The sequence below is a fragment of the Triticum aestivum genome, chromosome 1D, assembly GCF_018294505.1.
Source record: "Triticum aestivum cultivar Chinese Spring chromosome 1D, IWGSC CS RefSeq v2.1, whole genome shotgun sequence".
In the NCBI taxonomy this organism is placed as follows: Eukaryota; Viridiplantae; Streptophyta; class Magnoliopsida; order Poales; family Poaceae; genus Triticum; species Triticum aestivum.
Window position 1 is genome coordinate 474,467,398 of NC_057796.1, and position 69,039 is coordinate 474,536,436.

Sequence of the window (69,039 nt, forward strand, 5' to 3'; positions counted from 1 at the left end):
AATGGCGCACCAGCCAAAGGTGCGCCATAAGTAAAAAAATTTATTATTATTTTTTGTTGCATCTAATAATTTTTTAGAAAATGAATATGAATATGAAACAGTAATATTTTTTTACAAAAACAGTAATAATTTTTTAAAAAATATCATCAAATTTGTTATTTGAAAATATTTATGAATATGGAAAAATATCATCAAATTTATTATTTGAAAATATCATCAAATTTGTTATTTGAAAATATAATCAAATTTGTTTTTTTTTTGCAATTTTAGTTGCATTCATTTGTGACGGTGGAGCGGGCCGGGGAGGGTGCGGGGGGTCGTCGGCGGCGGTGGAGCGGGCCGGGGAGGGTGCGGTGGGTCGTCGGCGGCGGTGGAGCAGGGGAGCTAGGGTGCGGTGGGTCGTCGGCGGCGGTGGAGCGGGGGAGGGTGCGGTGGGTCGTCTGCGGCGGTGGAGCAGGGAAGGGTGCGGTGGGTCGTCGGCGGCGGTGGAGCGGGGGAGGGTGCGGGGGGTCGGCGGCGGCGGCCGGTGGAGCGGGGTAGAGGGTGCGGGGGGTGCTCGGCGGCGAGGGGGACCGGATCTGGCGAGGTGGGATAGCGATCGAGATGGAGGGGGATCGAGATCAAGTGTCCATAAAATATACACTAATGGCGCGCCGTGGAACAGTGCGCCACTGTTCCCTGGTGCGCCATTAGTAGTTTTGCAAAAAAAAAATATAGTAGTGGCGCACTATGTGGCTGGTGCGCCATTACTAGTTAGAACTAGTAATGGCGCACTGTGCCCTGGTGCGCCATTAGTATATTTGGAAAAATAAAAAAAATTGTTACTAATGGCGCACCGTGTGTCTGGTGCGCCATTAGTGTCTTTCACACTAATGGCGCACCAGCACATGGTGCGCCACTGCTACATAGCAATGGCGCACCACATGTTTGGTGCGCCATTAGTGGTCATTCCATCTATAGCCCTCTTCCTAGTAGTGAGCTCGGGAACGTAAACGGTTTGCCCACAATAATATTGGGCGCGCGTACTCTCATGTGTTGTTGGCACAACAAGCGGGGGGATCGATTGCGCCGCCTGTTCTCCCAGCTGGGGAACGGTTTTCCCGCATTTTTTGACAGCTGCTTGTTGGCTCGAGCTCGAGCTCGCTTCTTTCTGTAGTCGTGCTCGATGTGCCTTCCTGATTTGGCGCTCATAGTCTGAGTCAACAGGCTTGGGAGCTGGTGGTCTAGCCATACGAATGAAGTGGTCAATCTTTTCCTCAGGCACTTTCTCCCTCGACGGCGGTGCCGGTTTCGGTCCAAAATGGGCGTCCACTTCGGCCCGCACTATGGCATCGTTTTGCTCCTCGGTCATGTCGTAAGGCCTCTGAGGAAGAGGAGCGAGGCTGCTTGGACCATATTTATATCGCTTGTCTCCGCCTGTACTTCCTATACTACCTCGACTCGTACCTCTACGCACCATAGTTGCGGCGTGTCTCTTCTGCGATTACTGAGGCGGCGGAGACGGCTGACGTGGCTGAGTTGGAGCAGGAGGAGTGGCCTGACGCTGTGCCGGACTTGAAGCAGGAGGTGTGGCCTGACACGGTGTCAGACTTGAAGCAGGAAGTGGCTATGCCAAACTTGAAGCAGGAGGTGTGGCTTGACACGGTGTCGGACTTGAAACAGGAGGAGTGGCCTGACGCTGTGCCGGACTTGAAGCAGGAGTCTGCTCACGCGTTCGTGGACTTGGAGGAGCGGGAGTCTGCTGACACGGTGGCGGACTTCGAGGAGGAGTCGGCAGACGCGATGTCGATGGACTTCGAAAGATGATGCAATCCTTTCTCCATAGGATGATACGATGTATGGCCTCTCCCATTGTGTGCTCGTCGTCACCTCCAGGAATGTCAAGCTATAGCCCCGAATATGGGTCCACCACCTCATCAACCAAGACACGAGCATAGCCCGCTGGAATCGGGGCACAATGGAAGGTTGTTTCGGGGATAATTGTAAAAGCAACGACGTCCTCCACCTTCATGGATATGTTCTTCATTTTGAAGTGTAGCTCACAGTTAGTGTTCTCTATGATGTCATCCACAGGGTATGTATCCAGCAGTGCATCGCCCGGGGCGGAACCAACGCTGCTTCTCGGCATGGATAGGACGGTGCTATCCAATGCTGGATGATCATCCGCTTGCTGCTGCCGCTGCTGAGACCCCCTTTCCTGGCTAAGTGAGTCGATCTGCTGCTGCTGGTGCTGCTAGAATTTGAGTGCCAAGTCCGCGTGCCTTGCTTCTAGGCCTTTAAGGCGTTCCGCGTCCTGCTTCCTCTGCTCCTCCTCCAGCTTCCTCTTCTTCTCCTCCTCCATCTTCTTTCTTGCACGGGTCCTGTAGTCGTCGTTCAATTCCGAAAAGCCCTCATACCAGGGAATAACGCCCTTGCCTCGTGTTCTTCCCGGGTGTTCAGGATTTCCCAGGGCGCGTGTAAGCTCGTCGTTCTCTCTGTTGGGCGTGAACACCCCCTTTCGAGCAGCTTCTATTGTGTCAAGTAACTTTTGTTCTGCTCCTTTTAGACTTGCCTTCTTCGAAACCAGGCCTGTCTTCGGGTCCAATGCCCCCCATGCGCATAGAACCAAGTTCTGCACCTGGGGGGCCAGCTCCTAGTAACCGGAGTGACCCCTGCATCCTCCATCTCTTGCTCAGACTTATCCCACTTAGGCATTGCCACCGCGTAGCCACCTAGACCCAGCCTATGGAACTGCGTCTTTTTTGCGGCATTGGCCTTGTTTTTTCTCAACCGTTCCTTAGATAATTCTGATTCCTTGAATTTCACGAAAGCGGGCCAGTGTTCTCTTTGCTTCTCCAGTGTTCCCTTGCATTATGGAGTCTTCCTTTCTGCAGTGAGGTAGTTGGCCCATACAGTTTTCTTGTGGGTGTTGAATGCAATTGCCATCTTCTTAAGAGCAGCGTCCTTGACTTTCTGCACATCTGAATCAGTGAAATAATCTGGTAGGGTGAAATGTTCCATCAGAGATTCCCAAAGCTTTTGTTTTGCTCTGTCGTCGACCCAAGTAACATCTGGGCGTTTAGTTTTTGGCTCTTTCCATTCTTAAATGGAGATCGGGAGTTGGTCCTTCACAAGAACTCCGCACTGACGAACGAACTTGTTCGCAATGTTCTTAGGCGTGAGGGGTTCGCCACTAGCTTTGATGGAATCGATGTTGTACTTTACACCCCCCTTCAACTTTTTGCCCGGGCCGCGCTTTGTCCTGCTGTCTGTAGAAGCAGATTTGCTCGATCCGGAGGGCTGAAAGAAGAAAGATCGATTCGTTAATATATCTTCAAATAAAAAAACATGTGATGATCACTAGATGCCTGCTTATATAAATATACCTCGCCGGTAGTCTTTGTTATTTCAAGATCAACATTGTATTCGTCATCATAATCATTGTCTGCGTCATCATAATCATAATCATAGTTCATAACTTCATTAGCTCGGTCGTCGAGATCGAATGTCTTATCATCACCCTCCCCGGTATTGTTCAGATATTGGGAGCCGTCATTTGCTTCATTCAGATCATCTGGCCTGTTAGGGCTGCGTATGATCTCGAACAGGGCCTCTTCTCCCTCTCTGCCGGTATTGTCCGCCATAGCTTTTATTTAACTAATACAGAAGAAATATAAAATAATTTAGTATTCAAATTACAATGCATGGATGCAATCAATAAGGAAAAATTGAATCATATAGTACATAATATGCATCATCTCGAATAAGTAATCTCGAATACATCATCTCGAATAATATATAATCTCGAATACATCACTTGCTAGGTAGCTAATAAAGATCGAATACTATAGAAGAATCTAGGCCACTCGCGGTTCCTGGGGCGCGGGCGGTGGACACCCAAAGACAAGTAACCATCACAGGATCATATCTCCGGTTATCTGCCCAAAGAACCTGCCAGGTATTGGAGAACCCGACGTCCATAGCAGCCATGTAGCGATGGACGTGCTCGTCCTCCCTGACACGACGAAGCACCACCTCCGGCAGGGCCGGCTCCCTCTGCACAGAATGTGGCCCACGCGAACGCCACCAAAGGAGATCGGGTCGACGACGGGACCCGAGGCCGGGTTCCTCACCAAGCGGCGCGCCCCTCCAGGTAGCACCTCCCAGTGCCAGCCCGGCGGAGCCCAGTCCCGGACATGGGTCAGCCGGACGTCGTGGCGAACGGGTCGACGGCGAGGATGCGGGCCGGGCATCGTCGAGAACAAATACTATATGCCCACAAAAAGTAACATTTTTTAAATGTGATTGGATTGTGACTTATATGCAAATTCTAAATTTCTATAACTAAAATTATAAGAAACTAAAAACTAACATTTCTATAACATTTCTAACATTTCTATAACAATTTGAAATTAATCTAATTCATCTAGCTAAAAGTAACATTTCTAAAATTTCTAACATTTCTAACATTTCTATATACTATTTGACATTAATCTAATCTAATTAATTAATTCATCTAAAACATTTGTATAAAAAACGGAAAAAACTAAAAACAGAATCATGTGTGTGTGTGCGTGTGTGGGCGTGTGTGCGCGCGCGTGCGCGTGTGCACCTACGGCGCCGGCGGCGCGGCAGCTTCGATTGGACGGAGGAGAGGGGCCGGGGAGAGGGGCTCACAGCGCGGGCGACGGCGACGGCGAGGCGACGGGACGGCGAGGCAGAGGGGACCGCGACGGACGGCGACAGGGGCGGCGACGGGGCAGAGGAGAAGAAGCAGAGGGAGAACGAACTGACGAATTTTTTTGAAGTGTTTTCTTATATAGAGCCCCCCTTTAGTACCGGTTGGAGCCACCAACCGGTACTAAAGGTCTGTTTTGGCCAGGCGAAGCGGTGGGAAGCGCACCCCCTTTAGTACCGGGTGGTGGCTCCAACCGGTACTAAAGACCACCTTTTAGTACCGGTTGATGCCACGGCCCGGTACTAAAGGGGGTGCGCTGCCAGGCGAGGGGCGCAGAAGTTTAGTCCCACCTCGCTTGTTGAGGAGCGCCAAGACCAGTTTATAAGCCCCGGTGCGGGCACTGCATTGAGCTCCTCTCAAAAGCAGGCCTTCTGGGCCTACCTCTCCTACGCTGCCCGTGGGCCTACTGGGCTTGCGGGCCTGCATCCTGGCCCAACTACAGGTTGGGTTTCTAGTCGTATGCAGGCCGCTCTGGCCCAGTAGGTGGGCTTTTTATTTTCTTATTTTTTTGATTTATTTATTTTTGAGTTGTTTTTTGCTGTATTTAGAGTTTCTTTGTGAATATTTTTGCTTTAGGTACAAAAAATTACAAACTTTCTGTTAGTGCCGGTAGTTTTCAAATTTGAATAGTTTAAATTTTGAATTATTTGAAATTTGTGTGAATCACTAGTTTGTGAATAACTTAACTTTGAAAATAGATTTTTCAGTGATTCTTTTTTCTTATGTTTAATATTAGTGTGTTTTATCATTATATTCAATTTGGTAATGCTTAGGTTATTTAAAAAATGAAATGCCTTTGTAATAGATGAATTTTCGTCCGAAACCTGATACTTCGAAAGAGATTGTCCATTTTGTACACGAAGTGCATCCAGTTTTTGCGGTAACCCTCTCTACTTTTTTGCACATGCTATGTGGGTGAAATTATGATACCATGCCAACTTTCAACCTTTTCTGAGTTCATTTGGAATGCTTTTCAATTTCAGGGTCATTTAGCTGAAAAAATCAATAAATGCATTTCAAATGCCAAAACACATAACTACCCTAACTATTACAGAGATTCCCTCCTGGGTGTGAAACACAGAAGAAAGTGACGATAGTGAAGCCGATCACATCCCAGATCTTTGGGTGTGAAACTTTTTCTTTGCGTGTGTCCCTTTGCGCCGTAGCCATGGAAAATCTTCATCATTTAACTGGATGCTCGGGTCAATATTCATTGTGAATGGAGCAATTTCATCAAACTTTTCATAATCTTCTGACATGTCTGTCTTGTCATCCACTCCCACGATGTTTCTCTTCCCAGAAAGAACTATGTGGCGCTTTGGCTCATCGTATGATGCATTCGCTTCCTTATCTTTTCTTTTTCTCGGCTTGGTAGACATGTCCTTCACATAGAAAACCTGTGCCACATCATTAGCTAGGACGAATGGTTCGTCTGCATACGCAAGATTGTTGAGATCCACTATTGTCATTCCATATTGCGGGTCTTCCGTTACCCCGCCTCGTGTCATATTGACCCATTTGCACCGAAACAAAGGGACCTTCAAACCACGTCCATAGTCAAGTTCCCATATCTCCTCTATGTAACCATAATATGTTTCCTTTACCGTCTTGGTTGTTGCATCAAAGCGGACACCACTGTTTTGGTTGGTGCTCTTCTTATCTTGGGCGATCGTGTAAAATGTATTACCATTTATCTCGTACCCTTTGAAAGTCATTATATTCGAAGATGGTAACTGGGACAGCGAGTACAGGTCATCTTCAATAGAGGCATCATGCATGGTACGTGTCTGCAACCAGCCGGCGGAACTCCTGGTTTGTTCACGTGTAATCCAGTCATCAGACCGCTCCGGGTGTTTGGAGCGTAGAAAATTCTTGTGTTCGTCCATATACGGAGCCACCAAGGCGGAATTCTGTAGAACTGTGTAGTGTGCTTCAGTGAGAGAATGTCCGTCCATACATATTTTTTGATTCCCTCCTAGCGTGCCTTTTCCATCCAGTCCGCCCTTATGCCGCGATTCAGGAACACTAATCGGCTTAAGGTCAGGAATAAAGTCAATACAAAACTCAATGACCTCCTCATTTTCATGGCCCTTGGAGATGCTTCCTTCTGGCCTAGCACGGTTATGAACATATTTCTTGAAGACTCCCATGAACCTCTCAAAGGGGAACATACTGTGTAGAAATACAGGACTCAAAACGTTAATCTCTTCGCATAGGTGAACTAGGACGTGCGTCATGATGTTGAAGAAGGATGGTGGGAACACCAACTCGAAACTGACAAGACATTGCACCAAATCATTCTCTAACCTTGGTATGATTTCTGGATCGATTACCTTCTGAGAGATTGCATTGAGGAATGCACATAGCTTCACAATGGCTAATCGAACGTTATCCGGTAGAAGCCCCCTCAATGCAACCGGAAGCAGTTGCGTCATAATCACGTGGCAGTCATGAGACTTTAGGTTCTGGAACTTTTTCTCTGCCATGTTTATTATTCCCTTTATATTCGACGAGAAGCCAGACGGTACTTTAATACTAAGCAGGCATTCAAAAAAGATTTCCTTCTCTTCTTTGGTAAGAGCGTAGCTGGCATGACCCTGATGTATGCCGTCTTTTCCATGCATACGTTGCTGGTCCTCCCGTGCCTCAGGTGTATCTTTTGTCTTCCCATACACGCCCAAGAAGCCAAGCAGGGTCACGCAAAGATTCTTCGTCACGTGCATCACGTCGATTGCAGAGCGGATCTCTAGGTCTTTCCAATAGGGTAGGTCCCAAAATATAGATTTCTTCTTCCACATGGGTGCGCGTCCGTCAGCGTCATTCGGAACAGGTTGTCCGCCAGGACCCTTTCCAAAGACTACCTTCAAATCCTTGACCATATCATGTATATCAGCACCAGTACGGTGGCGAGGCTTCGTCCGGTGATCCGCCTCACCTTCGAAATGCTTGCCTTTCTTTCTTACGGGATGCCTGCTCGGAAGAAATCGACGATGTCCCAGGTACACATTCTTCCTACAATTGTCCAAATATATATTGTCGGTATCATCCAAACAGTGCGTGCATACGCGGTATCCCTTGTTTGTCTGTCCTGAAAGGTTACTAATATTGGGGATCGTAGCAGAAATTAAAATTTTCTACGCATCACCAAGATCAATCTATGGAGTCATCCAGCAACGAGAGAGTGAGGAGTGCATCTACATACCCTTGTAGATCGCGAGCGGAAGCGTTCAAGAGAACGGGGTTGATGGAGTCGTACTCGTCGTGATCCAAATCACCGATGATCCTAGCGACGAACGGACGACACCTCCGCGTTCAACACACGTACGGAGCGGAGACGTCTCCTCCTTCTTGATCCAGCAAGGGGGATGGAGAAGTTGATGGAGATCCAGCAGCACGACGGCGTGGTGGTGGAAGTAGCGGGATTCCAGCAGGGCTTCGCCAAGCGCTACTGGAGGAGGAAGAGGTGTCACGGGAGGAAGAGGGAGGCGCCAGGGCTTAGGGTGCGGCTGCCCTCCCTCCCCTCCACTATATATAGGGGCTAGGGGTGGGCACATGCCCCCCTTGGAGATCCCATCTAGAGGGGGGCGGCGGCCCCTCGGGGGGCAACGGCCCCCTTAGGGTTTCTAACCAGGGGGGCGCATGCCCCCTCGGGGGGCAACGGCCCCCTAGGGCTTCAAACCCTAGGCGCCTTGGGCCCTTGGGTGGGGCGCACCAGCCCACCAGGGGCTGGTTCCCATGCCACTTCAGCCCATGGGGCCCTCCAGGATAGGTGGCCCCACCCGGTGGACCCCCGGGACCCTTCCGGTGGTCCCGGTACAAGATCGGTGACCCCCGAAACTCTCCCGGTGGCCGAAACTGGACTTCCTATATATAAATCTTTACCTCCGGACCATTCCGTAACTCCTCGTGACGTCCGGGATCTCATCCGGGACTCCGAACAACTTTCGGTTAACCGCATACTAATATCTCTACAATTCTAGCGTCACCGAACCTTAAGTGTGTAGACCCTACTGGTTCGGGAGACACGTAGACATGACCGAGACAACTCTCCGGTCAATAACCAACAGCGGGATCTGGATACCCATGTTGGCTCCCACATGCTCCACGATAATCTCATCGGATGAACCATGATGTCGAGGATTCAATCAACCCCGTATACAATTCCCTTTGTCAATCGGTACGTTACTTGCCCGAGATTCGATCGTCGGTATCCCAATACCTCGTTCAATCTCGTTACCGGCAAGTCACTTTACTCGTTCCGTAATGCATGATCCCGTGACTAACTACTTAGTCACATTGAGCTCATTATGATGATGCATTACCGAGTGGGCCCAGAGATACCTCTCCGTCATACGGAGTGACAAATCCCAGTCTCGATCCATGCCAACCCAACAGACACTTTCGGAGATACCTGTAGTGCACCTTTATAGCCACCCAGTTACGTTGTGACGTTTGGTACACCCAAAGCATCCTTACGGTATCCGGGAGTTGCATGATCTCATGGTCTAAGGAAATGATACTTGACATTAGAAAAGCTTTAGCAAACGAACTACACGATCTAGAGGTATGCTTAGGATTGGGTCTTGTCCATCACATCATTCTCCTAATGATGTGATCCCGTTATCAATGACATCCAATGTCCATGGTCAGGAAACCGTAACCATCTATTGATCAACGAGCTAGTCAACTAGAGGCTCACTAGGGACATGTTATGGTCTATGTGTTCACACATGTATTACGATTTCCGGATAACACAATTATAGCATGAACAATAGACAATTATCATGAACAAGAAAATATAATAATAACCATTTTATTATTGCCTCTAGGGCATATTTCCAACAGTCTCTCACTTGCACTAGAGTCAATAATCTAGTTACATTGTGATGAATCGTACACCCATAGATTCTGGTGTTGATCATGTTTCGCCCGTGGAAGAGGTTTAGTCAACGGATCTGCGACATTCAAATCTGTATGCACTTTACAAATATCTATGTCTCCATTTTGAACATTTTCACAAATGGAGTTGAAGCGACGCTTGATGTGCCTGGTCTTCTTGTGAAACCTGGGCTCCTTGGCAAGGGTAATAGCTCCAGTGTGGTCACAGAAGAGAGTCATCGGCCCCGATGCATTGGGAATAACTCCTAGGTCGGCAATGAACTCCTTCATCCAGATTGCTTCATGTGCAGCCTCCGAGGCTACCATGTACTCCGCTTCACATGTAGATCCCGCCACGACACTTTGCTTGCAACTGCACCAGCTGACTGCCCCACCATTCAAAATATACACGTATCCGGTTTGTGACTTAGAGTCATCCAGATCTGTGTCGAAGCTAGCATCGACGTAACCCTTTACGACGAGCTCTTCGTCACCTCCATAAACGAGAAACATATCCTTAGCCCTTTTCAGGTACTTCAGGATGTTCTTGACCGCTGTCCAGTGTTCCATGCCGGGATTACTTTGGTACCTTCCTACCAAACTTACGGCAAGGTTTACATCAGGTCTGGTACACAGCATGGCATACATAATAGACCCTATGGCCGAGGCATAGGGGATGACACTCATCTTTTCTCTATCTTCTGCCGTGGTCGGGCATTGAGCCGTGCTCAATTTCACACCTTGCAATACAGGCAAGAACCCCTTCTTGGACTGATCCATATTGAACTTCTTCAATATCTTGTCAAGGTATGTGCTTTGTGAAAGACCTATGAGGCGTCTCGATCTATCTCTATAGATCTTGATGCCTAATATGTAAGCAGCTTCTCCAAGGTCCTTTATTGAAAAAAACTTATTCAAGTAGGCCTTTATGCTTTCCAAGAATTCTATATCATTTCCAAGAATTCTATATCAATAGGATGTCATCCACATATAATATGAGAAATGCTACAGAGCTCCCACTCACTTTCTTGTAAACACAGGCTTCTCCATAAGTCTGTGTAAACCCAAACGCTTTGATCATCTCATCAAAGTGAATGTTCCAACTCCGAGATGCCTGCACCAGCCCATAGATTGAGCACTGGAGCTTGCATACCTTGTCAGCATTCTTAGGATCGACAAAACCTTCCGGCTGCATCATATACAATTCTTCCTTAAGGAATGCCGTTTTGACGTCCATTTGCCATATTTCATAATCGTAGAATGCGGTAATTGCTAACATGATTCTGACGGACTTCAGCTTCGCTACGGGTGAGAAGGTCTCATCGTAGTTAACTCCTTGAACTTGTCGATAACCCTTAGCGACAAGTGAAGCTTTATAGATGGTAACATTTCCATCCGCGTCCGTCTTCTTCTTAAAGATCCATTTATTTTCTATCGCTCGCCGATCATCGGGCAAGTCTGTCAAAGTCCATACTTTGTTTTCATACATGGATCCTATCTCGGATTGCATGGCTTCAAGCCATTTGTTGGAATCTGGGTCCGCCATTGCTTCTTCATAGTTCGAAGGTTCACCGTTGTCCAATAACATGATTTCTAGGACAGGGTTGCCATACCACTCTGGTCTGGAATGTGTCCTTGTGGAACTACGAAGTTCAGTGGTAACTTGATCATGATCGTCATCATTGACTTCCTCTCTAGTCGGTGCAGGCACCACAGAAACATTTTTTTGTGCTGCGCTACTTTCTGGTTCAAGAGGGGTCATCTCATCAAGTTCCACTTTCCTCCCACTTACTTCTTTCGAGAGAAACTCTTTCTCCAGAAAGGACCCGTTCTTGGAAACGAAGATCTTGCCTTCGGATCTGAGGTAGAAGGTATACCCAATGGTTTCCTTAGGGTATCCTATGAAGACACATTTTTCTGACTTGGGTTCGAGCTTTTCAGGTTGAAGTTTCTTGACATAAGCATCGCATCCCCAAACTTTAAGAAACGACAGCTTAGGTTTCTTTCCAAACCATAATTCATACGGTGTCGTCTCAACGGATTTCGACGGAACCCTATTTAAAGTGAATGCGGCAGTCTCTAAAGCATAACCCCAGAATGATAGCGGTAGATCGGTAAGAGACATCATAGATCACACTATATCCAATAGAGTGCGATTACGACGTTCGGACACACCATTACGCTGAGGTGTTCCAGGCGGCGTGAGTTTTGAAACAATTCCACATTTCCTTAAGTGTGTGCCAAATTCGTGACTCAAATATTCCCCTCCACGATCTGATCGTAAGAACTTTATTTTCCTGTCACGTTGATTCTCAACCTCACTCTGAAATTCTTGAAATTTTCAAAGGTCTCAGACTTGTGTTTCATTAAGTAGACATACCCATATCTACTCAAGTCATCAGTGAGGGGGAGAACATAACGATAGCCACCGCGAGCCTCAACGCTCATTGGACCGCACACATCAGTATGTATGATTTTCAATAAGTTGGTTGCTCGCTCCATTGTTCCGGAGAACGGAGTCTTGGTCATTTTGCCCATGAGGCATGGTTCGCACGTGTCAAATGATTCATAATCAAGAGACTCCAAAAGTCCATCTGCATGGAGTTTCTTCATGCGTTTGACACCAATGTGACCAAGGCGGCAGTGCCACAAGTATGTGGGACTATCATTATCAACCTTACATTTCTTGGCATTCACACTATGAATATGTGTAACATCACGTTCGAGATTCATTAAGAATAAACCATTGACCAGCGGGGCATGACCATAAAACATAACTCTCATATAAATAGAACAACCATTATTCTCTGATTTAAATGAGTAGCCATCTCGCATCAAACGAGATCCAGATACAATGTTCATGCTCAAAGTTGGCACTAAATAACAATTATTGAGGTTTAAAACTAATCCCGTAGGTAAATGTAGAGGTAGCGTGCCGACGGCGATCACATCGACCTTGGAACCATTCCCGACGCGCATCGTCACCTCGTCCTTCGCCAGTCTCCGCTTATTCCGCAGCTCCTGCTTTGAGTTACAAATATGAGCAACCGCACCGGTATCAAATACCCAGGAGCTACTACGAGCGCTGGTTAGGTACACATCAATAACATGTATATCACATATACCTTTGGTATTGCCGACCTTCTTATCCGCTAAGTACTTGGGGTAGTTCCGCTTCCAGTGACCGTTTCCCTTGCAATAAAAGCACTCAGTCTCAGGCTTGGGTCCATTCTTTGTCTTCTTCCCGACAGCTTGCTTACCGGGCGCGGCAACTCCCTTTCCGTCTTTCTTGAAGTTCTTCTTACCCTTGCCTTTCTTCAGCTTAGTGGTTTTATTCACCATCAAAACTTGATGTTCCTTTTTGATCTCCACCTCCGCTGATTTCAGCATTGAATATACCTCAGGAATGGTCTTTTCCATCCCCTGCATATTGAAGTTCATCACAAAGCTCTTGTAGCTAAGTGGAAGCGACTGAAGGATTCTGTCAACGACCGCGTCATCCGGGAGATTAACTCCCAGCTGAGACAAGCGGTTGTGCAATCCAGACATTTTGAGTATGTGTTCGCTGACGGAACTATTCTCCTCCATCTTACAACTGTAGAACTTGTCGGAGACTTCATATCTCTCGACCCGGGCATGAGCTTGGAAAACCATTTTCAGCTCTTGGAACATCTCATATGCTCCGTGCTGCTCGAAACGCTTTTGGAGCCCCGGTTCTAAGCTGTAAAGCATGCCGCACTGAACCAGGGAGTAATCATCAACACATGTTTGCCAGGCGTTCATAACGCCTTGGTTTGCTGGGACGGGTGCTTCACCTAGCGGTGCTTCAAGGACATATGCTTTCTTGGCAGCTATGAGGATGATCCTCAAGTTCTGGACCCAGTCCGTATAGTTGCTACCATCGTCTTTCAGCTTGGTTTTCTCTAGGAACTCGTTGAAGTTGAGGTTGACATTAGCGTGGGCCATTTGATATACAAGACATATTGTAAAGATTTTAGACTAAGTTCATGATAATTAAGTTCATCTAATCAAATTATTAATGAACTCCCACTCAGACAGACATACCTCTAGTCATCTAAGTGATACATGATCCGAGTCAACTAGGCCGTGTCCGATCATCACGTGAGACGGACTAGTCATCATCGGTGAACATCTTCATGTTGATCGTATCTGCTATACGACTCATGTTCGACATTTCGGTCTCTTGCGTTCCGAGGCCATGTCTGTACATGCTAGGCTCGTCAAGTCAACCTAAGTGTATTGCGTGTGTAAATCTGGCTTACACCCGTTGTATGCGAACGTTAGAACCTATCACACCCGATCATCACGTGGTGCTTCGGAACAACGAACCTTCGCAACGGTGCACAGTTAGGGGGAACACTTTCTTGAAATTTTAGCGAGGGATCATCTTATTTATGCTACCGTCATTCTAAGCAAATAAGATGTAAAACATGATAAACATCACATGCAATCAAATAGTGACATGATATGGCCAATATCATTTTGCTCCTTTTGATCTCCATCTTCGGGGCGCCATGTTCATCATTGTTACCAGCATGACACCATGATCTCCATCATCGTGTCTTCATGAAGTTGTCTCGCCAACTATTACTTCTACTACTATGGCTAACGGTTAGCAATAAAGTAAAGTAATTACATGACGTCTCAGTTGACACGCAGGTCATAAATAAATTAAGACAACTCCTATGACTCCTGCCGGTTGTCATACTCATCGACATGCAAGTTGTGATTCCTATTACAAGAACATGATCAATCTCATACATCACATATATCATTCATCACATTCTTCTGGCCATATCACATCACATGACACATGCTGCAAAAACAAGTTAGACGTCCTCTAATTGTTGTTGCAAATTTTTACGTGGCTGCTATAGGTTTCTAGCAAGAACGTTTCTTACCTACGCCAAAACCACAACGTGATATGCCAATTTCTATTTACCCTTCATAAGGACCCTTTTCATCGAATCCGATCCGACTAAAGTGGGAGAGACAAACACCCGCTAGCCACCTTATGCAACTAGTGCATGTCAGTCGGTGGAACCTGTCTCACGTAAGCGTACGTGTAAGGTCGATCAGGGCCGCTTCATCCCACGATGCCGCCGAATCAAGATAAGACTAGTAACGACAAGTAAATTGACAAAATCGACGCCCACAACAACTTGTGTTCTACTCGTGCATAGAAACTACGCATAGACCTAGCTCATGATGCCACTATTGGGGATCGTAGCAGAAATTAAAATTTTCTACGCATCACCAAGATCAATCTATGGAGTCATCTAGCAACGAGAGAGTGAGTAGTGCATCTACATACCCTTGTAGATCGCGAGCGGAAGCGTTCAAGAGAACGGGGTTGATGGAGTCGTACTCGTCGTGATCCAAATCACCGATGATCCTAGCGCCGAACGGACGACACCTCCGCGTTCAACACACGTACGGAGCGGAGACGTCTCCTCCTTCTTGATCCAGCAAGGGGAAAGGAGAAGTTGATGGAGATCCAGCAGCACGACGGCGTGGTGGTGGAAGCAGCGGGATTCCAGCAGGGCTTCGCCAAGCGCTACTGGAGGAGGAAGAGGTGTCACGGGAGGAAGAGGGAGGCGCCAGGGCTTAGGGTGCGGCTGCCCTCCCTCCCCTCCACTATATATAGGGGCTAGGGGGGCGCATGCCCCCCTTGGAGATCCCATCTAGAGGGGGGCGGCGGCCCCTCGGGGGGCAACGGCCCCCTTAGGGTTTCTAACCAGGGGGCGCATGCTCCCTCGGGGGGTCAACGGCCCCCTAGGGCTTCCAACCCTAGGCGCCTTGGGCCCTTGGGTGGGGCGCACCAGCCCACCAGGGGCTGGTTCCCACGCCACTTCAGCCCATGGGGCCCTCCAGGATAGGTGGCCCCACCCGGTGGACCCCCGGGACCCTTCCGGTGGTCCCGGTACAAGATCGGTGACCCCCGAAACTCTCCCGGTGGCCGAAACTGGACTTCCTATATATAAATCTTTACCTCCGGACCATTCCGTAACTCCTCGTGACGTCCGGGATCTCATCCGGGACTCCGAACAACTTTCGGATTACCGCATACTAATATCTCTATAACCCTAGCGTCACCGAACCTTAAGTGTGTAGACCCTACGGGTTCGGGAGACATGCAGACATGACCGAGATGACTCTCCGGTCAATAACCAACAGCGGGATCTGGATACCCATGTTGGCTCCCACATGCTCCTCGATGATCTCATCGGATGAACCACGATGTCGGGGATTCAATCAATCCCGTATACAATTCCCTTTGTCTACCGGTATGGTACTTGCCCAAGATTCGATCGTCGGTATCCCTATACCTTGTTCAATCTCGTTACCGGCAAGTCTCTTTACTCGTTCCGTAACACATCATCCCGTGATCAACTCCTTGGTCACATTGTGCACATTATGATGATGTTCTACCGAGTGGGCCCAGAGATACCTCTCCGTTTACACGGTGTGACAAATCCCAGTCTCGATTCGTGCCAACCCAACAGACACTTTCGGAGATACCTGTAGTGCACCTTTATAGCCACCCAGTTACGTTGTGACGTTTGGTACACCCAAAGCATCCTTACGGTATCCGGGAGTTGCATGATCTCATGGTCTAAGGAAATGATACTTGACATTAGAAAAGCTTTAGCAAACGAACTACACGATCTAGAGGTATGCTTAGGATTGGGTCTTGTCCATCACATCATTCTCCTAATGATGTGATCCCGTTATCAATGACATCCAATGTCCATGGTCAGGAAACCGTAACCATCTATTGATCAACGAGCTAGTCAACTAGAGGCTCACTAGGGACATGTTATGGTCTATGTGTTCACACATGTATTACGATTTCCGGATAACACAATTATAGCATGAACAATAGACAATTATCATGAACAAGGAAATATAATAATAACCATTTTATTATTGCCTCTAGGGCATATTTCCAACAACTGAGAGCAGGACAATCATTGATGGTCACGAACAGCAAGGCCTTTAGGTCAAATTCTTCCCCCATGTGCTCATCCCACGCACGTACACCTGTTCCATTCCACAGATGTAAGAGTTCTTCAACTATTGGCCTTAGGTAGACATCAATGTCGTTGCGGGGTTGCTTAGGGCCTTGGATGAGCACTGGCATCATAATGAACTTCCGCTTCATGCACACCCAAGGAGGAAGGTTATACAAACATGGAGTCACAGGCCAGGTGCTATGGTTGCTGCTCTGCTCCCCAAAAGGATTAATGCCATCTGCGCTTAGACCAAACCATACGTTCCTTGCGTCATCTGCAAACTCCTTCCCGTACTTTCTCTCGATTTTTCTCCACTGCGACCCGTCAGCGGGTATTCTCAACTTTCCGTCTTTCTTACGGTCTTCTCTGTGCCATCGCATCGCCTTGGCATGCTCTTTGTTTTGGAACAAACGTTTCAACCGTGGTATTATAGGAGCATACCACATCACCTTGGCAGGAATCTTCTTCCTGGGGCGCTCGCCCTCGACATCACCAGGGTCATCGCGCCTGATCTTATAGCGCAATGCACCGCATACCGGGCAAGTGTTCAAATCCTCGTACTCACCGCGGTAGAGGATGCAGTCATTAGGGCATGCATGTATCTTCTGCACCTCTAACCCTAGAGGGCAGACAGCCTTCTTTGCTTCGTACATACTCTCAGGCAATTCGTTGTCCTTTGGAAGCATATTCTTTATCATTACCAGCAACTTTCCAAATCCCTTGTCAGATACAACATTATCTGCCTTCCATTGCAGCAATTCCAGTGTGGTGCCCAACTTTTTCTTGTCAGCTTCGCAATTCGGGTACAACAATTTCTTGTGATCCTCTAACATGCGCTGCAACTTCTTCTTCTCCAAATCACTTGCGCAGTTTCTCTTTGCATCGGCAATGGCCCGACCTAGATCATCAGCGGGCTCATCTGATGCCTCTTCTTCAGCTTCTTCCCGCATTGCCGGCTCAGCTTCTTCCCCCATTGTTGTATCATCGTATTCAGTGAACCCATGGCCAGGATAGCTGTCGTCGTCCTCTTCTTCTTCATTGTCTTCCATCATAACCCCTCTTTCTCCATGCTTGGTCCAAACATTATAGTGGGGCATGAAACCGGACTTAAACAGGTGGACGTGAATGGTTCTTGACGTAGAGTAATTGTGATCATTCTTACAGACTAAACATGGACAAGGCATAAAACCATCCGCCCGCTTGTTTGCCTCAGCCGCAAGCAGAAAAGTTTGCACGCCATTAATGAACTCGGGAGAGCATCGGTCATCGTACATCCATTGTCGACTAATCTTCATTACACAACACCGAAAAGACCAAATTAATACAAGTTCATACATAAAGTTCATACAAGACTTAAATGCAACAGACAAATAACTCTCTAACTAAAGCATTTAAATGCAACAACAAATGCGATCAAGATCGCAACTAAGGTAACAATTGATCCAACAGCATAATGATACCAAGCCTCACTATCAATGGCATATTTTCTAATCTTTCTAATCTTCAAGCGCATTTTCTCCATCTTGATCTTGTGATCATCGATGACATCGGCAACATGCAACTCCAATTCCATCTTCTCCCCCTCAATTCTTTTTAATTTTTCTTTCAAATACTTGTTTTCTCTTTCAACTAAATTTAACCTCTCGACAATAGGGTCGGTTGGAATTTCCGGTTCACAAACCTCCTAGACAAAAATATCTATGTCAACTTGATGGGCATAATTTGTCATAAACACGAAATGAAACAACTGTTTTAAAAGAGAATATACCACATCCGAATCATAACAAGGACGAGGGCCGACGGGGACGGATATCAAAACCATGGCACTATGTATAAAAAACAACGTACGGGTAAGATAATTATACGAGTACCTATATATCCAAATCACACAAACATCAATTTGGTAATGTAAAACATTCATGAACAAGAGGCTCACCACAAGGTGGTGCCGGCGACGGAACGGTGCGGGCGATCGACTGTGGTTACGACGGAGATTTAGAAGGCACTAAGTAAACCACACCTACATATGCAAACTAAGTGTTATTTTTGACCTCAAATTGCATATAAATCAAATACTAGCACATATATTTCCTCCCAAATTACTAAACTCATAAATTAATCACTATACAAAGCATTGCAAGAGCTAATCGAGCAATGAGAGATGAAAGGACAAAGTTGCTAACCTTTGTGATCATTTGAATGGATGGGGGCCTTCAAATCTTGACAAATTTTGGGCAAAATGTGTGATGAGCTCGAGAGGAAGAGGGGAAGAACAGAGAGGAGAGGGGAAAGGGGAAAGGGGAAGAACAGAGCGAGCTCGAGTGGATGAAGGGTTTATGTACGACGACCTTTAGCACCGGTTCGTGCCACAAACCGGTACTAAAGGTGCTGGAGGGGCCCCGGACTGACAACATCCTGCCACCACACACTTTAGTACCGGTCCGTGGCACGAACCGGTGCTAAAGGTCGGCCAAGACCGGTACTAATGAAAGCGGCCGGCTAGCCGTTGGAACCGGCAGCAATGCACACATTAGTGCCGGCTCAAAAGCAAACCGGCACTAATGTGCTTGACATTTGACCCTTTTTCTACTAGTGTATGCTTGTAAGACTTCTAAGAAACGTCGCCACCTCCATGAGTGAATACATATCCGCTCGTGGCCTTTATCTCATAAGCATCTGAGATCCAGTTTGAGTCACTATACCCTTCAAGCACCTTTGGGTACCCAGTGTAGTGAATTCCATAATTCGCAGTGCCTTCCATTGCAGCATATTCAGTGTAGTGCCCAGCTTTTTCTTGTCACCTTCGCAATTTGGATACAACGATTTCTTGTGATCCTCTAACATGCGATGCAACTTCAGCCTCTCCTTTTCACTTTCTCAGTTTTTCTTTGCATCGACAATGGCCCGACCAAGATCATCAGCAGGCTCATCTGATGCCTCTTCTTCAGCTTCTTCCCGCATTGCCGGCTCAGCTTCTTCCCACATTGTTGTACCATCGTATATAAGGAATCCATGGCCAGCATAGATGTCGTCGTCCTCTTCTTCTTCATTGTCTTCCATCATAACCCCTCTGTCTCCGTGCTTGATACAAACATTATAGTGGGGCATGAAACCGGACTCAAACAGGTGGACATGAATGGTTCTTGACTTAGAGTAATCCTGATCATTCTTACAGACAGCACATGAACAACACATAAGACCATCCGCCCGCTTGTTTGCCTCAGCCGCAAGCAGAAAAGTACGCACGCCATTAACGAACTGGGGAGAGCATCGGTCGTCATACATCCATTGCCGGCTTATCTTCATTACACAACACCGAAAAGACCAAATTAATACAAGTTCATACACACTTATTCTCATAAAACAACATACAAACTCTCTAGCTAAAGCATTTAAATGCAACAACAAATGCGATCAAGATCGCAACTAAGGTATCAATTGATCCAACAGCATAATGATACCAAGACTCACTATCAATGGCATATTTTCTAATCTTTCTAATCTTCAAGCGCATTTTCTCCATCTTGATCTTGTGATCATCGACGACATCGGCAACATACAACTCCAGTTTCATCTTCTCTTCTTCAATTCTTTTCAATTTTTCTTTCAAATACTCGTTTTCTTTTTCAACTAAATTTAACCTCTCGACAAGAGGGTCGGTTGGAATTTTGGGTTCACATATCTCCTAGATAAAAATATCTATGTCAACTTGATGGGCATAATTTATCATAAACATGAAATGCAACAAATAGTTATAAAAGAGAATATACCACATCCGAATCATAAACCTGAAGAGGGCCGGTGGGGACGGATATCAAAATCATGCCACTATGTATAACAAACAATGTACGGGTAAGAAAATTATACAAGTAACTATATATCTAAATCACACAAACATGATTTTTTAATATAAAAAAGATAGGAAAAAGAGGCTCACCAAGGTGGTGCCGGTGACGGGACGGTGCCGGCGATCGACGGTGGTTAGGACGGGGATGGGAAGGCACTAAGTAAACCACACCTACATATGCAAACTAAGAGTTAATTTGAGCTCTAATTGCATATAAATCAAATAAACTACCACATATAATTCCTCCCAAACTAAAACCCACAAATCACTATACTTATAGAGCATTGCAAGAGGTAATCTAGCAATGAGACATGAAAGGACAAAGTTGCTAACCTTTGTGTTCACTTGGATGGATGGGGGGCCTTCAAATCTTGACAAATTTTGGGCAAAATGAAGGATGAGCTCCAGCAAGAGGGGAAGAACAGAGATGAGAGGAAAGGGGAATAACAGAGAGCTCGGACTCGACGAAGGGTTTATATAGGATCAACTTTAGTCCCGGTTGGTGCCACGAACCGAGACTAAAGGGGTTGGTGGGGCCCCAGCCTGACACCAGCCTGCCACTACCTCTTTAGTCCCAGTTCGTGGCACGAACCGGTACTAGAGGTTCAACACGAACCGGGACTAATGATGCCCGCCCGCCTAGCCGTTGAAACCGGCACTAATGGTCACATTAGTGCCGGTTCATTTACAAACCGGGACTAATGTGTCTCACGTAAAGTAGTTTTTCTACTAGTGTAAGTAGCCCCGCAGCGATCCGGGCTTCGCGCCTTGCCCGGATCTGCTCAAGGAGCTCGAGCCGGCACTCCAACGTTAGAAATGTGTGGCTCCTCACCCGGCGGCATGGGGGCATGACTACTAGGCGGACAAGGGGAACAGAAAGTGGCAGCGGACAAACGGAGGAAAATGTGGATGGTAGGATTTCGGTGCTGCCTGTCGACTTAAATATTCGGGCTAGGCACAATGCGGCCCATCGGAGCGGCGCCATGCGGCGACATTGGTCCAACGAAGAAGGTGAGTTTCGGACCGCCGGGTTTCCGGATGTTTTCGCACGGGACCCCGCCGTCAGTCCAACGTGGCGGGCGCGCCCGGGCGCCCCATATCCGCCCCATATCCGCCCTATATTTAGACTGGTATGAGGGATGTAAGTCAGCCCAGGTGTTTGAAACCCGTTTGAGGCGCCCGTCTAGGTCAGATTTTCGACCGTTCAGGCGCTTGAGACCAGTTTAGGGTGGCTGGCTGTAGATTAGATGCTCTAATAGCCGATCAGAGCAGGCAATTGTGGTACAATTGCATGGCAGCTTACTAGCTTGCATGAGTAGTGGACTGTATGTATAGACGGAGAGGATCTGTTTAGCTCTCTTTGTTATCGTAGAGGATCAGAGCAAAATCGCAACTTTCCTCATAAAGAAACGGGGAACTTCCAAATCACTGTCAACGAGCCAAATCACTGTCAGCGAGCGCGGATCAACGAGATCCACGCGTATATGCTTTCTTTTTCCGTACAGTACTGGCCGATCACTGTCAACAATGAATGGGCGAGCTATTGTGAAGTTTGTGTGCACACAACCGCCGGCCATTACTGGTTAAATTTGTTCAACTTGCTTGTTGCTTTCTCTGCACACTACTAATTCCAGCTCCCGATCCAACGGCTGGAAACGCATCAAGGAATCGAGATGGACGGTCAGATCTTTCAAATTGCTGAGGAGGCTCGGTGGAACACTCCTCTCTTATTTCTGGATTTCTTTCGGCCTTTCTTTGTACTACTACCAGCTTTGATGATTATGTGGCACCGGTATCTTTTTTGTCTCTCCAGACTCATATAAGGGATGAACGGCCTGTGTTCCTGTTGCTGTACGATTATAATGCCTCAACGGTACTGACAATCCTGTGGGCTCTGCATTACTGGATGTGGCGGTGGAGGAGAGATCACCGAAACGAACGGCCAGCAGGCGCTATGCCATTGGTGTAGTCAATAATGGTAAACATACAAAGAGTTACACGCAATTACACGCTGACTAGACTTTTTTTTCTAACTAACCACTCCCCCCTGATTTTTATAGGGGTGGACCCCTCCTCCCCCTTAACCTCCAATCACAACCCACATGTTTGTAAAACCTATGTAAATCTATGTACGTGTAGCATTACTCTGATGTAGTAGTACGCGCACCAGTGAAATATCTGCCCTAACGATATCGGAAGGCGCAGCAACAGCCGCTCGATCGCAGCGGCGTGGGCCATGCCGTGTCCACCACTACCAGAGCCCGCGATCGAGACATCATGCACTTGCTAGCATGCATTGTAGCGTGCATGATTGTATTGCAGTGCGTATCATTCGTTGAGGAGAGCAGTGTCTCCGGATGGGCACGTTTCGGGCCGGGACAGGGAAGCCTCCATGCCGTGCTACACTCCACAGACAGATTCGGCACATGACCCACGCCGGGCCCGACATTATTGGAGTTACGCCGGCCCGCGACGGCGCCGTGCGGCCTTGGCGCCATGCATGCGCACCGATGGCGCAGGGGCTAGCAACTTGACGGCACAGTGGCGCTCTGGTGACTCATCGACGATGGAGAGAGAGAGGGGGGGGGAACGGAGCTGGGAAGGAATTCCGCGCGGGTTCCTGCTCCCGGCTTCACTCCAAGCAAGCAGATGGTTGGGCACATCACCTTCTTCCTCTGTTGTCGCCGATGAGTCTATGTCTGTCTGTTGATACTAGAGAAGATCCTGCGTTGCTCTCAATCAGGCCGGGTCATCTTTATGCAGTCGCTGCTGGTTGGGCACTCGAATCCAAATTATTTTCCGACGCCGACGCATGGAAGGGGCGGGCGTGCCTCGATCTCGCTCTCACGCGGCAGTGGCCTAGCCGGTGCCTCTGCCTTTTCCTCGATGACACCTCTCCTCGTCAGACACCTCCTATCACTTACCTCACCTATCTACCCCCTCCGTCCCATAATATAAGAACGTTCTTATATTATGGGACGGAGGGAGTATGTATTCTCTCACCATAGCCGCACCCACAGTAGTCTTAGAATCACTCCAGCAGTCGCCTCTCTCCGACGGCCATCGCCCATTTCCATCTACCGATCTCCATTTCCGGGCACACGAGATGGACTCCGCGATGTCTGTGGGTGTCAGGCCACGATCCATCGAAACGCACGTGTACTGCCTCCATATATAGACTCAACGCTCAAGTACAAACCCCGTCCCGCATGATTGCATGCCCAGCTTCGATCTGGAGCTGCGCCCGCATGCAGATGCCGGGCGATACGTCACTTGAGCGCCGGTATTAATTTCGCATGCGGTACGGCGACGACGGACGTGTACATCATCAGCACCGACTAATCGATCGGGCGGATCGATCCGCAAACAGTATGGTCAAAGAGTCTTCTATAGCTAGCTAGGTGGCCGGTCGTATGAGATGAGCCGTGCGTGTCATGTCAAACGTACGATCAGTGCAGTGCGGTGAGAAAGAACGTGCGGTGGCCAGTGGTGGATAAACCGGCCACGTCCTGCAACAAGTCTGGAGCATACACACCTACGGTTGCGCAGTCGAGGCGAGCCTTGGGTGACCAGGACGTGTAGACGGCCGTGCCCGTCCGTGGATTGTGACCTACGGCATTCATTAATTCCATTTGCACCCAACGTTCATCACGACAGTTTGATGGATGGGTGCGTGCGTACGATCGTCGCCACACATGCGCAACAGTTCTGCTCGTCACAGCCTCACAGCCCAGAAGCACCGGCAGGGCATCTGAGCATCGATGCCTCCATCTTTTGTGTGTGTGTGTTTGTGTGTGTGTTTTGCGGGTGATGCCTCCATCTTGCTTAACTTCCAGCCTTCAAAAAAAAGATTTCTTTTGAGGCGTCAGAAAATGCAGCCCATACATAACCGGCCTGCTATTTTTGGTGTTTCTTAGGCCGGCGCAGCCCACACAGAAGATCCAAGGGCGGCCCAGATAGAAGCCGTTGGTTTGCGACGATGGTTTTTATGCTTTCATTCAGTTGTGTTGTTTATTTATATTCCAAACTATTGTATGATTATATATATCGAAAGAGTATTTTGATTAAATTAAAAGCAGTACACAGCCATGAAGAGGACCAGCCTATATGGATGCTGGAGGCGTCTGGGGTGTATTCTGTAAAATCATTTTATAATGTGATAAACTGGGGTGGGGTATGTACCCCTATGTGGAAGAATTTTTGGAAAATTCTGGTACCTCACAGATATTTGGTGTTCATTTGGCTAGCATTTCATAATAAGATCCTCGCTAGGGATAACCTGACTAAGAGACGACCAGTGGAAGACAAGACATGTGTTTTTTGTAGTGAAAATGAATCAGTACACCACTTGTTCTTTGACTGTGTGGTTGCAAACGAGGTTTGGAAATGTATTGCTGATTCTTTTGATTTTAAAAACCCACAGTATGTTGGAACTTTCTGTTCTGTGGGGTGCTAATAACAAAAAGACTGTTATCAACATTGCTTGTGTTGCTGCCATTTGGAGCATCTGGACCATGCGTAATGATATTTGTTCCCAGGGCGTGCCGTGGACAAGTACTCGGGTGATCTTGGGGAGAGCTTGTGCACTACTTCACCAATGGAAGATCCTGTGCGTGGGAGATCAATCGGTCTTACTGTGGCGCTGTCTCCTGCTGCTGGACCGGCGAAGAGGCGAGCTGCTACGCATCGCGTGGTAGGGAAGACGAGGGCTGGCGCGAAGGGGGGACTAGCTGGCTTCATGCTCAAGGCGCACTCCGGCTGATGCCTCCTGCGAGAGGAACAAAACTCATGTAATAAGCTAGTTACTCTCCATTCGTAGTCGGCGTTGTATGGTACCGAGATCTCTGATAACTTTTAGTTGCACTGTGCGGCCTTCCCACTATTGTTCCTTAAATTTTCACGTAATCTGGCCTGCTACTCTGGCTAGGCCCGAGAGCTCCTAGTTTCACCGGGATGTTGGCCCCCGTTTTTCAATGAAAATGGGGAGGGGGGAAACCCCTTTTGATAAATAAAAAGCAGTACACATTATAAATGTTCATGTAATCAAAAACTATTTCGTGTAAATTGTATTTTTCTACCACATTTAAAAAATGTCTAGGCGTTTGAATAATATCACTGTTAATGAAATGTAAACAAATTGCTGATGCAATTTTAAAAAGTATTTATACAATTCAAACAAATACTTGTAACATTAAAAAATGTTAACAAGTTTAAATACATGTTCATGATATTTACAAAAATCATAATGTAAAAATAGGTCCAAGAAAATTTTAAAAGGTTTTCCAACCACAAAATTGATCATCGGATTTTTTACGAACAGGTAAATATCATGTCCTAAAATGTAAAAAAACAAATCTCGTAATTTCTGAAAAGAGTTTGTACAATTCAAAGCATTGTTCATTACATTTAGAAAATGTTGACATGATTAAAAAAATATGTTCATGGTTTTCTTTTGAAATATGTTCATGGAAATGTAAAAAAAAAACTATTTGCATAATTGGAAAAAATAAGTTCATGCCATTCGAAATAATTGTTCATAACATTTAGAAAATGTTCAGATATTTAAAAATACGTTCATTAAATTCATCAAAATATTTATGGAATGAAAACATTGTCCGCACAAGTATTTTAGTAATTTTTCTTTCATTTAGAAAGTTTTCATAAACACTTAATATTGAGACGTTCTAAAAAAATGCTTGTGAAATTTAAAAAGTTTTCATTTATTTGGAAAAAACTTATATGCATTTCGCAAATGTTCAACAAGTATTTTGATAAAGTTCCATTCTGCATTTAAAAATGTTCAATGTGTATCAAAAAATGTTCAACATATATAAGAAGAACATTCCATGTGTAAAAAAAAGTCAATATTTATCTGAACATAAAAATGATAAAAATAAAGGCAAAAAATGATGTAAAAAATACCGAGAAAGAAAATCAGTAACCAGTAACAAAATAGGAATTTAACCGGCAGGACCTTCTATAAACCACACGAAAGGTTTCGAAAAACAGTAGTGCTAGTGCGGTCTTCTGCTTATTGGGTTGCGGCCGAGTAAGAAATCGCCAGAGGCGACCGCTTTGTTTGGTATCTTAATTCTTCATAAAGTATATTGGATGCCCATTGATATTGTTCAAGCCCATACAAGTATTTTTGTATGGGTTCCGATATTTTTAGAAGTTTCTATGACGCTTCTAGTCAAGGCCACCTATTCAAGACTTCCTCGCCTGTGTCTTGTGCGCCGGTAGGATCAACCGGCGCTCGCACGCTGCCTCTTGTGGGACGGCCCACCAACGTGTGTTGGTGGATAGCTCAGGTCGCTTCGGTTTACTTTTTTTCCGAGTTGTCGGTTGACTTGACCAGGTTGAACTAACTAGATGTGTTGACCTTTAGCATGACGTTGAACGTTGACTTTTTAGAAGAGTTCATGGTTCAAAAAAGTTCACAAATTTGAAAAGAGTTCGCGGTTCAAAATAGTTCATGGACTTGAAGGGAAGAAGTTTACAAAATCTGAAAAAAGTTCATGAATTTGAAAAGAAGTTCATGAATTATAAAAGAGTTCTCATGTTAAAAACGTTCTTGAATTTGATGGGGAAAGTTAACAAAACATTAAAAAAGTTGAAGAATTTGAGAAAAAGTCCAAAAAGCCTGCAAAAATGTTCGTGAATTTAGGAAAATCTCACAAATCTAAGAAAATAAGTACACTAATTTATGGAAAATATGTTCGTGCATTTAAAATATTTCAATAATTTTAAGAATACTTTTCACGAAATTGGGGGAAAAGGAAAAAAAAGAAAAAGAAAAATAAACCGGTCTAGAAAACCCAAAACCAAAAGAAAGAGAAAACCTAGTTGAAAGCTTCCAGAAGCTTTCGAAAGGCACATGCATGGCGTGGTTGGTCGGCCTAGTTCAGCCTAGTTCGGCCCTAGCGCTAAGTGGTTATCGGGTATTTCACACGGATTTTTGTTTGCTATATTTTGTGTGTTTTGGTTTATGTGTGTTCTTTTTTTTATTTACACGTTTTTTAAAAATGGGATTTTTTAATTACATGAGTTTATTTTAAAAAAGGGTTAACTTTTTCAAAATGTGTCATATTTTTTTATAAAATATATGAATTTGTTTTTCAAAATGCATGTTTGCTGAAATGGATGTTTTCTAAAGTGGATGAACTCATCACATTTTAAAACTGCACAAACACTCTTTCGACAATATGAACATTATGTATTTAAAAACAGATTTATAGTGTGTTTCTGTAAAATAATGGAAAAAAGAAGAGGGAAAATTGAAAATAAAATAGACTTAGAAAAAACCCAGGAAACATAAGAAGAGAATAAAAATCAAAAAAAATGAAAAAGGAGAAAACCATTAAGACCTCAAAACTCAAAAAACACACACACAAAAACAAAAGAAAGATGTATTGTTGAAACCAAAGGAACACTCACTGGGAGACGCCCAACTTGCTTGGCCCACTAGCAGCACCTATGTACTATTCAGTTGTTCGATGCAACAGGCTTCCCTCAAATATATTTTTTATGCTACTAGCGTCAAACACGATTTCCCCTTTAGGCTCCTAGATGCACAAATCCAGAAGTAAATACATTTCATAAAAAGGGCTTTAGAGAAGCGCTTTGCATGTTGAAGCGGAAAGTACTTGCAGTCCAACTTCCCGGACATCCCACTATGCATTATTTAGCTAAAGTGCCTTGCGATAATCCACTTCTGAGTCCAGGCTCAACTGCACCCATGCTGAGGAAACAAATCAAAATAAATATTAGAAAAATTTAAAAAATTCCATTTTTTGCATGGTAGATAAATTGATGCGCGAGGTACGCTCCAATTTTCAAATTATTTGGACTTTTGAGAAGCTCTTGGCAAAAAAGACAAATTCAGGGTCGGTAATTTTTTATTGTTCATGCACTGTTTGACCCGATTTGTCTTTTTTGCCGAGAGCTATCAAGATGTCCAAATGATCTGAAAATTGGAGCGGACCTCACGCAACAAATTTTCTAGCACGTATTTTTTTTGAATATTTTGTTTTTTTCTGAATTCTTTGTGATTTTTTTCCGACCAGATGCAGATAAGTCTGGGCACCAAAACGCTGCACTTCAACTTCCTTCATAATTTTCACTACTGCAGAAAGGCTCACAAGTGATGGTCCCTATAGCCCCATCAGCGACGTGGCGCCCCTCCTCGTCACTCGTAAGTGCATACCTGTGACAGAAGCCCCTAGCCGCTCATCATCGATAACCATCATACCAATGATGTGCGCCCTGACTGCTCGTCACCGGTAATCATCACACCAATGATGTGCTCCCCTAGCCGCCCGTCACCCGTGTAATACAGGGGCATGCCATAATTTTCAATATAAATATATAATCAAGAACTAACATTTAAAATTCGACAACAATTCAATTCATATCATATCCTGATCACCACACATACATCGGGTTATATATCCATGCAACATGAAACTCAACAATTAGACTAATGAATCAAAGATGAAATATACATCTATAATCCATGCAAAGCGCTATATATAATCTAATTATATAGTAATAATTCATCACATAGCAAAATTAACTGCAATAATTAAATCATATGAATCATAATAACTTTTTTTCCGAATATATCATGATAATGTTAGGCAGCTCATATGATCATTGTATTGAAGAACAGATAGCTACTGAAAACCCGTAGCGACAATGATCGATGTTGATGACGAAGGTGATGATTTCACACCTCCAAGAGAGTATATTGGCTAACAACGGGTAGTTCAGATCTCCATCCATAGATACCGCTATATCGGGTATAAATCACGTCAAAATTTGCCTTTTCACCGTAAGTACCTTTTCCAGGATGGTACTAGATAACATATGGTTTTCTAAGGTGAAAAGGAACAGCTTTTAAACTGGCCCTGCACATGCATGTTGATGTGAAAAACAAAACATACACTTGTTAAATACTCAGATGCGCATCAAGTCAATGGATCTGAGCAGTTTCTTGGATCCATCAATCTATACCTTATATTAGATATAATACAAGGTGTCATGTGAACTCCAGCTTTTCACCTTTTCCAGAATCTCACGTTGCCGCCATCACCCCGATCGAGCTCCTGTACGTGCTTTCAATTTATATATAAACCGCAAGCAGCCCATGTTCTTTCCATGGTGACAAGCCCATGCATGGTAGTGGGACGTTCCCGCTAGGTAGTTGCTCAAGTAGGTAGGTAGGGAGGTTCGTTGTAGTTTCAAAATGCCTTGCCACTTGCGGGATCAACAGCTCACCTCTAACAAAAAAAATTGCTGGGAGTATAGTTGTAATAAAATAAAAATATTTGATTCGCTTGGGTGGCAAGCTCTGGAATCTGGATTGTCATTCGAGTTGCAGACCAAGTTGATCATCGCTCTGCATTCAAGTGCGGTCGATGGGCATTCGTGTGTGCGCGTGACCTATGATCGCGTGTCAAAACTGTTTCATTGGTCAGGGATGAAACACCAAGTGGAGGATTGAGTGAATCAATGTCTAGTTTGTCAACAAAAAAGCACGAAAACACAGTACCCGTTGGTCTTCTTCGACCCGTGTCGTTGTCCATGCGTCCCTAAAAGGGTATCACAATAGATTTTATAGATGGGTTCCCCTGTACAATGTCGACCCCAACTTCGGTACGATGCCAAATGATCGCTCGTGACCTACCTACGTCACTTGCAAAGCATGCCACAGATCGTAAAGATTTGCTAGCATTGCTATGGGTGCACCTCCGACATGCCGGACGTCAAAGGCCCAAGTAGACAAGCGGCGCAATTTTTTTCTTCTGAAAAGGGGGTTATTAGCCCTAGCCTCTGCATCGAAATGATGCATACGGCCATCAAGCGGCGCAAATACCGGAGTTTGCCATCCACGATGAGGCCCTCCTCAAGCACCGACCATACGCTAACTCTTCCCTCATCAACTGCAAGGTGAAAATGGGCAACGACATTATTCCTCAATCAAGGTGGAACGGAGCGAAGTCTCAGCTAAGCATGCCACATGGGAGCAGGGCCGGCCCTAGGCCATGGCGAGGAGTGCGGCGGCCTAGGGCCCAGCCTCAGCAGGGGCCCATACGCTGTGCACCTACATGCTATATACAATGTATATATTTCTTGAAAAAGGAAACAAAGTCACACACGAACATCAATCCCTTCTCCTTCGCTGGCTCCTTGAATCACGCCCTCGTTCGTCTCCCGTTCTTCATCTTCTTTACCAAAAATTGATTGCCCCGACTTCCTAGGAGGCTAGGCCCCAATTTACGAAGTTAATCAATAAATTACTTTGGTTCCTTGCATTCTATAAACAGCCCCAAGGGACCCCGACAGACAGAGGCCAGCCAACGACACACTCGGGTCCCTGGGCCCCTGGCAGGAACGCGTGAGCAGCAACCTACAGCATGGCCGTCCATGGTGAGAGCCGTGTTCAGGGTGAAGGGCAGGCGGTGAAGATGTGAAGTCCAGGCACTGTTCAAGGTAAGAACCGAAGCCATTGCTCATTCATATAATTTTTTGATCCCAATTCTTTGATCCTTGTCTATTTATTTCTGTTATATGATGAGCTGATGTAATAAACAAAAATCATGATAAGCCATTGCTGATGTCTGACCTACTTAATTTCTCTTTTCTTGTACGAATTGCAGTCAGGTAATTCTGCAGGTTGTGGCATTGCAAAAAAAATTGATTATTGGATAGATGGACCATGAAATTTCTTCTAATTTACTCCAAAACCAAGATTTAAGAAATCAGGTTCTCTCCTTTTTTTGTAACAATGTTGGCAAAAAAGCAATTATCTGGTTGTGAGAAAAGAAAAAAAGAACTAACATCTAAATCAATTAATTGAATCTCAAAACGGTGCTACATCCTTTACTGGAAGACATTATAGGGGCCCATTAGATGAAGCTCGCACAAGGGCCTCTAAGATGTCAGGGCCGGCCCTGCATGGGAGGACTAGTACGTCTTGCGTTCTCATTTTCCGACGGCCGCTATGTGGGAAGAAGCTCAATCTCAAGGCCGAAGGAGTGTGGCGTCCCCATCTTTGACTGGGCCGCGAGTGTTGACAGACGACCAACAAGGTGTGGGTGACACCACACATCAGCAAAAGCAAGTGGTTCCCGGAGCGTCGACGAGTTCACGTGGTACTTAGGCGATCATCCAATGAGAAAGTAAATGTGTAAATCTCAGAAGTTGCTTTTGGAGGTCGAGCTCCATGAAGGCCTCCAAATGCAAAAATTCGTGAACATTCATATATTTACATTTCAAAAAAATGAAAAAGAATATAGAGATAGATGAAGGCATAGTGCACAGGTATGTAAATTTTCAGGACGAAACACATTGAAAGGAGGACTGTGCAAAAAAGACAAATCTGGAGTTTTTTAACACATAATACTATTCATCCTTCCAGACCATGAATTTGTCTTCTTTTTGTATAGGTCGCATTTCAACGTATTTCATCCTGAAATTTTACACACATATCCCTCGCGTCATTGTTTCTTGTACACTTTTTTCAGATTTTTTTCAAACCAATTTTTTTGAATTTTGAATTTTTAAAAAATCGGCCTTTATCGAGACCGAGAGCCAAAACACCATTCTCTTTAAATCTTTCCTATATTTTTTAATAATGATGGTCACCGGGGATAGCGAACCCCCAACCTGAATATTTTCCATTCATCTTGCCTATGAAGTCTTTCAACGCCTTACAAGATAGGCAAGTGAAGCAAAGCAGACATGTGATAGTGATAGAGATACAACAACATCTTGACACCGTTGCGTTGACGTGACAGCACAAAAACACTGTCAAAAGGCAATCATAGCCTAGACCGCACCGTACCCCCACATGCATCAACTTCAGTACTTGATGATATCACTTGTCGCAGCGAACCAACCTGTGGTAGGATAGCTAGGTGGACAGTGCTATCCCCAGCAGTGCCAGTCTTGAGATTTCGGGGGCCTAGGGCGAAACTAGATTCTAGGGCCCTTAACATAAACGTAAAAAATAGGAGAAATATGTTGACTATTTGTAATTCCTTGGATCCTAATCATCTATAGTAATAAAAACAGGTACATTGTCGAGACCAGCTATTGATTTAAATACACATGATCACTCACTTTGTTATCATCCATGTTGATGTTAGCATATCAATTATGTGAAGTCCTCATCTTATGGATTAGCATTAGTTTAATCCTGGATAGCAACTATCAGCATGTTGCCAAACTAAAAAAAACATTGATAACCCTAATAATATCTGTGCATAAACAATATCTAATAAATCAATTATCAGTGGCTAGTTGCAACAATGAACAAGCAATGTTGATGATCATTTATCATTTTTATTAATCAATCGTCATGGTAAAGCCTCATAGGGCATATAGACTTCCTACATAAATAAAGATCATATACTCCCTCCGTCTAGGTGTGTAAGTCATCTTACATTGTGCACCGCAACCAAGGCGGAGAGGAAAACGAGAAAACTTAATGTCTTTTTGCTAATTAATAGCATTGCATGCAATGAACTAACCAATGCATGTTATGTTTGGCAGTCTCAAGTCATTGAAAGCTTGACGGCCCATATCTCTTATTGGTTGATATGTCACAAAACAAGAAACGAGGAGGGAGTTAATGTACCGTGCCTAAGTGTTTTGGGATTATTTGGTTTTCGTAAGATGACTTACACACCTAGACGGAGGGAGTACATACCTTCTCTTCTTTGTAACTTGTAATCGCCTCTCTTGGAAATTAAAGTCAGGTTGGTCGAGTGGGAGGCAACGCCGTGGTTACCTCCGGCAGTCCAGTCCTCCTCTGACTGGAGGAAGCGCCATGGATGCACATGAGAAGAAGCGAGGGGGGGGGGGTCCATTCTCTCTCTTTCAGCCACGCGTGTGATCTGGTTGTTAGTACTCTCGTAGATCAAGGAAGAAAATCATGAGAGATATGTTTTCATAATAACTACATCTATTGTTTTAAGGGAAATAACTACCCCTAATTAATTGCACATATATAATAGTAATTCGCGGGCTCTCAAGTTTAACCGTAGTAGGAAGGAAATCAGGGTAAACGAGGAGGGGGCGCCTATTTTGGGGATAGTAGATTAAAGAAGGAAATCTTTGATTAAGGAAGAAAATAACATGGGATATTACGTGATACTTTGGCATTTTGGTGGCCCCCTTGGTGCCGGGGCGGCCGCCCTCTCTCAGGGTCGGGCCTGATCCCAGCCCACTAGGGTTCAAGTCCTGATGCTCGCATTATTTCTGGATTTATTTCAGGATTTCCGGCGATGCGCTTTCAGTGGGAGGAGACGTTCTCGTGGCGCCTACGGTGACTTCGTAAAATCTCAAGATGGTATGCCGCCTCAGTCTTTCGAAGGTGCTCATAGAAACAGGGTGTGCGTGTGCGCATTTATAGAAGTGAATGTATGCGTGTATATATGAGCGCTTGCGTCTGTACTGTATGACGTGACAGCACGAAAACATCGTCAAAGGGCAATCATAGCCTAGACCGCATCGTACCATCACATGCATCAACTTGTGTAGTACTTGACGATACCACCGCAAAGACCGGGACGAAACGCAGACCAAACCGTGACACCTCGCTGCCACCGGCGCAGCCGGAGGTAACGTGCACCAAACCACGACCCCTGGCTGCCATTGGCGCAGCCGGAGGCAACGTGCAGCCGAGCCTGACGCACGTTCCCTCCCTCCCCCTCCTGTATTTTTGTCCCGTCCCGTTCCCTCCTGGGTCTCCCTCCACCTACCGACCCATCATCCCACGGAGTAGCGAGGCGACTTCCCCTACATAACCCGATCTAGATCGCGGGAAGTCCATCCATCCATCCATCCACCCAGGGCCGCACACCGCCGCCTCACCTCCTTTGTTCCCCTCCCGCCAGCCCGACGAGAAAAAGGGAGACCACGCCGCCGCCGCCGACTGCCCCGACACCTCCGGCAAGGTGAGCTCCTCCTGCACTTCTCCAAGATCGCTCTCTCAGCCTGCTTGGACTCTGTTATGTATATATGTAGTATGAGCTGCCTTGTACTCCATCTCCATAGCAGTAGTAATTTGTATGTATGTATGTATGTATGTATGTATGTATTGCTTGGTGTACGATTGCTGCTGCTATGGATTGGTGCTGGGCATGGGCGTGTGTACAATTAGGCGCCATGAATCGCAGCAACTTCTGTGGTTGACTTGGACAGACAGCAGGCCGGCGGGTGCTTGCTGTTCATGTCTGCCAGTATCGCCATTAGCTCCGCCAGTATTCTGCTTTCACCCAAACCCACGCTCCGATCTAGTGCAGCTCTCATGTGGATCCGGCTCCGGCCCCTGTCAGCTTTTTATAAACTCCCTTGATCTTGCACCGTTTGCCTGAATCCATCTCTCCGTCTGGTTGCTCCTAGTCGTGGGCCTTCTCGGGCTCCTTTTCTTTTTAATGTCATGGCCTGCCACAAATGATAGTGTTCTGGTCATGCCTGTCGGCGCTGTTTGTCTTCCCTCACCATATTTTCCAAGCCCAAGGAGCCCAGCAACCATACAGAAAGTAAGTTTCAGGTTTAGCTTGTTTCAGGTTGTGAGAACCTGAGAATACCTCCAAGTCGTCACATCTGTCTAACTATTGTGTTTTCGACTTGGTCAAAGGAGGATATCGCATTCAATAGAGGCGACACTCCTGGCATAAAAAGAGTTATTGCAAATCAAGCTCGTGTTGACGAAAATTCAGTTTTGCCCTGCCATTTCAAAATAAAAAGCTGATGCAAAACAACTGTTTTTCAAGGATAACTGATGATGAAACTGAACCAACACACTGCAGAACTTTCTGTATCTCCATGTTCAGAAGGATTTGCAATGAAAAAAAAAACAACACCAATGCATCCGTCCATGAGACAAGCGAATTTTTTCAAGGATATCTGATGCTGTAAAACTGAACACACTGCAGAATTTTTGGTATAACCATACATGGCGGTATAGAAAGATTTGCAATGCTAGGGAAAGAAATTATGCCGCATCGACAATACGGTGTGACTAGTGACCTTGACAGTTTACTGGTAAATCATGCTAATTCAGCTTATCAGTACTGTCCAATTATATGGCACAGCTGACATACAAAACGAGGCAATACACTAATCTGGACAGTGCTGGTGCATGGGACACAGCATTAGTGTTGTTCGAAGCAAGTTGGATCTTTTATTCCCTACGGTGTTGGTCTGCAGTAATGTTTATTTAGCAGTTGTAGGCGTTCCAACCTTCAGTCGATGATTCCCCCCATGCTTTACTATGCCTACCAGGCACAGATCCCTGTAAAACCTGTCAGGAGATGTGAATGCTGAACATAGATTCGGCTGGACATGGCTCCACAGAACATTTCTGTTTGAAATATTTGAGACACATGACAAGGAATTAATGAGCAGGCCTCTAAGCAATGGATGTGTACTGATGTACTCTGTTCAATCTTAGCTGTTTTTTCCCTTAATTCCATGATATTTTTTGTGTCCTAGTTCTAATTAAGTTCCTATCTGAAGAGAAATTCACTAATACTTCATATCAATTTGACTTCTAGTATACTCATTTTTATTTCAAATTCTTTGAACAACAGAATGGGGAGCACCGACGAGACTGGAACTCCCTATGGCGAGTACACCTATGCTGAGCTGGAGAGGGAGTTGTACTGGCCATCTGAGAAGCTGAGAATCTCGGTTACTGGAGCTGGTGGTTTCATTGGATCCCATATTGCTCGCCGCCTGAAGAGTGAGGGGCACTACATCATTGCCTCTGACTGGAAGAAGAACGAGCATATGACCGAGGACATGTTCTGCCATGAGTTCCACCTTGCTGACCTCAGGGTCATGGACAACTGCCTTAAGGTCACCACCAACGTCGACCATGTCTTCAATCTTGCTGCGGATATGGGAGGCATGGGGTTCATTCAGTCCAACCACTCTGTTATCATGTACAACAACACCATGATCAGTTTCAACATGCTTGAGGCCGGGCGTATCAACGGTGTGAAGAGGTTTGTAACTTCATTTACCTATCTGGCTGAAGTGTGCTATGAGCTCGTCCAGAGATAAATCCATTTTTTTAACTAAGTCTATTGGAAACGGTTTATTTGGAATTCAGAAATTACTTGAAAAGCTTTCTCAGGCAAGAGTGATAAAACCTGGAGTAGACATTTAATGTGCATGGTGGTCTTTAGAAGCTTTGTTAAAGTTGCTTGCATTGGACAAATATATTCATTAGTGGCATATCCAGATCTGTTTCTTGTCGAGTTGATATTTGACACTACCAAACTGAACTTAAGAAAACAGTACTGGTGCTATGATACAATAATTAACTCTGTTTTCCGTTCGAATTGTTTCAAGCACATGTCTAGTTTGCAAGTACATTGTCTCAAATCCAAACAACTTACGCATCCCATATTGATTCGATTTTGTTTTGCTTTGGTCCTGCAGGTTCTTCTATGCCTCGAGCGCATGCATCTACCCTGAATTCAAACAGCTTGAGACAAATGTGAGCTTGAAGGAAGCTGATGCCTGGCCTGCTGAGGTGAGTTCATAGGAAATTGATGCCATTTTGTATTATACTCAAATGTGTTGAAAGATCTAGATTTAACTTCCTTTATTAATGTACTATCATTCAGCCACAAGATGCCTATGGCTTGGAGAAGCTCGCGACCGAGGAGCTGTGCAAGCACTACACTAAGGACTTTGACATCGAGTGCCGTATTGGCCGTTTTCACAACATTTACGGTCCCTTTGGAACATGGAAAGGTAAATCCACAAGCTCGATCATAATGTCACCCTGAGACAAAATAATTCAATTTTGCAATTTGTTAGGCGGTCGCGAGAAGGCACCAGCTGCCTTCTGTAGAAAGGCTCAGACCTCCACCGAACAGTTCGAGATGTGGGGTGATGGTCTCCAGACTCGATCGTTCACTTTTATCGACGAGTGCGTCGAGGGTGTTCTGAGGTATACAGCTACTAGTCACATTATCCACATCATACCAGACAGAACTAAACTTTTTACCCGATAAAGGGAATATATTAATATCAAGAAGATACCAATTAAAAACTACTGCCTTGGTAGAAATGATAAATCAATGTAATAACACACTGTACTTTGTAGATTGACAAAGTCGGACTTCTGCGAGCCCGTGAACATTGGAAGCGATGAAATGGTGAGCATGAACGAGATGGCTGAGATTGTTCTTGGCTTCGAGGACAAGAAGCTGCCCATCCACCACATCCCTGGTCCAGAGGGTGTCCGCGGCCGCAACTCTGACAACACCCTCATCAAGGAGAAGCTTGGCTGGGCCCCCACAATGAGGCTCAAGGTAATGTAGCATAATTGTCGAACACTGACAATTCCAACCTCACATGAGAATAACACTTGAAGCTCTTTACATTAGCACAGATACAGGCTGGTCCTGTTATGATGGCTTCAGTAAAATCGTCGGGAAGTCGAAGATAATTAACAATACCTCTGAATTCTGTGCAGGATGGCCTAAGGTTCACCTACTTCTGGATCAAGGAGCAGATCGAGAAGGAGAGGACCGAGGGGAAGGACGTCGCCCTGTATGGATCATCCAAGGTGGTGTCCACACAGGCACCGGTGCAGCTGGGCTCCCTCCGCGCGGCTGACGGGAAGGAGTAAACTATGCAGATCAACGCGAGATCTACTATGCCACTGCCCATCGAACGGATCCTTCCTTGCGAAAAAGATTCAGAGAATTGCACAGCCTGCCCTAACTACCCCATGCACGATTTCAGCAGATTCAAGTGCTCCTATTCATCGTCGCCCCCATTAATTATTATCTTTGTGTCACCGAATTCCTGGGATACCGAACTTTTGATTGGATGAAGAATAAGATCCCCTATTTTACTTTGAAGCTGAGCTGTATTGTGTGCTTTGTTGTCCAGATCTGGCCATCTGGTCAAACAATTGGTCACTAGATGACTTGTTGCGCCATGGCATCGACTATAACCAAAACTTATGTGCTTAGTGAAACCCACCGAAACCAAAGTAAGCTAACACATGAAGTGGCAGTAGACCAGCTTAAATGTTCTTACATGTATTTATAGACCAACAGATAAACATAGTAGCTCCATTGAATAGGTGAACAGGACTGAATAGAAGCTCTGAAGAACTCGCTCGCAGAGCAAACACGGCGTCATACGAAATTGGGACTGAACCAAAAATAATTCATCCGAGTGCAGTTACAATCTATGAAGGATGATGAGAAAACTTATTTTTACAAAGGAATCATAACAATAGTGAGGATTGGTCAAACTAAAATTATCGCCTCAAGCAGTGGATCATCATCACCAGACCTGAACCCCTTTTCATTGCAGAGTTAAGCAATATAATGCCTAGAGTGTTTGAAATAATTGACTTGTTTTTTTGGAAACAGAGGCAACTTAAACAAATATAATGCTGACTAGCTTCGAGCGGAAGCAGAAGCAATATTTTCTATGTGAGTGCTCCTATTCCACGACCCGTGCGAGGAGAACCAGCAAACACAAACCCATCCGCACACTTTAGGTCGACTTCCCATTGCGGGCGCCCCTGTTTTTTCATAACTTTTATTTCAAAAGTTCTGAATTTGGTATTTTTTGTTTTCTTATTTGCAAAACAAAATGTTCATAAATTTTAAAAACATTCACAAATTTTAAGAAAATGACCGTGAATTCAATTTTTTTTGCAATTCAAAAAATGTTCACCATTCTAAACATGTTTGTGAGTTTGAAAAATGTTCATGACTTCCAAAAAATGGTGCTAATTCAAAAAATCTTCCTGAAGTTCAAACGATTGTTCATAGTTTAAAAATGTTCACTAATTTCAAAACTCTTCGCAAGTTACAAAAATATTCACGAATTTAAAAATAATGTTCACGATTCCCGAAAATGTTCAAGAATTCAAAAAATATTCACGAATTTCAGAAACATATTTGGCAGTTTTAAAAAATCTTCATGACTTCCAGGAATTTTTAAGAAATGCCCACGAATTGAAAATATTCTCAAATTCAAAAATGGTCACAACTTTAAAACAATTGTTCATGAATCTCAAGGGAAATTCACGGTTTTTAAAAATTTCATGAATTTAAAAATTGTTCCTGATTTGTAGAATTTTTTAAAAATTTTATAATAAATAAAAAGAAAACAAAAACGAAAAATAAATAAAACAAGAAAAAATAGTACTAATAAACCAAAAAACGAAAGAAAACCGGGAATAATATAAAAGGAAAAATTATTCAGGGAATATGAAGAAAAACCTGGAATGGGCTGGCCGATAGAGAGTATGAGGCGTGCGAGGGGTACATTTTTTTAGAATCAGGTTAAACTTTTGATTGCTATTCCACGACCTAGGCCCGGAATAGGATTAGCCTTTCTATATGTTGCTTGTTGTCTCGATCACAACGCTGCTACCTGGGCCGGCCCTTGTTATTGTTTTTTGTTTTTGTTTTTTGTTCTTCTTTTTTGTTTCAGGTTTTAATTTAATTTACCACTTTTTTATTTTCTAATACATGACCACCTGTTAAACACATGTAAATTTTGATATATGAACATCTGTTAAATTCATGAATATTTTTTAATTCACGAACATTTTATTTCTAATTTGATGAAAAATTTAAATCCATGAACATTTTGAGACGCTCATCTTTTTTTGCAATAATATATATTCTATGTCTGCCAAAAAAACCAACAACTAGTTTTTTCAGGGTTCTATTTTTAGTTTTTTTTTTTCAAAATTCATGGATATTGGCGATGGCCGCCGATGGGTGTACAATATTGCATTGCAGTTGCGTTGCCGCCTTCTGCACTAGCCACAACCCAATATTGGCCAACTTGCCACATTGTGATCATCCCCTTTTCTTTTTTGAGCAAACACTAGCTCTTTTATTTTATTTTTTGAGGGAAAACATTGTGATCATCTTTTTCTAGTAGTATAAAAGTGATACTACATTGCACAAGAATGCTAAAATATTCTCCTCTATCACATCTCTCATCTATGCTTCATACGTATACAAAATTAGACACCAAGACAAAACCCTAAAATCTGATGCTTCGTTTTAATCATTTGATAAGTTTTTGACCAAGAACTCAACCGAAATTTGGATGAATAGTTTATCTCTGTCACTCGCCATAGCTTGACCTTTCTAAGAGCATCTGTAGGCGCATATGACAAATATCACCCCTCATATGTCTACGGACGTGTCGACGGAGAGGGCTCGGCTATTTCTCATTTTGCTTCTGGTGCAACTGCGTACCTCAAATCCATACTACACCATGCAACACAAAAAATACGTACTACATAGATAAACCTAGCCTAAACTACTTGTCGTCGGACATGTAGACGACCTCCGTGCCGGCAGTGCCGGACGGATCGGATTCTTGGTCATTGGACGCCACCCGCAGCTACGACTCCTCATCGGACTCCATGTCGGTGAAGAGTGTGTCACCCTTCGGCTTAGCCTTGTGGAGGAAGCAGTGATTGTCGTCCACCTCTGCCTCCGAGCGGATAGAGTCGAGGATGGCCTACTGCTCCGCTGCCTCCTCCGCTTACGCGATCTCAAACTCGCCCAGTGTGTCGGCCATGCCGAATCCGGTAGTCGGAGGCACCAGATCTGCCTTTTATTCCTCCTCTTCCTCCTCCTCCTCCACCATCTCCGCATCCGGGGACTGCCGCTCCACGTTCTCCTCCTCCTGCTCCTCCCCCTCCTCCTCCAACGAGTCCGAAGGCAGGCCAGCCGCAATCTGATCTTTGCGCCAGGCCCGGATCTCCTCAAAGAGCTCTAACTAGAGCTCCAGTGTGAGCATTGCGTAAGTGGTGATCTGCTGCCGGGCTATGGCCGTAGGCGGATGGAAAGCTCCGAGCTGCGAGCGGATGGGGAGTGGTAGCGCAGAGAGGAGGCAAATGGGACTGTGGCTAGGGTTTGGGGTCGCCACCCGGCTTAAATAACCAGATTTGGCTGCTCGGTTGGCGTGTCGGAGCAGCATTCTCACCGGACCGTTGGGTTTCAACAAGTGTCCACGTGGATCCTGCACGCCAGTCAGACTTGGCGGACGCGCCTGGGATACGGCTGGTCGAGATTTTGCGACTGGTCAGTTACCGGACTGTCCACCCAGACATATAAGGGGAGTTTGAGGAGTCCGACTCTAGATGTTCTAACTCTACTAGCGTGTATGTGCATCATGTTTGTATAGTACATTTGAAATGACTTCTTACATAAGTGATGTGATTGAATTCTTTTAAAATTTACTAGATAATTGCATATTTATTGTTACATCTTAGCAAGTTTTCATATGCAATTGCCGTGATTTACCTGCCATCTTTATTTTAAGCACTTATTTGGTAAGAATTTATTGACTTATAAAAATTATTTAAAGAAGAAAGATTAGAGAAATGCAATATTATTATTAAACACTTATTTGGTAAGAATTTATTGACTTACCAAGAATATTATTATTTGAGAGAAAACCGGAGATGGGAGGAAAAAAGGAGTGAGTGAAACAGGAACCTTACTTTTTTTAACGTAGTAGAGATAGAGATTGCTCAAGCTTCCTTTTATAACAACTTGCTCACACGGTGCACGAGAATCTACCAGCTGATCTTCCCGCAAAAAAGAAGAAAGAATCTAACAGCTAATTGTTCTTACCTACTGTGATGCATGCCCTCTACACATTGTTTATGCACACTCCCCCGCAAAAGACAACGAAATAATCTATACAGCTAATCATTCTTACCCAGTGTGATGCATGCCCTCTACCAGTGGCGGAGCCAGGATTCGAGTATAGAGGGGCCGAATACGTATATTGATCGAATCTCGTTGATAATTACTAGTTGCTTCTACTAAAATTGTTGATCGTTGGGGAGCCCAGGCCCCTGCTCGTCCCCCTGGCTCCGCCCCTGCCCTCTACAGTGTTTATGCACGTATCTCTAACGATACTAAGCTCCCTTGAAAAGGACTTTCTCAGCCTCGTGTTTTGACCGTTAGATGTAGGCCGGAGTGATGTGGTATTGTCCCATACATTTAGCTGCCAAAAGGATCACCTGGTGGTGGGAATTTCTCTAGAATAGTAAAAATCTACTATGCGTGGACAAAATCGACCTGGACCGAGCGGCGTTTGGTCCTGTCCCATCAATGACGTGTAGGACTTCATGATTCGAATCTATATATATAAATTTTACTGCAAATATGTCCCAGACTGATAGTTTTCAGTAGTGCAGAGTATCAGACTCATCAGAAAGGTTGCCCTCCGTCGACCTACGAGCACAAGATGTAGCTATCCCATCGTTCCCCATTAGTACCCTCCTGAACTAAATATTAAAAAAAGGACATATACTAGTATTATACTTACGAAAGCTCTTTACTGTGTACAATGTTAGTGTTGGACACTGCAAGGCTAATGGCGTTTCCCCTAGCCGGGTATTTTCAAGAATCTAGTAGTTTTTTTCGTTCTCTACAATGAATTTACTTCTATTGAAGAAGGCGATCTTTGTCCTCATCAACCCCTTTCAAAAAGGAGAGTCATTCGGCTGCGCCCTGACTTGTGCCAGGGTTTTGGACTGTAAATACTTGTTACGCAATAACTGCATCGACTCACCCCCTGTACAGACAACCCATATAACCATTCACTGAGCAAGCACCTGTTCTTTACTTCAAGGTTTTCGATACCTAAACCCCCTTGGTCTTTTGGCCTGCAAAGTATGTCCCACTTAGCTAGTCTATACTTGATATATTCTCATCACTTTGCCAAAATAATATGATCGATAGAAATCCAACATTTTCCGTACCCCCACGGGTACTTCAAAGAAGGATAACAGGAACATCGGCATGCTTGTAACCACGGAATTTATTAGAATCAGCCGACCCCCATAAGACATAAGCTTGCCCTTCCAACAACCAAGCTTCTTCTCATATCGATCTTTAATGAACTTCCATTCCTTATTGGTTAGTTTATGGTGAGACATCCTTTTTCTTTGCGGGGGCGAGACATCTTCTTACATGTGGGTGGTGTAGGGAAGGAACGAGATGTTTTGTACCATTGGTGTAGTGTAGGAATCAATTATTGTCATTTTGTGACATGAAAAATAAACTTATATTGTTATGTCGGCATCATAATATATGGGGTAGTTTGTATAGATGCATGCAGAGCGACGTGGCGTGCCGCTATTATGTGCGTCTAGTGCACGTGCTGTTATAAGACCCCCCCTCCCCCTACTTCTGCCTATGAAGTCCGCAGATACGGCCAACCACACGTCACACAACAATTCATCCTCGTTCACCGAGTACCCCGTCATCCTTCTTACTTTAGAAAACGACATGAAGTTCGAAAATAAGTTCAATGACATTTGACCGAACACCTGCTAGGCATGGTGTCCGCCATGGACGACATCGATAGGGGCCCGGAGAGTACCTGACTGTGGACGGCGCCGTAGTAGAAGGCGAGCTGGCGGGTGGGGGTTGCGGATGTCCGGTAATGCCTAGGCGGCGGCTGGAGAGTATAGCCGCGGTGTCAGACGAGAAGGGTGCAGATGCAAAGCAAGGGGGAGAAAAGGCGGAGTGGAAGAGAATAAGATCAGGAGGGAGGATTTCAGTGGGCCGGGGTGTCGGAGTCCTACGTTGCGGTGACCTGAAATCCCGCAAAGCCCCCAGTTTGCTTCTTTGCGGGAAAAATGACGTATGAACCGCTCCGTGGACCGGTAGGGTATCACATTGGATAATAGAATTAGTCCCGATAGCTTGGTCCGGACGGGTGCGGCCAGTTTAAGAGTTGGTGTTGGAGATGCCCTTGACACATGGTATATATCGATGTATGCAGAGACACGTGGCGTGCGGCTATTTTTCTGTGTCCAGTGGCCTTGGTAAACGATTCAAACGACAGACGTACGTGGAGAAGTACGGAGAATTTGTGCAGGACTCGTTCATGTTTATGTGTCGTCAGATCTCCAACACTAGGCCTTTAATTTGGCCTCCGACCTCCGATCCACACGCGGGGTTTTGGTCTGAATCGATCAGCGGACCATGCATCGGAGTACTACAGTCCGGCCGGCTCTTGAATCGTTCCAGCTTGTTCGACACGTAGCAAGCATCAGAGGAAGAGTCGCAGAAACCTGCACTAACGTAAAGGAATGCATGCTTTTGAACCCTGAATTCAGGTCAAACGCAACAACACGTACGAATGTTGTTTGTTCGACAGGAAACATGTGCTGGTCCTGGTCGTAGCGTCCTTGTTAATGTAGCGAACGGGAACGGTTCATCCATCACTTGCCGTACTTAGTCAAGAAATAGCTCTTCTGAACTGGACCAAATGTATCCTGTGTATAGAATTCGAATCAGAATACATATACAAGAGAAAGATTGTTAACCGATGTCCATGAGAAAGATTGACCGTGCAGTGTGGACGTCATCTAGACTACTGGTCAGTTGTTGTAGGCAAATCAACGGTGCTTAGGTCTCCGTCCAATGGTCAAAGGGTTGGAACGCCAAAAGTAGGAGGTGGGGAGATCGGAAGCAGTCACCCATTCTACACGGCCGGGCTATATAAACCGAGACCCATCGTGCAAATCTACCCATCTCCATTTCTAGCAGAAACGAAGCAGCAACAAGACCTGCTGGAGCTCGTAACCTGAGCTACTAAGCACGAAGCAAGGCAATCCTTTCCATCCTAGATCAAAATCTGCTGTACGTCTCCCGTCTGCAGCAGCGCAACGACAGCGATGGCGGCGTTGATGAAGACGTTGCTGCTGGTCGTCTTCTTGGTGCACATGTTCAACGTCATTGCGCCTGTCTCGGCGAGGGCGTTGAAGGGCGACGCCTCCTGGCTCAAGGACGGCATCGGGATGGTGGTGGAGATGCTCGGCGACCTGAAATCAGGGTCCAGCCCTCCCACGCACTGCTGCTAGCTAATTGATCAAGCAACACCATGCAATCACCTCCTCACAGTTTTTCTTCGGTTACAAGATGTAAAGATGCGAGGCTCTGTTTTCTTTTGCCTCTTTGCTGTACAGGTCTATAGCTAGGATCATTCTTTCGTTTTAGAGAATCAACTGGCTATTCAAGGAAGGTCTAACCTTAACCATGTCTTTTGAATACAAAATTTGTTCGTGCTTTCAAGCAATCAATCCCAATGATAGTGTGCGCGTACATGAATTGTGTCTCCAGCCCCCATTTGGGGATATTAATCGGGCCACTGTTCAGCCAATCTTTTCAGTGTTCTTCTTTTTTAAGAGTTAAATAGAAAAAAACTACCATAATTGCGTTAGGTTATAAAAATCTAGTCTATCACTTTTTTAGGGTTACAAAAAACTGTATCACTTAGTCTAATTTTGTTTTTGCAAAAATACTACCACTTCGCACTAGTTACTGATTTGGCAAAATTAATCCTGATTATGGCAGGCCTGGCCCGCATGTAAGCACTAACATGACACTAAGTTGTTTGACCGTTAAGTTGAACATGGGGCCCAACCATCAGAGTCAACCCTCCTCCCTTTTGACCAATTTTCTCTTGGGCATTTTATCAAACATTTTGAGCTCTCTGCACACCGGCGGCTCTCGCCTGCAGTTCTTGGAGCTGCGACGACCGTGTTGTAACCTAGGGAGGGAGGCGAGCTGGTCCGTGGGGCCGGAGTCGCTTGAGGTCTGAGGAGGACCGGAGCCTCACTGGCGATGGAGGAACCAAGGTGGTAAAGATGGAATTCGTGGGTTAGCTCGTCGGGCGAGGTCACTGGCGCCTCCGCTATTTAAAGGAGCACCCAACATGGGAGCCGACCTCGCCTGGAGCTCTGCATTCTTGAGCGCCGCGGCATGGGATCCATGCATATATGTTGGGTGTGGTGTGCTCTCCGGGCTCGTTGTGGTGGTCGGTGGTGAGCGGCTGTAGGCATTGCACGACTAGATCGGGTGACCAGGTGGCATGGAAGGAGGTCGAGGTGCAGATGATGGCCCGCGGCGACGGTGCTGCCTATGTTGGGAAACATAGGGGAAAACAATTTTTCATCCTATGAATCAAACTCACAAATCATTATGAATATGCAAGCAAGATTCGATCTGATTGTTACCAACCTGAGTGTAGCTAAAGAAGCGTTGGTGCAGATTCCCGCAGCTAGGATTTACAACCTCCCAACCACGAGAAATTTTCCCTCGAACAAAGATCAAACACATGATCTCTCTACCGGCATCGACGCGTATGGAACCACCGATCCGATAGGACTTCGCCATCCAGAACGAGAGTGATGTCGGAGAACTAGAAAGGAGGAGCAGCCTTGCGGCATGGTATAAAATTGCAGGAGAGAGAGAGAGAGAGAGAGAGAGTGGGACGGGCATAGTCACCGACACACGAAGAAAGATGTGTTTGGAAGCCATCCCTCCCCTCTATTTTTTAGAGGCCAGGGGAGGGCCAACTTGGAGAAGGGGCCGGCTGCCCCCAAGGGGTGCACCTCTATCTAGGGCTTGCTGCCCCAAGGGGTGCGCCCCCTCCAGCCCTAGGGCGCCAGTAGCCACTAGGTGGCTTGGCCACTAAAGCCTATGTGGGCGCCTCACTATTGGCCCCTAGGGCCCATGTGGTTCCCCCCCCCCCCACTTGGGCCTCACAATAGGAATAACCCATGACTCACCTAGGAATGTTCTGGGAGGTTCCTCCCTTATCCTTCTGTTGTCATTTTAGGGTCTTTGGAACTTTTCCGGTTCACCCAAACTTTTTTAGTTTCCCTATGAAACATTTTTGTTTTTTCCGAAGCGCTTCCTGTTCTCTCTCTGAAGCATTTTCTTTTCTTTGATTTTTTGGGAGCAATTAACATAAGCTCCTACACTTCTAATACTCAACAGACTAATAACCCCCCTTAAGCGTGCGAGCCCACAGGTTCCGTAAAATGTGGACATGACCTGGAACTCCTTCCAGTCAATGATCAATAGTGGAAACGTGGACATTTATAGTGATCCCTACACCTACATGAATTATTATCGAGTGAACCTATTGTTCCCACACACAATTCCCTTTACTTCATGATACAACAAAACCCAAGGGAGAATTAACGATATCCATGTGATGCAACTCTTGATCACTATACCAAGTTATCCTCGTTACTGGTTTTGTTCTTTTTCTCGTTTCTGTGTTCCGGCATCCCCATGATCATATCACACTATATGGCCAGACGATAATGGACACTATAACACTGAGGGCCTAAAGAGTATCTCTCCATGATCGAAGGAGCAAATCCGAATAGCAAGCTATCAAGTCCCTTAACATACTTTTCTGATGCATCCGGAAGCTGCCATTACAACCACCCTTTTACAGGTAATGTTTGACTAATCCCAAAGTACACCGTCCTGTATGAAGGTACTTAATACTATCATGGTCTAAGGAAGTAAGTATGTGTTAACATCTTTGTGATAATACCTATAATTATGTGATGATGTGATCTTGAAGTATATCATTTAGTTGGGTTTGTGCAACACCATTGTTTCGATAACAATGTGCTCTTATTGTTGCCGGCATCCATGTTAGTTCAACTATGCCCATGATTAGGAAAACAAGATCATCATGCAACACGTGAGCTAGTCCTATAGGCTAGACTAGGAACCTAGTCGGTGTTTATTATTCCACACATGCAAATGGGTTTCTTCTGGATCTCATTAATATGTAGACTCAAGAACAAATTACAACTCTTGCGCAGAAAATAAACATTAATTACAAACGAGGAAAGAAATAATAACATTTATTATTGCCTCTAGGGCATATTTCCAATAGTCTCCCACTTGAACTAGAGTCAATCATCAAGTCAATGCAAATGTACTTTGCACCTATGACATAGCGGTGTTAAATATGCTTTGTTTATGGTATAGACTTCGTCAAATGAATCTGACAAATTCAGGTTCGTGTGTATATTGCATATCCCCACGTGTCAACGATTTCACAAAATTCATATCTTTTGTGGACTTGGCGTTGTATATATTTGAATCACTTGTAGGACCTTGGTTCCTCAGACCGAACTATGGAGCTACTATCCTCAATGGTATTCCATTGGATTCAGCCATCTTGAAACCATACCAAATTCTGAAATGAATTCTTTGATCCAACCACCATCCATCATTGCTTCTGAAGCAGCAATATGCTTAGTCTCTGTTATAGAATCCACCACAGTAACCTACTCGGAACAATTTTAACTTAATGTGCCACCGTTCTGTGTATAGCACAAAAATCCTTATTGAAGTCAAACATCGCTAAGAGTAATGATGGAGATTGCATCGATGTAACTACTTACAATGAGCTTGCATTAGTGTAACACTTTACAATCATATCTTCACCATCTCCATATGTGAGAAACATTTCCTTAGTCTTACATAAGGAAATTTTCTATGTTGTCCTATGATCAACATCTTGATCACGTTGTTATCTTGCTAGCAACTATTTGGAGCGTTGGACATATCCGGTTTTTTACATACCATAGAGTACATGATTAATCCAAACACAAATATGTATGGAATTCTATCCATGTACTTTAACATCGGTGTTCTAGACACCGAGTCTTGCTAAAACTCTTTCCATGTAACCTCGGAAGAACCTCTTCTTGGCATTTTTCATAGTAAAACTAGTTTAGTATCTTGTAAATATGTATTTTAGGTTAGCCTCATTAGGAATTTCTATCTCCATAGGTTTTATGCCCAATATATTGGCTGCCTAGGCCAAGTCCTTCATCGAAAAGCTATTTTCAGTGAAGTCCATATTCATGTCAAGAAATTTACAACATTCCCTATTAACAGTATGTCGCCTACATATAGTACTTGAAAGGATATTACGCTCCCACTTACTTTCTTATAGATACAAGCATATTCTTTATTCCTGGTGAAATCAAACTCATTGGGTATTTCATCAAAACAAAGATTGCAACTCCATTATGCTTGCTTCGGCCCATTACATGATCTTTGAAGTTGGCACACTTTCCAGCATCCTTGGAATGACAAAAACCCTTGGACTATATCACATGAATGTCCTTGGATGTATTTCCTTTTAAGGAAATCCTTTTTATATCCATCTAATATATCTCCTAATTGAGATATGCAAATCGCAATTATAACTCGAACTAACTTTAGCACGGCTACGGTGAAAAGATCTTGCTGTAGTCAACTCTTTGAACTTGTCAGAAACTCTTTGCAGTAAGTCAAGATCTATGGATCAAATATATTTATTTTCTTCAGTTTATAATCCATCATATCAGATAGATTCTAAGTCTTTCGGAGAGTCTACCAAGTTCTAAACTTGATTTACATATATGGATACTATCTCAGGTTGCTTGTCATTTAGCCAATTCGCAGAGTTAGGCCCCCTAGCTAGTGCTTCTTTGCATGTCGTAGGTTTATTGTTATCAAACAAAAATGTCTCATCCAGACACCTCAATGCATGAGTTTTGCCTAACCTTCTTGGTTCAATTATTAGTTCGGACAAAGTCTCTACATCACATGTACATGCTTCAATATTAGTCGCAGTAGGAAACTTTGGAACTATTTCCAGCGTTTGTTTCCTTTGACCTGATGACGAAGATTATATTCTCGTCTAGTCAAACTGTCCTCTAGCTCACTCTTTTGCAAGGGACATTTTCTTCAAAAATACACATTGGTTAGCAAAAACTATTTTTCCTTCAGAATAGTGCTACCTCTTGAGCACTGCGTTTGTTTTTCCCTTGAAGAGGAAAGGGTGATGCAGTAAAGTAGCGTAAGTATTTCCCTCAGTTTTTGAGAACCAAGGTATCAATCCAGTAGGAGGCTATGCTCGAGTCCCTCGCACCTACACAAACAAATAAGAACCTCGCAACCAACGCGATAAAGGGGTTGTCAATCCCTTCACGGTCACTTACGAGAGTGAGATTTGATAGATATGATAAGATAATATTTTTGGTATTTTTATGATAAGGAGAAATAAAGATGCAAAGTAAAATAAAAGGCAATAGAAATAGCTAAGTGTTGGAAGATTAATATGATGGAAAATAGACCGAGGGCCATAGGTTTCACTAGTGGCTTCTCTCAAGAAGATAAGTATTACGGTGGGTGAACAAATTACTGTCGAGCAATTGATAGAATTGAACATAGTTATGAGAATATCTAGGTATGATCATGTATATAGGCATCACGTCCGTGACAAGTAGACCGACTCCTGCCTGCATCTACTACTATTACTCCACACATCGACCGCTATCCAGCATGCATCTAGAGTATTAAGTTCATAAGAACAGAGTAATGCTTTAAGTATGATGACATGATGTAGAGGGATAAACTCATGCAATATGATATAAACCCCATCTTGTTATCCTCGATGGCAACAATACAATACGTGCCTTGCTGCCCCTGCTGTCACTGGGAAAGGACACCGCAAGATTGAACCCAAAGCTAAGCACTTCTCCCATTGCAAGAAAGATCAATCTAGTAGGCCAAACCAAACTGATAATTCGAAGAGACTTGCAAAGATAACCAATCATACATAAAAGAATTCAGAGAAGATTCAAATATTGTTCATAGATAATCTTGATCATAAACCCACAATTCATCGGTCCCGACAAACACACCGCAAAAGAAGATTACATCGAATAGATCTCCATGAGAATCGTGGAGAACTTTGTATTGAGATCCAAAGAGAGAGAAGAAGCCATCTAGCTAATAACTATGGACCCGAAGGTCTGGGGTAAACTACTCACACATCATCGGAGAGGCTATGGTGTTGGTGTAGAAGCCCTCCGTGATCAATGCCCCCTCCGGCAGGACGTCGGAAAAGGCCCCAAGATGGGATCTCACGGGTACAGAAGGTTGCAGCGGTGGAATTAGGTTTTCGTGGATGCCTCTGATGGTTTGGGGGTACGTAGGTATATATAGGAGGAAGAAGTACGTCGGTGGAGCAACGTGGGCCCCATGAGGGTGGAGGGCGCGCCTGGGGGGGGGGGGGGTAGGCGCACCCCCTGCCTTGTGCTCTCCTCGTTGATTTCTTGACGTGGACTCCAAGTCCTCTGGATCACGTTCGTTCCAAAAATCACGTTCCCGAAGGTTTTATTCCGTTTGGACTCTGTTTGATATTCTTTTTCTGCGAAACACTGAAATAGGCAAAAAAACAGCAATTTGGGCTGGGCCTCCGGTTAATAGGTTAGTCCCAAAAATAATATAAAAGTGTATAAATAAGCCCATTAAACATCCAAAACAGAATATATAATAGCATGGAACAATAAAAAATTATAGATACGTTGGAGACGTATCAGATAGTAATAGAAGAAATTAGCAAACAATTTGGGATTAACCAACTACTCCCACTCATGATCTAGAGTTGCCAGTTGTCATCCATGCTCTCATTACTAGGCAACACATTCTTGTGGCTGACGTTGTGAAATCTTCACCGACCGCCCTCAAGTACCTCTTCGACCAGCCAAATCTTTATTAACCTCCGTCAAAGGCGATGGATGGAGACTATCACATATTTTGATCTTAGCATTGCTCACACTCTGGTCAAGGAAAATGTTATGGCTTACTCTCTTAGCCACAAAGCCTATTGTAATAACCTCATGCTTCCACCAAGTCAGCCTTCTCTTTCCCAAGCATTCTGAAAGCTAAACCTTGAAATTGTTCCTTAAGGTTGTCTTGCAAACCTTGAAGTCGCCCCTACTCTCGAAGATCAAATCCACAAAGCTCAACAACGTGATGGTATGATCAAGAATGTGAAAGAAGGCATTGAAGCTGGCATTTCTAAGTACAAATGCTTTTCCGTTGATGATCAAGGTATCCTGTTCTTCGATGATCGCCTTGTTGTGCCTAAACATAGCGATTTGAGGAAAATCATAATGCAAGAAGCTCATGATACACTTCTTTCTATCTACCTTGGTAGCACCAAAAACATATCAAGATTTGAAGCAAACATATTGGTGGACTAGGATGAAGCGCGAGATTGCTCGCTTCGTTTCCGAGTGTGATGCTTGTCGCTGGGTCAAGGCGGAACATCAACGTTAATATGGTGCTCTTCAGCCTCGCAAGATTCCTGAATGGAAGTGGGATGAAATTGAAATGAACTTCCTTTCAGGTTTTCCAAAGTCCAAGAAGGGGAGTGATTTAATCCTCGTTGTTATTAGTTGGCTCTCCAAAATTGTTCACTTCTTCCGATTAAAGACCATATTGGCAGCTAGTTTGCATAGTTGTGTGCCTTCAAAATTGTTTCTTTACACATCATGCACTTTCGACAGGTTGCATTCTTGCACGATGTGTTCCACGTCTCTTGGCTGAAGCAGTGTTTCAAGGATTCATAACGTCTTCTGGACTATGAGACTATTGAACTCCAATATGATCTTTCATATCCAGAGTGACCCATTCACATTCTCAATGAAGCTGAACGTCACACTCCCAACAAGTCTGTCGAATTCTTCAAGGTCCAGCGGTCTCATCATTCTAACAAAGATGCAACTTGGGAACTGTAAGATCACCTTATATATGAGTACCCCAACCCCTTTTCTTCCTAAATCTCAGGACGAGATTCTTGTAAGAGGGGAGAGTTGTAAGAGCCCGGAGTTTTAAATAAGATATTTTGCATAACTTTTGTAATATTTTTATTTTTTTATTTTCATGTCATAAATATTTCACTCGAAATTATCAATATGACCATTTTCAGAACTCCAATTTGAGCCTTTTGTTATTTATTTAATTGCTTTTCCTTTTTTCTTATCACATTTAGAGTTCCAAACTTTGCCCATAATTATCTTATCACGTTTTCATGCTGCACTAAATTTTGGACACCCCTACGTCCTTCCTCTCGTTCAATCCCTCTTCTTGCTTGTTTCTTCTTTCAAATCCAAATCCAAATCAAACCTTTGGCAAACCTGCTGGAAAAATTAGTGGAGCTTTGAAATATGTTAGACTGGCCAGATGTAAACTTTTCAACTCAAGTAGAAAATATTTAGGACCCCCAATTTTTTCTTCTTCTCTCCCTTTCTATTTTCTTTTCTGATGAAAAATGGACAAAGCGCGCAACAACCAGCTCAACGAGGCAATAGGCCCATTAAGGCCACCACCGCCCGAGAGCCAATAATCCTAGTAGATCCCCAGCCTGGAATCTACCCCCTAGTAGGTCAACAGTGTCGACCAAACATGCAATTTCATAAAATTCAAAAAATGTTCATCAAATTCAAAATCTATCAAATACAAATTAGGTTCATCAAAATTCAAAGAAATCCGTCACATTTCGAATTTTTTTCATGAATGTCAAAAAATGTCATCTGATTCAAGATTTAAAATGATGAACAATTCATACAAATTCAAAAATATTTTATGAAGTCATGATTTGTTTTTCGAATTTGCAAACATTTTCTGAAATAATGAATGATTTTTGAAATCATGAAAATTTTCTGAATTTGCAAAAAAATTTACAGGTTGTGAACATTTTCTGAAATCATGAACAATTTTGAAAACCATGAACAGTTTTTGAATCCATGAAAATTTTTAATGCTCATGAACATTTTTTGAATTCATGAATATTTTTTCAATTGTGCAATTTTTTTGAATTCATGGATATTTCTTAGATTTGAGATCATTTTTTAGAACTACCGACTTTTTTTGAGGTTGAGAAAATTATTCAAATTGATGAATATTTTTAATTTTAATTTTATGTGAAATCATGGACATTTTTTTAATGAAGAATAAAAGGAAACAGAAAAAATGAAAGGAAAGGAAACACAAGGGGACCGCTCCCCCACATGGGCAGGCCGAAAGGCGCGTGAGCGACAGAGGGGTGTGCTTTATTGGCGGATCCTATTTGGTGCTTAAGCGCCCGTTCACAGACGAGCGTCTAAAGGGCGCGGCTAGTTGGGCTCGGCCTATTTTGTTTCCTCCTTTTTCTATTAAAACAGAAAAAAGCGTGCATGAAGGATTCGATCGGTGTGACCTCCTCATCTAAGGTTGGTCGATGTAACTACCCCACCAACAAGCGCGGTTGTGCTAACCTTTGAACCTATTTGTCTTTTATTTGTCCTTTTCTCCTTTTTTTTTTCTTCTCGTATACCTTTTTCCTTTTTCTCTTTTCTTTTTTTCTTCTATTCCCTTGCCCGATGAATTGTACGCACATATGAGAACTTTTTTTCAAATCCGATGAATTTTTCTAAATTTGATGAACGTTTTTTCAAATTGCTGAACTTTCTTTCAAAATCAATGAACTTTTTCTATATTTAATGTACTTTTTTGAAATTGGATGATTGCTTTTTTCAATTTCAATATTTGTTTTCCAAATCGATGAACTTATTCAAATAGACAAACTTTTTTCAGAATCAATGAACTTTTTTCAAATCCTATGAACTTTTTTTCAAAATCAATGAACTTTTTTCAAAATCTATGAACTTTTTTCAAAATTAATGAACCTTATTTTAAAAGACGAACTTTTTTAAAATTGGTGAACCTTTTTTGCTTTCACATTTTTTATTTCATAAGATATAGAGAAACTGGGTAGTTTGTTCCTACCGGATCAACAGCAAAAAACAGAACAAAAAAGACTGGCCTACTAGCGAGCGGCCATTTTTTGTTTTGCCAGCGAGCGAGCGCGCTTGTGGCCCGGCCCATGCCGGCGATGGTGCAAGCGCCAGCTCGTTAACGGGCGCGTGTAGCCCTGACAAGGTGCTCCCTGCTTTATCTCCCTCTACACCGCAACAGCTCTGTGTCACCTGTACAGATTCCAAAGAAACATTTCAGTTGGTTTTTTTTTTGCATTTTACTTTGTTTTCACATTTTTACTTTCTTTCTTCACTATAATTTGGTTTTCTACTCTTCCTTTTTGTTTTTTCCTTCATATTCTTTGCTTTTTGTTTTCTTTAGTTGCCATTTTTGTTGGTTTTATTTTTTTCACTACATGTCTACTTTCTCTCAGCACACAGTGTACATTTTTGGAGCACACATGAAACCTTTTTCTGATACACGTTGTACATTTTTTATGTACACGAATTACATTTTTTTAAATACATGGTTTGAACATTTATTTTGAATACACGGTAATATTTTCCATATATATGTTATACATTTATTAATGGAAATAAACTTTATTTAAATATTGGATTTATAAAAAATGTATAAGAATTTTAGAAAATTTGATGGACAATTTTTTGGAATAGCCGAATACTTCTTTAAAATGTCGTGTACAGTTTTTGAAGGGAAACAAATATATTTTTAAACTTTGCAAGCATTTTTTAAAATTGTGTATAACATTTTTAAAAAATGGTCCAGACATTATTTTTGAAATTCAAGAATATTTTCATAAACTTCCACACATTTTTTGTACTGGTAAGTAACATTATTTTACAGTGTGTATTTTTTTTCTAAATTTTGCCTACATTTTTTTGGAACACAGGAACATTTTTTGTCACACACATTTTTAAAAACCGTGCTAACAAATATTTATACTATGTTATCATTTGTCCAACTTAATGATTTTAATTTTCTAAAGTTAATTTAAGTTTCAAAGTATCAGCATAACGGCCCAGTCGCTACTAGGGCGGCCCACCACGTGCTCTCTTCAAGCGACATGAGCTACTGCCTCGTAGTAGGTGACACATAGCCACACATGCTTTCCACCGCGTGGGTCGGGGAATAGGAACTCACATCTCCAGTTGTCCCGATTGCAGCGCCGCGAACACAGGAGACGAGCGCCCGCTTACATAGGCCACATGCCCAACCCAGCTAGCTCGCGCCGTCCGCCGACCTTGTCGGCCGGCTACCGCGGCCTCAAGACGCTCGGCCCATTGCTGACGAGCATACCTCCGCCACCTGCACCCTTCCTTCTCCCCTGTTACGCCTCCTCCTCGCTTCCCTGCTCGACCAGTGGACATCAGGAGGCCGCCAACAAGAACGACACGTGAGCTCTGCCGCCCTGCCCGGTAACTCTACCGTTGTAACATTCCGATTTGTGGAATGTTTAGAAAAAAGTTTTCCAAAAAGTAGGGCCAGAAAATTTTGTTTGTTTTATATGTTAACAAAAGCTTAAGTTAAGTTTTTAAATTCACATGATTTAATTGAACTAATGCGTACCCAAATTAAAATTTGAGTTACTTCTTTTCTTTTAATTGGGTTTTCCCCCGCTTCTTTGGCATATTATAATATGCGCCTATGGAATTTTCTTTGGTTTTTCTGAAATCCGTTTGATATTTGTTTGAGCTTCTGTTCTGTTTCTAGTTTTTTCTAAGAGGAAAATCAATTTGTTTTCCCTCTCTCAAACTCTAGGCCATTTGAACCCAGCGGTAGAATTACATTGCTTTTTTAATAGGTAGAATGTAGAGTTGATTTAATCATAGTCATTTAGGAGTTGTAATTCAAAGGGCTTTGATCTTTGCATGTAATAGTATGCTTCTTGGTCTTCATATGACTCTAGTATGTATTGGAATCACTATATTTAATTTCATATATCTAGGAGTGACATGTGATTTATTAGATTCATTTGTAGGATTTTTTAAATTGTTAAATATAATTTTGTGTGATGTTTCATGTTGATATTTTTATCCATCAAATGATCTTGTGTTCAACATATGAAATGCTTCTCATGATTGTAGTAACTATGTGGCAGAGTTATATACTTTTTTGGTCCATCTGGTTTGGTTCACAATAAAATATAGTTGTTTTAGCCTAATATCTGATTGTGTTTCGAGTGTGACAAACCTTTCTATTAATATGTTATTGTTCATATGCTCGTGATATGTCTATAAGTCACTCCTAATTGTTTCTTAATGTTAGGAGTGTCATGAAAATTACTAGATTTATTTTTATGCTTGTTTATAATCTTTCATGTTGTTCCATGTTAATTATTTGGTACTTTTTGTAATCATGTTTTATGCGTGCATACACAATTTGGTGGCTGTTCGCCATGCTTAATTCCATAGAATTATTCTAAGCTTTGATTTGTTTATCCAATTATGAAATACTTCATGTTTGATTTATTTCATTTTTTAGCATGAAGATAGATATTCTATACACATTCATTTTCATCCATGTTGCATGTGTGTTTTATATGTTTGAAATTATGTCATGCCTATGATAGTTATTTGTGATTCCATTCTATTTTTGTCTAGTTGTTAACCCTATTTTGTAGATGCGTGTCATACAAAATCACATGGGTTTTATGTCATATTTAGATTTGTATTTCTACATAAAGTTTATGCTTGTGGCATAGAACTTAGTTTCTTACATCTTGATATTTACCATGTATGTTTATCTTAGTTTATATTCATGCCATGTTAGCACTTTCTCAGAGTTAAATTCATGTTTTGATTGTATCTTCTTTTGTGTTACAAATTGCTAGTCAGTATTATAAGTACATGGATGGACCTCATGTTTATATACAGTTGGCTTACTTTTGCTTGGTTATTATCATGCCATGATGCTGTGTGATTCTATAAGTAAAATACATAGTATGGGTGTACCAATTTGTATATTGTATGCCAAATAGTGTATCTTATGTCCTTTCAAGTGTAGGTTGTACTAGATAGAAATGCATGTCATCATGTTATTCATACTTTCATAATACATATTGATTGGGTTGATGCCATGATCTAGTTGTTAAATTGCCTAGATGCTTAGTATGCTACGTTCATGTGTTTATATGTCATCAGTAGCATGCCGGTGTTGTGTGCTGATGCCATGCTTCCATGTTCGTACATGTTATAACTAGTCTCCTAGGGTTGTGTGCTATTGCCATGATTGAAATTTATGTTGTCTCATATGAACTAATTTATGTTATAGATATGAGTTGTATTGTATTGGTGGAATCATGTGGTAACTCATGTGATGATCATCTCCATGGTTAACATCATATCTTGTTTATCTTACTATTGCATTTTTTATACTAAGTCTAGACATCGAGTCATGCAAGTGATCTTTCATGTCTTGTTCTATTCCATCTGTTATAGTTGTGCTTGTGTTGCTTATACATGCGTAACTTATCTCACGTAAGTATTATATGAGTGTTTCATGTGTGTTGCAATAGTTCATCCACATGCTTAGAATAATTTAACTTTCATGTTGGTTGGGTTGTGCCTTCCTCGTACGCTCAGTGTGCATAGATTGGTATATTACTTCAAGTATGTGGATGGTAATCTTGTTGCTATATGTTACTGGCAATTTGTTTTCTTATTATAACGAGCATGTCCTAGTGTAGAATCGTGCCATTATCACTCATATGTTTGACATTTGTGCTATTAGTTAAGACTTCTCCATGATTCTTTATTCGCATGCTTGTACGATATGTCTCTTATATATTTAGTTGTTTAATTAGCTTTCGTCATAGCATTGACTTGGCTCTTGTTATAGAAATGTTTCTAATAGTTGTTATGATTGATGTAAACCATTCTAAATATTTAGATATTTAGAAGTATCTAAATATTTATTTATGGTTAATTTTTACTTGTCATCATGCCATGTTTTGCTTGTGGTAGGATAAGTTACATTAGCCTGTATTACCATATCATGTCTAGGACCATTGTTATTTACCGATGTGTTGTTTAATTTATTTATATCTTTGATACATATGTTGTGGTTTGTGATATTTGATCTATATGGTTCAGTATTATTGCTGAAGGACCGAACCTAGATTCAACTAAATGCATGTTGTTGTATGATGTTGCATTGTTTAACCTATATGGTTTGTAATGATGGTTTGGTTATATTAGGGAATACATGTTTTGAATTACTATAGTTGATGCACATGTTTGGTTGTTATTGACCATTATAAATATTTAGATTCTATGTAAACATTTATTTGTGAATAACTTTTACCTTTACCATGCCTTGTTGTGATTGTGTAGTTAAAATGCATAGGATGGTTCCATTCCACGTGTGTTGATGTCATTGCATTTATTATATAGTACCCCCTCCATCCCATAATATAAGATCGTTTTGCAAGCTAAGATTGTTTTGCAAGCTGTAGCTTGCAAAACGATCTTATATTATATTGCGGAGGGAGTAGTTTCTTATATGGTTAGCTAAGACGTGTAGTGGGCACTACTAGTGGTTATCAACATAGTTCATATCAGAACGTTAGTCTTGCTGGCAAGCCTTGCTTGGCCATCGTCAACCTAAACTGTGTCACTTCATCGAATCCTCTTCCTTACCGCCCTATTGTACTACCTCATTTTGAAATCTTCTCTGATCAATATCTTGCTATCCATACACTCTTATTTTTGTTTTAGATGTTATTTAAAATTTATTGCTTTGTATTTATTTGTTCTCCGCTTGCTATCATTACGACGAGTAGGGAGTGCCGATGTTGGACATGGACATACCCAGGTTACCGAAGACGGATTCAACAACGAAGGCATGCCTCCTTCTTTGGTCATGCTTATCCTATATTTTACAAAATTGCATTGCCAGTAACTACATGCATGCTATTTTATCTCGTAGTTAGCATGTCTATTGACACATTACCTTGATCCGATTGTCACCTATTTACTTGACAGCTGAGTAGAATTATACAATATTCCGGTAGATTAGAAATGCTTAGCCATGCTTATTACCCTATATGTGCTTTGTTGAATGAACTTTGGGTCATTGACATTTGAAACTTATCGCTGAGCTAGGACAGTTAGCCATTTTGAATTCCTCTATGCTCTTCTACTCTGGGTGAAACTTACCATCTAAATACTGGCGCGGGTGGCATCTCAATCAAGGATTGAAGGAACGAATGGCTACCCTTCACAAGTTGAAGGGGGCAATCCGTGTCTTTCGTGCCGCATGAGGCCTAATAAGTCATGGATTTGAAGATCCTAATAACAGCAGAACCACATGCTATATGGGCACTGGCTTGGACAAGTAAGCTAGTCAGCTCTAGGTGTCGATGTCGTCGTACCGCAAATGAGATAGTTGTCCTGTGGGGAGTATCCTCAGAATAGATGGGGGACCTGTTTGAGGACATACTCTCGGTTCGCTGCGCCAGACCCGGTGGGCATGTCACATCTTCGGGGGATATAGTCCAAAGACCTCGTCACAATCTCCCTGCCGGTATACAAATGGTGTGCTATACCAAGGGCCACTGGTGACAATAAGGTGGGATTAATTATGTCATGTGGGTAAAGTGTACGACCGCTACAGAGCGTAAAACTATTTGAATAGTCATGTCCACGGTCATGGACGACACATGAATCTTTCAAGGAACCTATGAAGAGCGTGAGTTGACCGAGGACCCTCACTTTGATAAAAATTTATGCTGAAGATAAAACTTGTTTTCATCTAAAACCGCTTTATCCAAGTACTATGTTATTTGAAAAAATAGGTTTTATGCAAATGAGCCATATAGCCTTCCTTTGAAACCACAAGTAGCTGTTAGGTCCTTCTCGAAAGGAGGCATGTTGAGTACATAATGTACTCATGCAGTACTTTTGTTGACAACATAGTTCCGTGAAAACGAAGGTGATGACTATGACATCCGTAGGAGTGAGATCATGTGGACTACACCGACTACGTATGGCTAAAATGGAGTCGCTATGCATTTTTTACTTTCCGCTTTTTTTCTGAATGTAATAAATGTCATGGGACATTTCTCTATGTATATATGTTATGTGGCAAGATTTATTAAAATTGTAATACTTTTACGTATTGTGCAATGATACCATTTCGATGTGTTGTCAAGTTGATCCTGGATTGACAAATATACACAGGAGGGTCTGGAAGTTAATTTCGGGTTCTCACAATCGTGCAGCCTGGCGGCCAAAGCACCCCTGGTCCGGCCGCCTCCCACAGACCCTCCTACCTCCGGTCGCGAGCCACCATAGTTCTTCAGTGTCACCTACGTCACCCTCGTTCCTTGGCTGTTGAGCACGCCATCTGCGCCACCCCTTCTACAGCTACAACCATTGGCTGCACGATCACACCCGCACCACCCCTACCCCTGATGTCGTAGGCACCTCCTTCCTTTCCCTGGTTGAGCTCCTCTGCTCCCACGGCAAGCCGTACATTCCTCCTACAACACTGACCACCTGATGTTGCTCAGCGCTCTAGTCGCTACTTTGGCCAACAACACGACACCATCACCTCTACCTCGATCGTGGTTACCCAAGTGTCGGAGACGCTGCCCCGACATCTAGCAACACACCACAACTACCCCACTACCGTTGCTCCTTGTTGTCATTGCCGCGCTGTGTAGGGTACCGTAGCAGAAAACAAAAAAATTCTGACCTACGCACCAGCCCAGGACCACTATGGAGACTGCATACAAGGTTTGATCTTTTTTCGTTACCGACTCGTAGCGCAGCGGGAAGTAGAGTCGATGACGATCGGCGGTGCAGATCCCCGCAGCTAGGATTTACAACCTCCCAACCGCGAGGATGAAAACCCTCATTCGCCATACGGACAGCCCTCCGGGAGGCGGTCGAACAGTCCCCCGGACGGTGTCGCGGACAGCCCTTCGGGAGGACCTTCGAAACTCGAACGGTCACTCGGACAGCCCTCCGGGAGGACCCACAGAACTCGGACCGTCACTTGGACAGCCCTTCGGGAGGCACTCTCGAACAGCCCCTCAGGGCACTAAGATCGAAACTATGACCTCTCTACAGAGTTGCACACATACGGTGTCAGCTATCCAGCAGGGCTTCGCCGTCCAGAACTAGTTCCTGCCGGAACCCAGACAGCCTTTCGGCTCTACGAAACTATTTCGCTGGGACGGAGAGAAGAAGCCAGATCATTGCAATGGCATGTATGTGAGAAGGGATGAGTGTGGAGGGCTGCCCCTCCACCTCTATTTATAGGAAATCCCAAGGGGGTAGGGTAGTTTCACAAAAAACCCAAAATGCACATGAATGAAGTCCTTCCACAAGGACCTAGGAGTGAAACCAAGGAACAAGAGGGTCCCCAAGGGGGGATACCCCATGTGGCCGGCCACACCCCCATGAGGGGCCCAAAAAATGGCTCCTATCCATCCATGTCATCCCCAAGATCTTTTGGAGCAAAGCCCCAAAAGGTGGCTTTCCATAAAGTAACCATAAAGCTGATTTTCACTATTCACGACGACATTTTTCAGCGTCTGATCGAACTGAAAATATTTATGTGGGCTAAGAACATTTCCAGTACCCACTAAAATGATTTTCAACGCGTTTCGAAACAATTCCGGTTTTAGTGATTTTCATCTGCGAAACGCACCTGAAGTGACTCCGGCAGCTCCGGAACATTTCCGGTTTTTATCTCAGAAAATTCCAAAAAGCTTCCAGAATGATTCTGGCATCCTCCAAGAATTATCAGGCATGTGCCGAAACCAATTTGACTTAATGGTGTATCCCGAAACAACTTTTCGGTATCATCGAAACTTATCCGATGCCCTCTCTCTGCGGTACGATTCCGCTGTCCGAAACTTTTCGGTGTCCGAAACTTTTTCGGTGATTTTCTCTCAGACTCCCTGTCTAGTATTCAGCAGATAGATGACCCTTAAGCGTGTGACCCTATAGGTTCGGTGAAGTATAGACATGACCCGGAACCCCTTCCGATCAATGATCAACATCGGAGCCGTGGACACCCATATTGACCCCTATACCCACACGAATAAATATTCGAGTGAACCTCCAGTTGCCGTGTGCTATTCCTGTTGCTTCGCGATATGTTACAAATACCCGAGGTGAGACATGTTGGCATTCCCGTGGATCAACAACTTGTCCACTATGCTAGTTACCTCGTTACCGGTATTGTTCTCTTTTCTCGTTATCGTGTTCCGGCATCCCCGTGATCAAATCACAAAGTGTCTGGCCAGAGATGATGGATACCGTAACACCAAGAGGGCCCAGAGATATCTCTCCATCGTTGGAGGAGCAAATCCCAATCTTGAGCTATCAAGTTACTTGACACACTTTTCCATGAACCCGTAAGCCGCCGTAATAGCCACCCATTTACGGATGACGTTTAACAAACCCCAAAGTTCATGAAGCAAGCATGAAGAAACTCGATACTCTCATGGTCTAAGGAATCATGCAAACGTTAACCATCTCTGTGTTATGTACCAATAAACTTGTGACGAATGTATCTCATAGCATAACATCAATTCGGGTCGATTCAACACAAATGTCCTTCCTGACATTGTGCCCTCAAAGTTGCTTGGCATAGACATGCCCATGATTGGGAAAACATAATCATCATGCAACACTTGAGCTAGTCTTAGAGGCATGACTAGGAATACATTTTATCGTTTATTATTCTACACGTGCATATGGGTTCTCCCCAGAGCCTTTATGGATATACGGGCTCGGGAACCACAGCAGTTATAGCATGGAACATAAACATAATTATGAACAGGGAGATAATCAATAACATTTATTATTGCCTCTAGGGCATATCTCCTACAGACTCCCACTTGCACTAGAGACAATAATCTAGCTTATGCTAATGCACTTCACACCTGTGGCACACCGGTGTAAATATGCTTCGCTTGTGGTATAGCCTGATGTCCAATGGATCTGACGACTTCAGTTCCGTGTGTATCTTTGCATGTCCTCGCGTTTTCACAAAATTCATATTTTGTGTGGCCTTGGCTTTGTATGTATGTGAATCACAGGTCGAACCTGGATTCCTCAGACTGAGTTATGGAGCAACTACCTGCAGTAGTGTCCCATTGTCAAAAGCCATCTTGGAACTATACTAAGTTCATGAATGAACTATATGATTCAACATCTTCTTTGTCGCTTCTAAAGCGTCAACATACTTAGCCCTTGTTATAGAATTCGCCACAGTAACTAGTTTGAACAAATTCCAACTAACTGTGCCACCACATTGTGTGTTACACAAAACCCTTAATTTAAATCGAAAATCGCATGGAGAAAAGATGAAGATTGTATCGACGTAACATTTTACAACGAACTCTTCATGATCTCTGCTTGCGAGAAAACCATGTCATCAGTACTTACTCTAGTACTGTGTGACATCTTTCACTGTTGTCCCATGATCAGTAATTTGATCACTTTGGTATCCATACTCGCAACACCTTGGGAGTATCGGACATATCTGGTTGTTTTACATACCATGGAATACATGATTAATCCAAACACAAAAGTGTGTGGAATCTGCATCATGTATTTTACTCATCAGTGTTTTGGGACACCAAGTCTTGCAAAAACTCTTTCCATGTGACTTTGGCAAGAATCACTCCTTGGCGTTTTAAATGCTAAAAGGTTTTAGCATCTTGTCAATATGTATTCATTGCTTAGCCCCATTAGGTAAATCTATCTCCATAGATCATCATGCCTAATATTGAGGCTATTTAGCCTAAGCACTTCATCGAAAAACTATTTTCAAATGAAGTCCTAATTTGTGTCAAGAAATTTATTTCCAATTACCAATGTGCCAAGCACATAAGGTTTTTAGAAATATTATTACGCTCCCACTTACTTTCTTGAATTACAAGCATCTTCGTTACCCATTGATGAAGTCAAAACCCCTTTGACCATTTCATCAAAACACGAAGATTCCAACTCCATTTTGCTCTCTTCTGTCCATTGCTGGAACTCTGAAGTTTGCATACCTACTAGCATCCTCTGGATCGACAAATTACTTTGGACTGTATCATATACAAGTCCTAGCTTTCATTTCCATCAGATGGAAATCCTTTTATCATCCATGTTTCATATCTCATGATTGAAATATGTATTAATTGCTAGTTCAACCCGAACCGACTTTAAGCATCGCTACGATGAAAACAACCTCATCGTAGTCAACTCTTGAACTTGTTATTTCAACAAGTCGAGCTTTATGGATAAAACATTTTTATCCGTATCAGTTTTAAGTTCCATAAATATTCGTTAGACTCTAAGTCTTCCGAAAGGTGTATCAAGGTTTTAATCTTGGATCACTAATATGGAAACTAACTCGGGTTGTATTGGCATTTAGCCAATTCTGGAGTCAGGGCCCATCAACGCTTCCTTGTGTATCGTAGGTATAATGTTGTCTAACAACAATATCTCGTTTGCGCACCTGAGAGGTTTGCACGAGCCTTGCCTACGTGGTTCAGCTGCAAGTTCGACCGAAGTTCATACATTTTATTGTAGAGACTTCCGTATCAGTCGCAGTAGGAAACTCTGGAATTACTTCCAAGGTCTCTTTCCTTTGATCTGATGAAGATACTGTTTATCTCGTCGAGTTGCACTATTCTCCCACTCACCTTTTAGAAAGAACCATTCTCTTTAAAAGCATACCGTTCTTTGTGGCAAACCTATTTGCCTCGGTATAGTGAGGGAGGAATACCCAATGACTTGGGATAACCTACAAAGTAGCACTTGTCTGATTAGGAATAGGTTTGTAACCTTTTACACAAGCCCCATATTCCAAATGTTAAGAAAAGATACAACATAGTTGGGCGTACCATACCATGGCTTCATTTTAGCAGACCCGATGTAGCTCTTTTCAGTGTAAAAGCCGCAGTCTAAAGCATCACTTTAAAAAGGATAATGGCAAATTTATTTATGTCATCTTTGACCTTACCATGTCATAAATGGTTAGATTACATCTCCACGGACTTTTCACTTGCAGTGGTGTTCCGGGAGGTGCAAGTTATGAAACCCCTTTCACAACTCATCAGACATTCGCTAAACATGTAACTCAAATATTCCTTTGTGCAATCAAATTGCAGAAACATAATTTTCTTGTTACAATAACTTCTACTTCATTTTTGAAAACCTTTCGAATGATTTCAAAAGATCCAGACTTATGTCTCATCAAGTAAATATCCATATATCTACTTGAGTCATTTCTGAAGATAAATAAATCCACCACTAACAACACTTATCGGACTACACACATCAAATATGTGATCACTAATAAGTTTGTTGTTCGTTCCTTATGGCCTGTGAACGGTATTTTAGTCACTTCACTTTTTGGAGGAAAGTTGCAAGTGTCAGATGATTCAAAATCAAAAAGACTTCAAAATCCATCATAATGGAACTTTCCATGCGGGTATCTCCAATGTGACCAAATGTAGTGCCACACTTGTGTGGTATTCTTTTAGTCTTGCGACATTTAGCGCCAGCGTTATGGATGTATCATATTACCCTCAATATTCATAACATACGTCCCATCGATGATGGAAGTATGGCCCTTATGTTATTCATAATACTTAACAACAATTGTTGTTTTTATGAACAACTCTTTTGCAACAAACATTGTGCAATGGGCTAGAGTGTATGAAACTCTAAAATGAATTATGAAAGTAAACCCAGAGGTATTGTATTATTATCAATATTCATAACATACATCTCATTCATAATGAAAGTATGGCCCTTGTGTTATTCATAACATCGAACATAAAAATTCTCTTATGAACAACCTTCTTGCAAGATGCCTTATGCAATGGGATAGAGTTTGTAAAACTCTAAATGAATTATGAAAATAAATACAGACGGCAATACACCGATGGAAGGTATAGTAACATTTACTATGTTCCCTGTGTATACCTTAACCTCATTTCTAGCTAGTCTTTCAGGCCATAGTAGTTCTTACATCGAGTTGCAACAGAATGCAATCGAGCGGGCATTTTTGTGATGAACTCACAATACCCAAGAATTAGTGATTAACATGTTTAACCATAATTCGCAAGAACTATATCTTTGACCAGCCTTCTATACATCAAAAACTTGTATGACATTCATACATGAGCTGGATATTCCAGTCTTCTTTCCTTTTGCCTTTATACTTCTAGCAGTTTAACTTTTAGTATTTCTCCTACTCTCAGAAGAAGCACCCAACTTAAGAGTGGCATTAGCCCCGGACTTCCTAGGCGTGTAAGTCATACTAACACCCTTTGGACACTTCCTTTCTCTTTAAGTTGTTGTTTTATTCACCTTTCATTATATGACAGGTGTTCTTCTGGATCCCTTTCCCAATAGTCAAATGCATAATAAACACTTTTACTAATACTTGCAAACAAACATTGCTTTGTTTGTATCTGAAAATAATTTCCAGTTCCATGAATATCATATAACTATCCCAATTTTCGAAGTTTGGGTTTCATGGAAGCAAACATATTCCACTTGACCGTAACAGAATTCTAGCTTTTGGATCAAAGGACGAGAGTCACATGATCCATAGCATTAGCGGGAGGATACGGAAAGCATGCGATAGGACAAAGTCCTTCTCGGCACTTTTGAGGACAATCCTCATATTACGGTACCAATCGTAAAGTTTTAACCAGATATTTAACAGCTATTCAATTTTAACAGGGAAGGTGGAAACGCGAGCCATTATTCTACAACTATTTTGCATATAACACTTAGACAATGTTCATAATTAATTGCACTAAGAATTAAACATGTTAATTCAACAGTGCGCTCCCACTCAAATCAATATCTCTCAAAATTGATTGTGAGTGATACAAGACCCACATTTCAATTGTTCGCCATTGGTGTAACACCACTGATGACGAAAAATCTCAACCGGTAGGCCAACTTGCCAATCACATCTCTATGTGACTCTTGTTCATCTTTCGATGCGTGTGTTCCGAGCTCATGACGGTCATGCCTGAACGTCAAGACAACCAAGTGATCTCGCTGCGAGGTCTCAACTCACCCGCCTCACACTTCTCTAATCGTTCGTACCCGTGTGACACGGCGCACCCCGAAAAGATAGGTGCCGTGACGGTGCTACACTTGGGAGAACACTAACTACTTGGTATTTTAGTGAGAGATCACCCTAATAAAAGCGACTACCGCGCAATCAAGAAGGGTGCATCATAAGGGATAAACATCTCAGGCAATTCATAATAGCATGATATGGTATAGCCCTTTCTGACGGAGAAGTCTTTCATTTCTTCGTCTTCGGCATTCGCGTCGGTGTTCACCTTCGCGAAGATTGCCACCACCTTGTCGATGCACCAGATAATATTGCTATCTCTATAGCTAACAAAATAATGCATTACAACAAGGTTGACACGCAGGTCATTAAAGTGCAATCATATGGCTCCAACCATCATGCCGAATCATGATACGCAGGTCATGTTAATCAAATTACATCATATAGTCATCTCATACATAATCGAATTAGTATGAGCACTGCTATACCACATCATATGCACATCCTGCAAAACCAAGTTAGACGCCTCTAATCGGTTTATGCAAAATTTATTTTACGTGGCTTCTAAGGTTTTGACTTAAACCGCAGCGACCAACGTTTTATCATCAAGTATGATTATTCAAGTTGCTAGATTAACATCTCGGGGTGTATGAAACACGGGATAATTAAATCTCGAGCCCCATACTAAACTTCGTCATACGCATGACCCCCGTGCAGATCATATCTGCAATGCCCTTTCATCTGCGAATTTCATCTTTCTTTTGACTACGGCAGAACCCAAAGAACTGATAGCACTTCCATGATCAATCAGGATCACGGATTGCCAGAACTTTGTCAAATTCCACCATGCTGTCTCGAGATTGAGCAAACGCAAATTCTAGGGAAGCAACAAGAACCTCGGGTAACAGATTTCATCTGTCACCCGCATAAATAATTTTCAGCAATAGATCTCATCTACTACCTAATTATATTATGCAATACCCATACATCTCCATGTATTCTAGATCGAAACCTGCATCTACGCATAGCACG

The 69,039-nt window shown here is 43.3% G+C and overlaps 1 protein-coding gene across 1 annotated transcript; it reads left to right on the plus strand.

Moving 5' to 3' along the window:
• The first annotated feature begins 34,139 nt into the window (after positions 1 to 34,139).
• On the plus strand, positions 34,140 to 38,376 carry LOC123183154 (GDP-mannose 3,5-epimerase 1). The gene is made up of 7 exons (XM_044595897.1): positions 34,140 to 34,443; positions 36,085 to 36,501; positions 36,941 to 37,034; positions 37,129 to 37,258; positions 37,325 to 37,457; positions 37,614 to 37,821; positions 37,986 to 38,376. Exons 2-7 carry the CDS (start codon positions 36,086 to 36,088, stop codon positions 38,139 to 38,141), a joined length of 1,137 nt encoding a protein of 378 aa, XP_044451832.1. The 5' UTR covers positions 34,140 to 34,443; position 36,085; the 3' UTR covers positions 38,142 to 38,376.
• Positions 38,377 to 69,039: the final 30,663 nt, after the last annotated feature.

Excerpts from the sequence above, each read along its gene's own strand:
- LOC123183154 (XM_044595897.1), top strand. The coding sequence starts at position 36,086 with ATGGGGAGCACCGACGAGACTGGAACTCCCTATGGCGAGTACACCTAT. Across the intron at positions 37,035-37,128 it reads CTGATGCCTGGCCTGCTGAG|CCACAAGATGCCTATGGCTT; the intron begins GTGAGTTCATAG and ends ACTATCATTCAG. Across the intron at positions 37,458-37,613 it reads TGCGTCGAGGGTGTTCTGAG|ATTGACAAAGTCGGACTTCT; the intron begins GTATACAGCTAC and ends TGTACTTTGTAG.